Source organism: Lycium barbarum, chromosome 9 (genome assembly GCF_019175385.1).
Source record: "Lycium barbarum isolate Lr01 chromosome 9, ASM1917538v2, whole genome shotgun sequence".
NCBI lineage: Eukaryota > Viridiplantae > Streptophyta > Magnoliopsida > Solanales > Solanaceae > Lycium > Lycium barbarum.
Genome location: NC_083345.1, coordinates 114,223,076 through 114,286,590, shown reverse-complemented (window position 1 = coordinate 114,286,590; position 63,515 = coordinate 114,223,076). Strand labels below are relative to the sequence as shown.

The window sequence follows — 63,515 nt, the reverse complement described above, 5'->3', positions numbered from 1 at the left end:
CACGAAAAGAATTATCCAACTCATGACTTAGAGTTGGCAGCTGTAGTTTTTGCACTTAAGATATGGCGTCACTATTTGTATGGAGTGCATGTTGATATTTTCACAGATCATAAAAGCCTGCAGTATATCTTCAAGCAAAGGGACCTAAATCTTAGGCAAAGGAGATGGCTCGAATTGCTTAAGGATTATGACGTGGCTATTCTTTATCATCCGGGGAAAGCGAATGTTGTAGCTGATGCTCTTAGTCGGCGTTCCATGGGGAGTATAGCCCACATTGATGCGGATAAGAGAGTTATGACAAAGGAAGTTCACCGTTTGGCCAATCTTGGAGTTCAACTTTTGGACTCCGAGGATGGTGGTGTGGTTGTTCAGAATAGAGCCTTTTCCTCTTTAGTGGTTGAAGTCAAGAAGAAACAGTTTAATGATCCTTACTTGTTGCAGCTGAAAGAGGGGATTCACAAGCATAAGACGACGACTTTCAAACAAGGGGGAGATGATGGTACCTTGAGGTACCGAGATAGATTGTGTGTTCCAAATGTAGATGGGCTCAGAGAGCGAATCATGTCAGAAACTCACAATTCCAGGTATTCCATTCACCCAGGTTCCACTAAGATGTATCATGATCTTAAGGAGATTTATTGGTGGAACGATATGAAGAAGAATGTGGCAGATTTTGTAGCTAAGTGTTCGAATTGTCAGCAAGTGAAAGCCGAACACCAGAGGCCTGGTGGCTTGGCTCAGAATATTGATATTCCTGTCTGGAAATGGGATATGATCAATATGGACTTTGTATCAGGTTTACCTCGTTCAGCCAGGAGACATGACTCTATTTGGGTGATCGTTGACCGGCTTACTAAGTCAGCGCACGTTTTGCCAGTCAAGACCACAGATTCAGCAGAGGATTACGCCAAGCTATATGTTAATGAAATTGTCAGATTGCATGGGACCCCAGTGTCTATTATTTCAGATCGTGGTGCTCAGTTCACAGCAAACTTCTGGAAATCCTTCCAGAAAGGATTGGGTACCAAGGTGAACCTCAGCACAACTTTTCATGCACAAACAGATGGCCAGGCAGAACGCACTATTCATACCCTTGAGGACATGTTGAGAGCATGTATCCTGGATTTCAAGGGTAATTGGGATGACTATTTACCTCTCATCGAGTTTTCCTATAATAACAGTTATCATGCTAGCATTGGGATGGCACCGTTTGAAGCTCTGTATGGGCGAAGGTGTAGATCACCAATTGGTTGGTTCGAAGTTGGTGAAGCAGAGTTGTTAGGACCAGATTTGGTTTATCAGGCGATGGAGAAAGTCAAGTTAATACAGGAGCGTTTGAAAACGGCTCAGAGTCGCCAGAAGTCTTACACAGATGTGAGGCGAAAGGGCTTAGAATTTTCAATTGATGATTGGGTGTTCCTTAAAGTCTCACCCATGAAGGGTGTTATGAGATTTGGCAAGAAAGGGAAGCTCAGTCCCAGATATATTGGACCTTACAGAATTCTGCGAAAGGTCGGTCTAGTAGCCTATGAACTTGAGTTGCCACAAGATTTGGCTGTTGTACATTCCGTGTTTCATGTGTCCATGTTGAGGAAGTGTGTAGGAGACCCGTCGTTGGTTGTTCCTATTGATACTATAACAGTTAAGGATGGTTTGACCTATGAGGAGATCCCCGTAGCCATTCTTGACCGTCAGGTTCGCAAGTTGAGAACTAAGGAAGTAGCCTCAGTGAAAGTCCTGTGGAGAAGTCAGAAAGTTGAGGAAGCTACATGGGAAGCCGAGGAGGATATGAAATCCAAGTACCCATTTTTATTTGAAGAGCAAGTAGAGAACTCTCAAGGTAACTTTCCATAGCCCATGTCATGTTATGTCTCATGTTCCACGCTCATGTCATATATCCAGTGCCCATGTTCATGTCTCAGTATTCACGTTTCCATGTAACCATGTCATGTTAGTTCATTCTCCATGTTTCATGTCATGTTTCCTTCACGTTCATGTAGTCAAGCCATGTCCAGCCATATTCTTAACCATGACCTATCATTCGAGGACGAATGATCCCAAGGAGGAGATATTGTAACACCTCGTAGCTTCGGGCGAAGGTTTGACTCATAAGATGATAATATAATGGAACCAATATGAGGGTTATAGGAAGTGTTTTGAAAACTAATCAAGTCATAAGAAATGTCTTTGGGCAAAGCAAAGTTGGAAGCCACTCTACGGGGCATGTTTGCAAGTGAGTTTGTAGAAGGTCTTACTTCCTACGACCATAACCCCTTTATTAATTTGGAATTTGGGAAACCTTCCTGAATGAAAGTTGTATCCCTTTGAAATACCTTTCCAACGGTATATTATGGGGGTCAAGGGGACATCTTTACAAAACGTTATGGGCATTTTACGGAAGGAGTATAGAGCAGTCCGTTCACTGGTCATGTTATACGAACTACTTATACGGCCCATATAATTTTATACGGACCGTATAAGTCGTCCGTACTTCATGACGCTCCAATTCGACATTATGTTTAGCCATGATGAAATATGGTCACATTATACGGACCGTATAACTTTATACGGACCGTATAATACGTCCATATAACTTCCGCCCCACTTTTGTATAAATTCAAGCCTTGAGTTATTTTATTTCATTATTCACAATTCCAAGCCCTAGCAACAATCCAAAACATCAAGGTAAGTCAATCCAAACCCTTCCAACTCAATTCTAACATATATTCTAATAATCTAAGCAAGAATTATTGTTCTTAATCTAGGGTTTTCAAGAAAATCCATCTCAAGGTTCAAGAATCAAGATTTAGGAAATCTTCTCCAAAACTCAAGTCTTTAATTCAAGTTTTGAAGCAATTAAGGTATGTAGAACTTCCATCCACATGTGGGAATCTCTACGTTCTTCCCCATGCTCCGTTTCTTGATATTCATGAAGTTCAAATCCTAGGGCATTAAACCCAACATATTGGTAGCCCGTATTTATGTATTTATGTACATGAATTTTGTATCCATATTCGTTATTGTATTCCTAATCTTCCATTACGGTTATTAGGAACCCTAGCTTAATCCATGAATCATGAATTCTTCCTCATGTGTTCTCATTATGTTTATATGAAACTTTATGATTTTATCTAGCAAGTTACAAGCATGTTTTCAAGTCAATTATATATATAATTATGAACTATTGTTATTACTCATGAATCAAGAACATGTTTGCAAGACTTTGACAACTTATCTCAAGAAACCATATTACAAGATATTTCATGAAACCATGTTACAAGTTATTTCGTGAAATCATGATTACCAGTTATTTACAAGTTATTTCACGAAAATCATGGGCTTCTTAGCCAACTATATCATGTTCATGTTTTTTCGAATTGCTTAGTTAACCGAGAAGGCTCAGATAGCCTGAAACTACGTTGCCACCGTAGGATAAGGGTTGTCAGCAAGGAGGCAACACCTTCATTATGCAGTTTGGATCCTTACATGCTTATTATTACTTAAATCTCATATCCCTGGCAAGGTGTGAGTGTTCTGCTGGTAGGACGCAAGTACCAGATCATGTTGTCGGTTATACTATAGAGTTCCCTACGTTACAAGTATTTTTACATACATGTATTTCCATTGATTTCCTGTTTTCAGACTTTACTCACGTTTGATGCTCATGTTCAAGTTACATTCAGTTTCAGTTCATGTCCTATACCTATGTTGTGCCATGTGCTTCATTTCAGCAGGTTTTACATACTAGCACTATTCACCATGTACTAACGTCCCTTTTGCCCGGGGCCTGCACTTTACGGTGCAGATACCGGTTTTCAGGAGCATACACCTGCGCAGTAGGATCACTTCAGTTATCAGCTTATTGGTGAGCCCCACTCCTCTCGGGGTTCAACATAGAGTCTGCAATTAGTATTCAGTTTACGGTAGTCAAGGGCCATGCCCTAGTAGCTAGTATTCAAACATGTTTTAGAGGTTTCATAGACAGATGTTAGTCCACAGAGGCAGTTATGCTTTCATGTTTGCAGACTGTTATGTTTTCATGATATTTCATGCTACGAGAAAATTTCAAGACTTTATTCCGCAAATTACATTTTCATGATTCATTTAAATTGCATCATATAGATTATATTGTTTTGATGCCCATGTTGACAAACAAGCCATGAGGTTCGCTCGGACACATGCAAGCAAGGCCCGAGTGCCGTGTTACGCCCAGGCCATGGTTCGGGGCGTGACAACTTGGAACACCAAAACTCAAATCCAAGTGGCGACTTTGAATAAATAAATAATCCCTTTTCAAAACGTCACTTCAATTGGAAAAAACCCTTTAATAATAAAAACCTTAGCGTGTTTATCGCGCGGGGGCAGAAAAAGGGGTGTGACATCTCTGGCGACTCTGCTGGGGACAACCAGAGTTCGAGCTTTGTAAAATTGATTTGTACTTCGCTTTTATCATTATTTTTGGATATATTGGGTTTGTTAGCCTAACGTGCTACTTGCCATTCATTTATCGCTTTGATATTGTTGGACTGTTATATAAACTGTTTTCTTTTGCGCACCCCTCTGAGTCTCTGATAGACTTCACACACATCACAGGTGTTATACCCTATTTTAACCGGGGTCAAAATAGTTTACAACATTCCGGTAATTCCGGGGTTATTTAAAGTTAGGGAGTCGTAACCTAATTATTTTTGTGAATTAGGACACCCAAATTTAATTAAAGTAAATATCTAAAGTTAACTCCGTTTAATGTCTACGAAACTTAAGATTCTAGGTAAGGGTTCAACTAATCTAGAGGGAAGGTATTAGGCATCCTCTAAATTCCATTAATGATGGTTAACCGACCGGACTTATATTAGTTGATTAAGGCTAGTAAAAGCGTAAAATATAAGTATTAACCTATAAGGTAATTGATTTAAACTAAGAAGAATGGGAATTAGTGTTTAAAAGTGAAAGGTAGTGACTAACTTTGTATTTGAAACCAATTGACACTTTTTTTAATAAATGTGTTGTGGGATTTTAACTCCTTGTTGACAAAACCTCTTTCTTCATTGGATCTAACAACCCTTCCAATTCCTCCCAACGTGAAATTACTTCTTCAATATGACCTAACTGAACTTTAACTTCCAATTTCTTTATTTTTAAAATCCCTTCTTCTTTTGCTTTAAAACTCGACAGCGTTTACCTTGACCCTTCTTCATCTTTTTTACCTATATCCCCATTAAACTTAAGCTCCCTAAATTACTAGTTATAGATGAAATTCAGCATAACTAAATAAAACTGATTGTTAGTCTTATTGTTACCAAACACCACACAAGCAAATAGAGACAAGTAAACTACACAACGAAACAAATTAATGAACATTTAGCCAAGGTCCAAGGCTTTCTGTATAACCCATGCAGTTCGAACAAGGAAAGGAAAAAAATAGAGGCGTAATCAGCAGCTTATGGCAAGCAGTTGGCTTAGGCCTTAAACACGTCAGCTGTTTTCCTAAGAGATACAACAATTCGTCACGGGGAAGCAGCGGCAATAAGGAACATTATCTCGTGAATGTGGCAGCAAGGTTGTCAAAACAACTCGAGGATGTTTAGGATTCGAAATTCCCAGTTCATGCAAAGAAGAGGATGAAAAGGATTAGAAAGAAAACTCGATTAAAGTAATTATGGAGGATAAAGAAGAAAGTTAAAGAACTTATGCCAAACAAATTCAAAACATTACATTCGCCATAACATCAAATAATCCGAAGAAACAAACAAATTCAAAGCCAATATCCATATATCGAAACATAGCACACATCAGTTTCCTTATATCATACTACAAAAGTAGAACCAAAGAAACATTTTCTCACGGACACCTCACACGATTTCTGATTTGGTTCAAGTTCCCGAAAGGACTTCATTCAAATAAGATTATCAACTTTACACAACCTCATTCGAATGTAAGCTCAAAATTTCCAATCGCAACATTGAAATAAAGTCGTTAATGGCTGTTGAAACAGAGGCTAAACATGATTTTTCTCCCACTAATATATCATATTAATATAAGAGAGCCACCCCATAAACACAAAGCACCTATCTTTGCCTTTTAGACTCACGATTCAGAAGCGAAGGAAAATAAATAAAGTAAACGAGTGTTGACCAGTTATTACTATTACTGTTGTTGGCAAAATACACGCATTTTATTCACTGGTTTTGCTTCTGTTCATTTTTTATAGGCAAGTGTTACCGTGAATATGATCAGAAGTAGTCCAACAAACAGGACTCTATTTAGCAAGACCAGCTAATCAACATCTCTTCCTACCTCTATTTGTCATTCAAATTGGAGTCACTCTTATTAGTTGTAAAGAATGAGGTTCATAGAAATATTTCACTCTTATTAGTTGTAAAGAATGAGGTTCATAGAAATATTTTGCAGTCTCAACAGTGCAGGAATTCGTGCATATTTCAGAATTCCCCTACTTTTCTTTTAGTAGCACATGAGAAGTTAAGTGGAAAAAGAGAAAGACTACTTAAACTGAAAGCTCCTTAATTACCGAATGAGCACTCCTACTGGACCTTAATAGATTTGAAACATCTTAAAAAAAAAGACGAAACAAGTATCTGAGACTAAATCTCTTTTCACGCATGCTCTTATAGGAAATTCTTTAGAGTTCACTGGACTGAAACCAGACAACATTCAGGCTGACTCATTCCCATAAAATTTATACGCCAATTCCTAGCTTAACAGACATAAACAGAAGCAAACAAACATACGTTTAATGAAAGCAAGATCATCTTAACTGAAAACTAACAGGTGGTTAAGCTAATCTAAACAAGACTAATAATTATGACCATGCCAAATTAGAAACCAAACACTATCGACGTAATCATCTACACATGAACTCATACGAACACCTAAAACAAAACTAAAATTAAACTAAACTAATATAAGACATAAACATATAGATGCTATCAACCATTAAACTGCAAAAACCCCAAACTAAATTAAAACAAGAACATACAAACATCATTAAAGCAAAACCAAACCAACTAATCCTGAGCATGCATGATACTACAAGTCACTAAGCTGATGTTCAACCAACTTAAACAACAAACATGTGTGAATATATAACTACTTCTTAAGCTACCAAAACTGAAATTAAACTAATTAAAGAAGGATTGTTTACCTTCTTCGAGTGCAGTGAACTAGGCCCGATTCTCGAATCTACACTCGAACATATCCGAATCCCAGATCGAAACGGACCAGAAAGTTTTCGTATCAGACAATGCTAAAAAACAGATTAAAAATAATTTATAAAATGGTATGTAATTTGTGGGTAAATTACGGACTAATAAAAATCTCCTTTTTTTTCCTTTTTTTTCCTTTTTTTCTCCTCCCCCGGCTCAGGACATAAGATATCATTTTATAGGATATAAAGGCTAGGGTTTTGTTTTGAACTTGAGATTTTTCCTCCAAACAAAGTTCAAGAAGCCGTTTGAAGTCAAGAATCGAATCTTTAAAGTTGATTTGTTTCAGAAAATTCAGAAAGTACTTTTGGCCATTTGTGTTGACCCGAGCATTGAAGATAGGAGAGAGGAAGATTGCACGAAAGTGGGGTGGCAAGGATCTGCCATTGTTGAAAGGAAAAATGGATCCTTGCTCAAAGAGGAAAGAGATGAGGGAGATGAGAGAGGAGGAGAGAGAAAGGGAAGAAGACTAAGGTGTGGCGTTAAGGAAAAAAAAGGAACGAAACCCTACTGATCTCATTTTTTGTTGTTGAATGGATCGGGTCGCAGGTGGGTAGTGGGCCGGGTACCGGGTTTAAACAAGTGGGCTGGCGGTTTGAAATGGTAGTGGGCTTGATCTGTGTTTTAGAAAAATAGGGACTAGTCACGAATTGGGCTTGTAAGAATGGGCTTCAATCGCTGAAATTGTTGGGTATTTTCTTCCTCCAATTAATTCCTTTTGGACTTTTAGTAATTAACTTCTACAACCTCCAGGTGATTAATTTGTACATATATAATGATGATAATCCGTGATTAATATGTAGAAAATAAATGACTTTAATAAAGTATAATTAATTTAACGAGTACAAAATCCGAAAATGAAATGATGACAAACCATTTTGAAATTTGTGATAAAATAATGCTAGTAATGCTGATAGTAAAATAGTGAAAATGAAAGTAACGATATTAATAGTAGTAGAAATAGAAAATAGTAGCGAAAACAAAGTATTTAGCTCGTTAATAAATTTAGAAGCCCAAGGAAATAAATTGGAATAATGGAGGGACGAAATTGGGTGTCAACAACAGGAATGCAGTTATGAATCCTATTTTCTATCAAGATAAAACCGGAGCATTTTGGCGCCCAGTGACGGATTTTAGTCACACATGTTAGGTGGGGCTGGATAAGCAATGAAGTCGGAATAGCACTGCTACCGATAGTGTTACCCTTCTCCGACTCGAGTTGTCCGCTCGGGTAAGCCAGTCTAGACACCTTTTCCATTAGATATTAAACCTAGCGAACTGAAACACAGACATGATTATCCCTAGTAGGCTCTGCTTAGTTGCATCACTTGCATTTTACTTACTGAGACTCGGCACAGGGGTCGGGTCTGTCTAGGACAGGCGACCCTTTTATCTGACCAACATGTGCATCCAATGTGCTATTTGTAATATACTTAGAAGGTTTACCTATTGTTGACCGGCTTTGGGCAAATAAGTGAAATAGAAGAGAGAGAAATGGTCCTCCGACTTTTACGCCCCTTTTCCTTAAACCTCCAATTTGCCCAACTCTAAAAAATGGTCCAACACAAGATGAGCTTTTAAAAAAAAAAAAACTTTTAAAAGAACCTGTATGAACTACACACACCTGATTCCCGTCCCTCGAGGCGACGATACATAGGCAACCCTACTCGGGTTCGGTCATCCTTATTCAAAAATTAAAAAAAAATAAAAGGTTTTTTATCCTTATTCAGAAAAGACCTCTTTATTATTTATTCAAAATTTGTAAAATTTTAACCCTAACACAATTTCTATCTCTACTATCCATTTAGTTTAAGGTGGTTGGTTTGTGGTACGCTGGCAGAACATCCCTATTTCACAAGATCGAAAGGAAAAGTACCAATGACTGAAGAAGTAAACAATTTGGGTAATGACGATCACTAAGGTCTGTTAACTGAACAGGAGTCCAGATCACCTGAGGAAGTGAGAAGGCTTAAACAACAATTGGCCCATGTGTATCAAGTTTGGATGACTGGTCAGCCTCCTCCTCCGCTACCCTAGGGTTTTTTCAGAGGGCATTCCTACCATACCAGTTTCAACTCAAGCTCCCTCTGTCAAAACGAGTGACCCGCTTTGTCCCCCGGGGATTTTCCCAGCCTATAATCTTCCCAACATCACTGGTACCTCCACTGTGCGACCTCCAGCCGCACCACCCAGAAACACTCCTCTTGTCGTGCTCGCTGCCACAACTACACAATCCCATAACCATCTCCCGTAGTCAGGCCTCACAACGAGCCTCAGTCTAATACTTATGAAGGCCATATTACTCTTCAGAAATGACTTTCAGGGCCCCAGGCCCGTACAACCATGCCACTCAATATAATTCGCATGTTGAGAATGATAAGTTTAATAGGACGGGGGAGCATGATGAGATATCTAGAAAGGTCAAAAGTTTGGAGCAAGCCCTAAGGAACATGCAGGGTACGGGAGGACCAAGGAATGTATCTTACAAAGACTTGTGTTTATTCCCCGATATCCAACTTCCTGTAGGTTTCAAGATGCCTAAGTTTGAATTGTACAATGGGCACGGGGATCCGGTAGCCCATCTAAGGGGTTATTGTAGCAAAATGAGAAGAGCTGGCAGAAAAAATGAATTGTTAATGGCTTATTTTATTCAAAGTTTGAGTGGGTCGGCCTCTGAATGGTACACCCGTCAGGATGCCAGCAAGTGGTACACATGGGATGATATGGCTCAAGCTTTTGTTCGACATTTTCAGTATAACATAGACATTGTGCCAGACCGTGTCTCCCTAACCAACATGACAAAGAAGCCTAATGAAACCTTCTGTGAGTATGAGATCAGATGGAAGGAGCAAGCTGCTCGGGTAAATCCACCTATGCAGGAAAGTGAAATGGTTGAATATTTTCTTCAAGCTCTGGATCCCACATACTTTAGTTATTTAATCACGGCTATGGGTAGACCTTTCAATGATGTGGTGAAAATGGGAGAAATGGTAGAAGAAGGAATCAAGTCAGGGCGGATATTGAGTTACTCTGCTTTAAATGCAACTACACAAGTAATTCAGAATGGTTCAGGAAATTTTGGGATCAAAAAGAAAAAGGATGATGTAGTCATGGTCGCTTAAGGACAAAGACAAGGCCCTAGGGGAATATCCCATCACTACACATAAAACTATTTTCAAGCTTTACCCCAGCATTATTACCCCGTACAAGATCCACAATACTCTGCTATCCCACCTGAATATGCAGTCTATAATGCATAGTCATATGACCGACCAACAACTTATCACCAATGGCGAGCGCCAGCACATAAAAACCCCTGTCATCCTTCCTAGAATTTTCAAGCACCCTATAACCCTCGTCTAAGGCAAGAATATGGAGGGGAGCAAAGACCTAGGGATAATTTCACGCCAATTGGGGAGTCCTACGCAAGTTTGTTCGAGAAATTGAAACGTTTGAATATGATAGGTACTATACCTCAAAATTATGTAGATCCTCGTGCAAAAGGTTTCAACCCTACAACACGGTGTGCATACCATTCAGATGCTCCTGGGCACAGCACTGAAGATTGTCGAACTTTAAAAAAAGAGGTAAAAGATGATCCAAGCAAAGATGATTGTGATCCAAAACAGTGACACCCCAAATATCACTGAGAATCCTCTACCAGCACATAACGATACACACTTTGTTGGGATGATCTGTCATAATAAGGAGTATAGGGAATTCTCCAAATCTTTTAGCAAATCAATTGTGGAAACCCCCATGTTGGCTCTAGATCCCCATGTGGATGAAGGTTTGGTCAGAATAGTGAAGAACCCCTTTGTTGAAGAAAAAACAACTGAAATCGGTGGAGATTTTGTTGATTCTCATATGCAAAGTGGCTAAGATGTCAAGCATGGTGATTGGAAAACGATTTCTCTCTTCGCTAGGAGGGAGTTGTGGTAGTTTATTTTGTCGTCATTTCTGTTATCTGGTTATTTCAGGGTTGTAATTCAGATTTTATTTTGTTTGTTTGAGTCAAACCCCTCTATCCTTTTGTTATGTCTGTTGGATGAGTCTTGTTAGTTTGTTTTGTCGTAGCTTTGTTATTTAGGTTATTGTTGGGTTGTAACCTAGTGTCTAGTTTATCGGTCTTGCTGTCAAACCCTTCTATTCCTTTAACTTAATGAAATATAATTCTCTGTTCTGTGTCATTTTAATTCATTCTACTTCGTTCTTCTAGAATATAATTCTTTTCACTTTAGTTTTAGTGACATAACATGCATGCAGAATTTTTGGCCTGATACGTCTAATCTTAAAATTGGAAAACTTAAAAAAGAAAAAAAATGATTTGCGGATAAATAAAGAGCTGAATGATTTTAACATTATTGGAGCGTTTGGCGCGTCATATTGACAAGGGCCATTCATTGTGAAGAGGGTATTTCCTATAACGTCTTACACCTGACAAGAAGACTAAAAAGGTAACCATGTCCACTAATGTCGAGGTTATGAAGAGATATTATGTATATGCTTGGCGTTCTTGAGGCTGGGAGGCCCTTTTTCTGCTACCCAAATACTTTATATCATTTGCTACCCCTTTTGAGCCCGTGTCATTTTCTTTGATCCCCCCTCTCGTGGAATCTAAACAAAAAAAAAATGTTCAGCATCCCTGAAAAGCAAAAAAAACTAGGGGCAATTTTTTAGAAATTTCATTTTGAAAAAAAAAATAAAAGATTTAAAAAAAAAAAATATATATATATATATATATATAAACAACAGCAACAACAACAAATCATTAGTAGTCTTCATGAACTACGTTCGACCTGATTCCTTTAAAGGATACATAGGCAACTCTACTCTGGGGTTCGGTCCCACTAAGCGAAAAAAAAATTCCCAATACCTGAAACTGTGGCAGAAAATTTTTCTTTTATTATTATTTTTTTTTTTTTAAAATGAAAAGAGTCAATTCCAAGAGTTGTAAGTGTACAACCCTATCGTTCTGAGATAATTTTGAGCCTTCATGCGTTCCTTTCTTTCTAACCATATCCAAAAGCCTTCCAAATAAAGACCTCCACACTAGTCTTTGAGAATGCCAACAAAACCACGCCTTGAGTATCATTTGTCATATGACGAACAAGAGCATGTTTCTCGCACAAGGACTTGAAGAAGAAAAATGAGAGAGTCTTATTGGTGAAAACCCTCACGAGCACTGTAAAACGATTGTGAGTTGAGAGAAAGGCAATAAACGAGAGAGGTTAGTTGGTGAAAACCTTTCGGGGCACCACTAACCGAATGTGAGGCTTGAATAAAGCAGTAGTTGTAACATAAAAGCCTAGTTTCTAAGTCTGAAAGTCTAAGAATTGAAGTTCAGATTGGTGGATAGATCAGGTCGTTTAATCCAAAATGCATGTTATGATCATTGAAGTTGGCTACCACTTTCAAAGGAACCCCTTCTTTCCTTCCTTTCCCGAAAAGGGACATCTCTTCTTTAAGAGTCATATTTTTTTCTTTCCCGTTTTGCTTTGATTATTTCTTTAAGTCGGTCTTTTCTTTAAAAAAAATGAATGATTTCAAAATCTGCTACCAACTTTCCAGTTGCACAAAGCAAATTCTGGCTAGCACATCAAGATCACGTAATTCAAGGAGCGACATGCATAAAGAGTTGTTGCAGTTTGACAAAATGCGAAGTGTCATGAAAATAAGAAGGTTCCACGGAGTTATCTCTCTTGTTCTACTTGATTCAACAAAGAAAAGCTCGGTACCTTAGCCATGAATTTCCCCTAATGATGAACAGAGACTACCGAGCGTGCACTACATGAACAAAGGCACAAAACCAATTGCAATTCTCTCTGACAAACAGCATTGCTCAAAAGGGAGTAATTATGGGGAGGTGCTAGAAAGTGATTGCAAAATAAAAACGTCACTTAAAGCTAGAGTGGGTCATACCACAGACGCAAAATGATACGGGGTACAGAATAGTCAAGGATTATTCTGAGATAGAGGAATTGTCTGAAAGCAAAGAATCTCCAAGAACTTTGGTCGACCACCAATTGCGTCGGACTTTTCCAATGAATATGACAAATACAAAGTCAAGTTGCCCATGATGTCAAGGCCACAAACCGATCACCATTTTTGAAACTCACAATTTTTCTTTTTCTGAAACAGGGACAATCTTGCTGACATAAAGAGATTTCGAAAGTCTCGATGCTTTAACAGGGTTGCAGTAAAACCTTTCACTCTTTCACCATTTCACGCATGCATCATTTTTTTTTCTTCTAGGATAATTTTCTAGTCTGAGATCGTTATTTTTTTCTCCTCCTAGGATAAACATTTCCTAGTCTGAGATCGTTATGTCTTTTTTCTCCTAGGATAAACATTTCCTAGTCTGAGATATTTATTTCCTTTTCTCCTAGGATAAACATTTCCTAGTATGAGATCATTATTTTCTTTTCTTCTAAGATAAACATTTCCTAGTCTGAGATCGTTATGTTTTTTTCTCCTATGATAAACATTTCCTAGTATGATATATTTATTTTCTTTTCTCCGAGGATAAACATTTCCTAATCTGAGCTTATTATTTTCTTTTCTCCTAGGATAAACATTTTCTAGTCTGAAGTCGTTATTTCTTTTTCTTTTCTCCTAGGATAAACATTTCCTAGTCTGAGATATTTATTTTCTTTTCTCCTAGGATAAACATTTCCTAGTTTGAGATATTTATTTTCTTTTCTCCTAGGATAAACATCTCCTAGTCTGAGATATTTATTTCCTTTTCTCCTAAGATAAACATTTCTTATACTGAGAACATTATTTTCTCTTCTTCTAGGATAAATATTTCCTAGTCTGAGATCACTATTTCCTTTTCTCCTAGGATAAACATTTTCTAGTCTGGGATCATAATTTTTATTTTCTCCTAGGATAAACAGTTCCTAGTCTGAGACCGTAATTTTATTTTCTCCTAGGATAAACCCTTCCTAGTCTGAGAGTGCAATTTACATTTTCCTCCTAGGATAAACACTTCCTAGTCTGAGATTGTTATTTTTCTTTTCTCCTAGGATAAATATTTCCTAGTCTAAGATAGTTATTTTCTTTTCTCCTAGGATAAACATTTCCCAGTCTGAGATCTTTATTTTCATTTTTCTCCTAGGATAAACATTTCCTAGTCTGAGATCGTTATTTTCTTTTCTCCTAGGATAGCATTTCCTAGTCTGAGATCCGTATTTTTCATTTCTCCTAGGATAAACATTTCCTCTTCTGAGACCGTAATTTTTCTTTTCTCCTAGGATAAACATTTCCTCTTCTGAGATCGCTATTTTTATTTTCTCCTGGGATAAACATTTCCTAGTCTGAGACCTTAATTTTTCATTTTCTCCTAGGATAAACACTTCCTAATTTAAGTTTGTTTTTTCAAGTTTCCAGTTGCTAACAACTCACAAAAAAAAAAATCAATGTAAACTGGGGCAGAAAAAATTTGTTTGTTTCATTTTTTTTTGGTGTGATGGCTTGCAGGTTTTTCCCGCAAAGCATGGTTTGATATCTAAGAATAAAGTTGAATCTCTTTCCAGAACATTCAGTCATGGTGATATCTGGAGGCAGCTTTCCAAATGCATGCATTGACCAACATCTCAAGATCTGCTTTATCTCAACACTTAAACAAGAACAAGCATTCAAGAACATTCTCAAACTGTCATTTGAGAAAGAATCCAGGCTCGGTCCAAATTTGAAGTTTAAGTCTCAAACCTCAACTTCAAGACCAAGGCATTCACCAGAAAAAAGCAAAGTGATACCTGAAGATCAAGATTGAAGTGAAGATCTGAGGGAAGATTCAAGACAAGTAGAGTATAGGATCTTGTATTTTTCTTTCTATTTTCTTGTACATTTTCATTTTTGATGTAATAACAAGACCACGGACCGAAGCCACGACGGGATCTCACTCGACTTCCAACTCGTCATGTCATCAGTCATCCACTTTAACTACACCTGACTTGATTCCCTTATAACCAGGGATATGTAGGCTGTCCAAAACCAGGACTCGATTGCACCCTTTTCTTTTATTTCATCTTCTTTTGAATAACGTTCGAGTCAAATTAGTCTCTTTGTCTGAAAACTCTTTTTGTTCTCAGTCAAACAGGGGCAGATGTAGACACGTGATTTTTGACCCTCTTGAGACGTTTTCACTTTCTTATTGACTAATTTTCCCTTTTAGTCTAATCTTTGACATTTTTAACTTTTATTTAGGTTTTTTATTAGAGACTTTGAAAACCGCAAACAAAAGAGTCTCATTTTAGAATATAAGTTTTGTTTTCATTTGTGACAAAAGAAAGAAAATTTTCCAAAAAAATACTTTTTTATCTAATTTAGTTAATTTTCAAGTTAAAGATTGTAATAAAAGAGTATCGAGTAACTGAGTATTTTTAATCTTGCTTTTTAAATTAGGAGTAGTATTCTTATTAATTAAATCAAAAATAGAATCAATAGTCTATCGCCACTTGGCAAAATTTCACTCTTCCACACAAAAAGCACAATCCATTTTGGGATGGATTATATCATTCTTCCTTCCCAACATATTTTCTACACATGGGCATTTTGGGAAAAAAGGAAAAGAATGAGCACACTCAAAACCCTAAACCTAGACACACTATAAATAGCTAAAGATAGAAACCTAATGGACCATCCTACACACTAGGGGTGTACATGGACCGGGTTGGTTCGGATTTTTTATAAACCAAACCAAACCATTTGTGTCGGGTTATTAAATCTATAAACCAAACCAAACCAATAAAAGTCGGGTTTTTGGATATCAATTTTTCTCGGATTTTTCGGGTTTTTTCGGGTTTCTCGGGTTTTTCATAGTATCTAATGAAAAGCACAGAGCGGTGCTTCTTAAAAAAAAGTTCTAGTACAAAATATCAACATATAAGATGAAGGTAAAACACTGTTTGAAGTTATAACTTTATAATATAACTAAAATGTCAAATGGCCATAAAATGTCAGATGTAGCAAAAACAAAAATCCAAATCAGTGCAATATGCTACAGCAACTGAAAGGAATCACTGCAGCTTGAAGATTGGGCAAAAATCCAAATCACTGCAGCTTAAAGATTGGGCAAAAATCCAAATCAGTGCAATATACTACAACAACTGGGCAAAAATAAACAAAGGTTGCAGCCTGCAAGATACATACAGCAGTCAGCAACTGAAAGGAATCACTGCAGCTTAAAGATTGAGCAAGTACTGCTGTTTACACTAGCTAGAAAAAGCAGTGCGATTGATTTATCTAAAGTTTTCTTTTTCATCATATAAGTTACTACCTTTGATTGGAAATACTAATATTAAAATGTATGAAAGTCCCCACAACTCCAGCCTTTTATGCTATTAAGTACCAAATATTAAAAAACAAAAGGGAAGCAAATTGTCTACTTCAGCCTTGAGTACTGTGTCTTTTGGTCCTAGTTCTGCAAGTCTCAGTTACCAAAGAAAACAATTGCACCAGCTAGAAAACAATTGCACCACCTAGAAAACAATATCAGTAAAACACAACAGAGAAATAAGGAGAATTAGTGCCAGCCAATTCATAACTATCAAAGAAAATGAGCTATACAAAACAATTTTTTGTAGAAGAAGCCTGTAACTTTTGTAAAAGAATAGTGTAATCAATTAACATACCAATTCTCACACAGATAATGCATCGTGAACGAAACTGGCTAATCAATGCTCAAAGGTGAGTCTCCATACTCGGCAAGAAAAAAGAATAAATTAATAAGTAAAAGAAAACTGGCTAATCAATGCTATATGTCCAATTGTCCATCAATGCTATATGTCCATGATTTCTTTCTCCATTCATAAAAGAAAACCAACAGCTCTTTGAGAAATAAGTAAAAGAAACCATATATGCATTTAGGCATAGATTCCAATTATTTTTTTGCTTCTGCTACTACTGCAGGCCTGCAACTGATTTTCTCAAATATCCACTTTTTAAACAAGTATTACATGGTATTGGATTATTGGTGCAATTCAGTTTCTGCATGGAAGAAGGAAGCCAAAGCAGAATTGCATATCTGCTGACTGCTGCAGTTCATAAGTACCATCATGACATGAGCAGGATAAAAAAATAGGGTCATGTATGCAAATATTCATCAGATGCTATTTGAGAATACCTTCATCAACTTGCTCAATGTTCTGGACTTCTTCCAAACTATCGTGAAAATTGTATTCTTTAGAAGGTGATCGCAGCCATTGTTGAGTACAAATTAGAGCTTCTACTGTTTTTGGCGATAAAGAACTCTGGTAAGAATCAAGAATTCAACCACCTGTACTAAATGCCGACTCAGATGCAACAGTAGAAATAGGAATAGAAAGAACATCTTTCGCAATTTTTGAAACAACTGGATATTTACTAGATGAAACTTTCCACCAAGACAAGATATCAAAATCTTTATTCTTCACCACATCATCCATCAAGTATATCTGAAGATCAGTTTTTTTTGCAATATTTCCCTCGTTTGCCAAATGTTGCTCCCATTCAGATTCCAACAAATCATCAGTTTCACTCATGCTAGTATCACCTCCAATATTGTCATTAGAAGAAGCATCAACTAAAGAGTTATTGTAAGAATCATACAAACGCGTTAAAACACTTGCCACATCTTCCGACTTTAATCTTCCCAACAAAGGACCATATGCTTTGGAAAGAATGAAGTTTACATACTTCATCTTATATCTCGGATCTAACACAACAGCAACAATCAATAACATATTCTCAAAATTTCCCCAATACTTCTTAAATTTACTTTTCATCCTGTCTGCCATATCAACCAAAATAAGATCTTCGCATGTAGAATACGTTTTAATAGAACTTCGAAGAGTAAAAAATTCACGGAAGAAACAGTTGGAAGTAACATACAAAGTCCCTGAAAATTTTAAAGTGGCCTGGTAGAAAAGATCAAGAAACTTGATAAAAGCTCTCACATTCTTCCAGTCATTTGATGATGGATTTCCTCTTAATGCACTTATTTCTCGACAATACTTTTGGTATTTATGGTCATCCAGATACATTCTTGTAAAGGCTTTTTCAAATTTTATAGCTGTATCTAACATTGTATATGTCGAGTTCCATCTAGTTTCAACATCAAGACTCACAAGACCATGAGTATCTATCTTAGTTTTTTCAACAAATGACTTAAAAGAAGCAAACCTTGAAGGAGAAGATCTAACGTATTTTACCGCATTCCTTACACGAGAAATGGGTTCAATTTGTTCATCTAACCCTTCTTTTACAATCAAGTTCAATATGTGAGCACTACACCTAACATGTAAAAATTCATTTCCAAGTATTACCCCATTCCAATCATCCATTAGCACCTTCAAATGCTTAATGGCAGCATCATTGGCAGTCACATTGTCTAAGGTTACTGTAAACAAGTTATCAATGCCCCAACCCAATAAGCATTCCTCAATTCCCTTAGCAATAGTCTCGCCTTTGTGATCTGGTGTTGGAAAAAAGTTCAGAATTTTCTTTTGTAAATTCCATCGGTCATTAATCCAATGTGCGGTGACAACCATATAACTCAAATTTTGGAGTGATGTCCACGTGTCACTAGTAAGGCAAACACGTTGGTCCTTGATAAGATATTTAAGCTTATCTTTCTCTTTTTGATAAATCCTCAAGCAATGTCTTGCAACAGTAACACGAGAAGGTAGTTCAAAATTTGGTAAGGCTTTAGCCATCAATTTCCTAAAGCCTTCTCCCTCTACAACTCTAAATGGTTGCTCATCAATAATTACAAATTCCGCAATGGCCCTCCTAATTTCATCCGCATTATACACCACCCTTTCATTAGAACCCGAAAGACCTTCTGTCCACCCTTCTTTAATAGGTTTTAATGTTGTTTGTCTCTTATCAACGATTCTAAAGGGAGATTTGTTACATTTAACAGTTAGATGTGACCATAATGTAGTAGTCCCATTCTTGCTTTCGGCAGCAAACTTTTTTGGACAGTAATTGCATTTCGCCCTAATTTTACCTCCTTTAGCTTTAAATTTGGAGAAGTGATCCCAAATCTCAGAAGTCTCTCTACCACTATTCCCACAATCTTAGGAGGAGTGCGTCGATGAGGAATGTTCTTACCTTGTTGTTGTTGAGATTCTGTTGGCACAATCGGAGGGTTGTTGTCAATCACTAGCGATTTAGTTCCAGAAGTTGTTGCTTCCATAGCGAAAGACAATTTCTGTATATAATAAAAAAGTTGTAATTTGTAACAAATCAACAAATTGATAGCAATATAAATAAATTTGTAAAACGTTAAAGCTAATTAAGAAAAAAAAAGTGTTGTTTCCTTCCTCCTGGAAAAGAAAGAATATCATCGTCTCCTCTCCGTGTTTGATATCCCCCACCACCCCTTTTTTCATCTATAAAGAAGATCTTCCTTTCTAATAATATATATATATATATATATATATATATATGTAGATTCTTTCTCTCTCTGAAATTGCTTTTAGTAAACTGGGTCCTTTGCAGTCTACAAGCGATGATGAAGAAGCTGAGGGTCCTTTGCCACTTTCTAGATTCTTTGGCAGCATCAAAAGCTAATGCCTAAATTTGACATCTAATTCCACTTTTCTCTTCCTCTGGTTTTGGATATGATAGGTCCCTTTTATTGATATTATTATTATTATGTAAACAAGGATCATTGGTTTGTCGATGAGAATTTTGTATCCTGGTTTTAAATGAAATTCTACTTTCACAAAAAAAAAAAAATTAGGAAAAACAAAATGCTTACAGTGTAAAGTTGAGTCTTGTAGCCTGTAGCCTAAGATCATAAGATCCGAATGCTCTGTGATAAATCTGAAATGAGAACAGGCAAACGATGGCTAAGAATTAAGATCACAAGCTACTGAGTGTCATATTATTTCTTTGATTTGAGAGGAAAGCAAAAGAGAAAAGGAGAAAGGGATCTGAAATGAGAAAAGGAGAAAGTATTTGCAGTTTTGCACAAAAGAGGGATCTGCAAATAACTTTTGTGTGCTGTGTTCTAGACCTAATATTGGGAGAAGGTTCTGTTTCTATAGCCGAATTGGGCTAAATTTGTATTATGTTTTGATCTTTTGGACTTATGGTGTTCATTTCCTTATGGGCTTTTTTTTTATATTATTTAGATGGGTTTCTTAAATCCAAATCTAAATGTAAGAAAGAAAATAAAAATTATGAAAATTTTTAAAAAAATATTTATAAATTACATTTTAATAAATATTTTTATGTATAACATAATTTAAAAGTAGTATATCTATAATCGGGTTGGTTTGGGTTCGGTTTGACTTTTTTTAATTAAAACCAAACCAACCCTATAATGGTCGGGTTTTTTTTTCAAACACCAAACCAAATCGAACCAAACCACTAGTTGGGTTTTTTTTTCGGTTTGGTTCGGTTTGTCAGTTTGGTGCGATTTATCGGTTTGCCCTGTACAGCCCTACTACACACACATCATCATAATCAGCCGCAGCCTCTATTTTCTTGGAGTTGATCTTCACCTTCTCCTATAGAAAGACTCAAAGCTATATCTCCTTCACGAAAAAAAAAAAAAAGGATGATACACAGCAAAAGAGAGCATTTTCACATAGAGGTAACTAGCCACCACTTCACTACTGTAACTAGTCCACCATTAACGCTAATACCCCATTAAAACCATCCATGAAATTCATAAAAAACCAGCTAAAAACACGATCTCAAACACCATGAAACCACAGTTTCCGGTTCGAGATCACATGGGGATTTTCTGTTCGAGGTTCATGCTCCAGTAGGTCTTGCATTTCTTAGTTCGAGCCATGATCGGAATTAGATGCCGCTCTTTGATTCTGGTTTGGCTCATGTAAGTGTAAGCTTTCAGATATTTTCTTATTAATATTGAAAAACCCATTTTCTGTTCATGTCTTCTTTTATTTCTTTTTACTTCGTCTCTTTTGCACATGATTTCTCTATAGCATGGTTTGATATTATATAGTGTTGATTATTGACTTTGATAATACAAAAAATTGCTTTGAATCTAACTGTTAAGTTTAAATCATTTTTGGGTAGTATTTGCTCTTGTTGAGGAAAGTTTGGTTGACAAGAATGTCCACTAATCTTCATGAATAGATTGGATTGAATAAGTGAGATTTCTTTGGTCTTCTAAAGCTTGCAAATAAGATAACATAGACCAAATTAAATTTCACAAGGAAAACTTTCCCATGTTTCAGTTACGCTTTTATTGCTTTACTACTGCCAATATCTCTTTTCTTTTTATGCTTACGTAGGATGTTTTCTTATTTTGATATTCTCACTAGTATGTTTATTTATGCTAGTTTGGTCCTGTATTAGCAATTTAGTACAGTGATTTAATACATGTTGTTGAGTTCGTTACTTTGTTTGGTTTCAAATGGGTATTTCCATAATTAGAAGAATGGGTAAAATAATTATTTAGGAAGAGTAAATTATTTTGAACTATTAACCCTTTAAGGTGCTTAGTACGTAAGTTGATAAGCCCCTTTTAATTCTTTTTGGCATTATGTGAGTGTAAGCTAATGGGTTCTGCCAAGGGGTATTAATATTTTAAGAATTAGTTTTCGTAGGTCACATGTATTCATCATTAATTTTCCATGGGCCTTTAAGAGCCCGTTTGGATTGGCTTATAAGTTGCTTATAAGCTGTTTTCAGTTTTTTTGAGTGTTTGGTTGGCCAGCTTAAAGTCATTTTATGTTTAAAATAAGCTCAAAAAAATAATTGGGCCCATTTGACTTAGCTTATCTAAAGCAGCTTATAAGCAAAAAAAAAATAAGTTAGACTACCCAACTTTTCAGCTTATAAGCAAAAAAAAAAAAATTAGACTACCGAACTTATTTTTTTTAGCTTATAAGCTGCTAACAGCTTATAGGCATAAGCCCATCCAAACAGGCTCTAAGAATGCTAATCTTAGTTTCTTTTCCCAAACTTCAACAGTTTCTCGTTTACATGAAAATGGTCCCTGCTAATCTTAGTTTCTTTTCCCAAACTTCAACAGTTTCTCGTTTACATGAAAATGGTCCCTTTTGACTAATTCGTTATTTTGCTGCGATGAGATTGTATGTGTGAAATGTTAATTATTGTGATAGTTTTGATGCTTCCAATTTTCGTGGACACTCTGGAAGGGCTTGATCGCAAACGTAAAAAGATTATTTCGGGCCTAAATTACTTTTAAGGCCCGATTAATTATTTCCTGGGGTGAGATAAGTGAGATGAGATGCGAATTATTTCAAATCTCTTTACTATTGAAAAGAAAAGAGCGGAAAAATCAATTGTAAGGGAGCGAGATCGGTTGCAAAGCTATTCGAAACCCGTTGTCAAAAGAGTGAAAGTTTAACCAAATAATATAAGTCTCGGATTTTAGAGACAAATAATTGTTTTTAACGTTAGATAAGCTTTAGGCACGTTTCAAGATGTTTGTATCGATTAAGAATGCTGTTACACATCTTATTTCGAGACGTTTTAAACAACTCAAGGATGTGGTTACGCACTTTGGTCAATCTCGTTTAATAATTAATCTCGTTTCGATTGAGAATGCGATTACACATCTTAGTTTGAGACACTTAAAAGATCCGGAATGCGGTTACGCATCCGGGTTAAGACTAATAAAAGTTCAACAATAAAAAGCACGAGTGAAATCAAGGCTTGTAACACAATTTATCCAAAAATAGATTAAGCTAAGTATAAGTCGATAAAGCGACCGTGCTAGAACCACGGGACTCGGGGAATGCCTAACACCTTCTCCCCGGTCAACAGAATTTCTTACCCGGTCATTTGTTTTTGCGGACCAATAATAAAAGAGTCATTTCCTTTTGATTAGGGATTCATAAGGTGACTCGGAACACCAAAACTCAATTCCAAGTGGAGACTCTGAATAAATAAATAATCTCTTTTCAAAACGTCACTTCAATTGGAAAAACCCTTTAATAATAAAAACCTTTGCATGTTTATCGCGCGGGGGTGGAAAAAGGGGTGTGACAGTAGTTGATGTTGTTGTTATACTTCATGAATATAAAAAGAAGAGAATGTATAAAGACATCATATATGAGCGTATATTGGGATGTTTTTTGTATACTCTTGTGTTGTTGCTGATTTGGGTCCAAGGAGGAATGAAAGGGATTATAGTTATTTTTAGTCTTGTTGGTTGTATTGTGATCGATAAGAAATAGGGGAGATGCTATCTAATTCATTTTAAAGACGAGTTATCATTCGATATACTTGATATACTAGAGTCACCTAAGTTAATTCATGTATACCTTTGTTATAGTATTGACATTCTAGTGGTGACAAGTTCATTATTGGATTGTATGGGAGGCTCGAGGTATGTAATGGTTGTCCCTTCTTTTTTTGGCATGATTCATAGATAATAAGCGCTTATCGAATCTTAAAGAAAGAGAACTATTGTTTAGAGTTGTCAAAGAAGTGTAACGTTTCTAGATGTGGTATTGTATCTTCCTAGGGATTCCTATCCGCTCCTTAGTTCATTGTTGGTAGAAGAGTTAGAGAAAGACATGTTGACATCTTCATATATTTCAGTCTACACGTGATATACAACATGACATATACATATATTTTCTTTAGCCTGGCCACTTGGTCAGTGAGACAAATATGTCTGGCATACAGGTTAGTGAGACAGATATGCCTAGCCTATAGGTCAGTGAGACAGATTTCCTGGCCGACGGGTCAGTGAGACATTATTGTCTGGCCTTTTGTTCAGTGAGATTTTACAGTTGCCTGGCCATTTGGTCAGTGAGATTTTACAGTTGCCTGGCCACTTGGCCAGTGAGATTTTACAGTTGCCTGGCCACTTGGCCAGTGAGATTTTACAGTTGCCTGGCCACTTGGTCAAAGATTGGAGTGTCTCTTTGTATTATTATATTGCATTCTACATGAGACAGACCATGTGAGATATTTCAGGGCATTTCTTGACTTCCATACTATTATGTTTCAGTTCAGTTTCAGTTTCAGTTATTTTATTGCCTTACATACTCGGTACATTATTTAGTACTAACGTCCCTATTGCTAGGGGCATTGTATTCATGCCTGTAGGTACAGATAACAGACAGACAAATAGACCCTCCCACTGGGCGGGATCAGACATCAACTGAATGGTGAGGTCCACATATACGGAGTTGTCAGGTCTAGTTTTGGAGTGTCTCTTTGTGTTATAGATATGATGGGATGGGAAGTCGGGTCCTTGTCCCGACCATGATACAGTTATTCTTCCCTTAGAGGCTAGTAGACGAGGCATGTATATTGTATGTCAGTGTGGTGTTTTATTAGCCTTATGTATGTCTATTTTGACACTGTTGATTATGTACGTTCATAGCAGCCTCGTCAGCTTCCTCAGTTATATATATGTTTGGGTGTGTGTGCCCCGTTGAGATGAGATAGTCAGTCTTGATATATATTCAGAGTGTGGCCTTGCCGGCTGGTTGATATTGTCTGTTTGCAGGTAGGCCCTTTCGGCCTAAGTTGAGGGTTACTCCTCCAAAGTTACACATTCAGAGTGGTTCGCTCCGGCTGAGTGTGGCACCGGGTGCCGGCCATGCCTCTCCAGATTTGGGGTGTGACATGTATATTCCTAAAGGATGTGTCTGTTATGAAAAGTCGTATTTGAACAGACGTGTTTGCTGCGACGTGTTTGAACAGACGTGTCTACCAAGGTATTATAAATACCGTGTATTGCTTCAAAATAAAGATATAACAGACAATCACTAATTTCTCTTCTTCTTCTTCTTCTTCTTCTCTAAATACTCATACAAAACATAATTATGTTCTTGTGGGAAATTCAAGTTAATTGCTGAAACTTGAATTTCTGTCACGCCCCAAACTCGATCCTGGACGTAACAGGCATCCGATGTTATGAACAACATCAGAAGCACCTTATAAAATCAATAGATGTCTAATCTCTTTCAATAGTCTTTTAATATTTTGTTAAAACTGTCATTTATGGCTAAATGAAAACATACTCATGCTTATACAAAAAAAATCAGCGGAAGTCTAATAGGAATGCTAAATCATAAAACTTGGTAAATGCCTCAATAAGTCATACGAGACTTTCAACACCTACCCCCAATCTGACAACTATTTATGGAGCTTTAAGAAAAAAAAAAGAGTATCTAATTTCGAGACGCAGCCTGGAAACTGAAATAAATAAATAAATAAATAAATAAAGATAGAGTGGTGTACCACCAACAAGCATGTGGGCTAACCAATAAAGCTGGAAAGCATCAAGTTCTCCTATTCCATGCGCGTATCACGTACCTGTACTTCTTTGTTACCTAACATACCATCAAAAACAATAACGGTATGCCTGAGTACTGAGTACTCGGTGAGTATCTCTGGGACAACAGTTAATATAGTAAAATAATGTAATACGGATCAGTAACATAGTATCAATTAAAGTAGTACGAAATTTCAGAGATAGGATAAATCGTCAAAGCTTAATCAAACCATTAATGGAAATCATTTGTGAGGAGTAAATCAACTTTAACTCATTATACCGTTTATCCCACTTAATTCTTTTCAAACATGAACTCACAGGCAACCAAAAGTATATCACATACCAATACAGGCCCAAATCAATATAACGAAGGGATGCTCATTTGAGGTTCCCTAAACTGCATAGAAGTATCACATCCAGGTTATCAACCCATAATGGCTATCCTTCCTCCCGAATAGATAGGCAAAGACCACACTGAGATTACAAACCCTTGATCACCACTCTTCATCCCGAATGTCTAGGCATGAACCACACCGGGGCTATTGACCCTCGATGGCCACTCTTCCTCCCGAATGGCTAGGCAAACCCCACTAGGATCCATAGTGACTACTCTTCCTCCTAAGTAGCTAGGACAAACACAACATATAAATCATGGCAAAATAGCTGAATCATAATCATAGCATAGAAGATGAATCACTCATTATGGATTATGTTCATCATCCCGTTAGTAGGGGTACCTCAAATCATTAATGGGTTTAGAAACCAAATTCAAGTCATTAAATGAGTTTTAAATTCCAACACAATCCATTCATAGAGCAAAACACATGACATATCCAAGCTTTTCGAAATCAAGTTTAAGCATCCCTTAAGGGGTAATTCATGTTCAAAGATCAAAGTATTATATTTCAATTTCAATCTTCCTTTGATAAGGGAAAATCATGTATATATATATATATATAATACACACAAAGATTTAATGCGGGCTTGTCGCTCACGCACACAAACCTTGCCAAAGAACCACTTAGAAAAGTATGTTCGAAAAAGAGATATACCTCTAATCCCACTAAAACGCTACCAAACGGAATTTCCAAGGTTCAACAATCACTCTACAATATATTTAGATGAGAAAGATTAGAACTTTAATCATTTCTACGAGCTTTCTTTCAATTTCGGAAACTAGGAATTTTTCTAAGCCTTAACACTTGTTCTTGAACCTCATATAAATCATTCGTAGATTCTAATAGCGTAGTATAATATATAATAGCCTAAAATTCATCAATAATATCAAGAAAACCAAGTTCATACCTTTTAGACAAAGTTCTACACGTGCCCTCTTCTCCTCTCTTGAGTTTTCAAGAACCTGGGGTTTGGAGAGATGCATTAGGGTCAATTTGATGTTAGAATGACGTAGTAATAATTGAAATTGATCAAGAACTTACTTTAGATGTTTTGGAGAAGTTTTAGGATTGTTTCCTCTCAAAAAGTCGGCCAAAACGAAGTGGAAATAAATATAACGAAGTGGGAAACTTATAAAATTCTGAACCAAAAAAATACTGGACTGCAACACCCTTATGTGGCGGGCCCATCGCGAGTGGGACTATCCGCACCACCCTTGCACCGCATGGTGCCGTACATGAGTAAAATTTGGTCAGGGAGAGGTTCTGCTCGCAGCACCCTTGCGATGCGACAGCAGATCTTGCTAAGTAAAACGGTCATAACTTTTTGTATGTATCTCCGTTCAAGCTCCACCATATATGGTTGGAAAGGTATTTCAAATACCTACAACTTTTATGTTTTGAGTTTTCTCAGATTCCCAACATAACTACCCGAGAAATTGGCATAAGTGAAATTACCTCCGACTTAGACGAATTTAAGAGCTCTTATGAACTTCACAATTTGATTTGACTTCAAAACGACTATTTTTCACCCAAACTCATCCCAAAGAGATTCATATAGTTAAGGTATCACATTAACACCTCTTATACGCATTCACACCTAACCTGAATTTACAAAGTGTTGTTATAATTTCATAGGCTTTGTAAAATCCTGGAGGAATTCTGCCACCATCCCTGTAGCAACGAAGTAGGAGGCTTAAATTCCTTAAGGACAGAGATTACTCTATCAAAGCTGGATAATTTCTTCCCCAATTCTGAAATCTATTTTTCTAACATTAACAACAAAAAGAAACAACACACAATTTTACACGGGAAACGCTCAAGGGGAAAGAAAACTCACGGCCGCTACCAAACTCTTATTATTCTCAATGAAAAATGTTTACGAGATACATATTTATGTGAAAATGTTAGGTATATAGGCATCCAGTTTACTTAGGGTGTCCTAGAAACTATTTTTCAAATAGGAAACAGACTATTTTCCAAGCTATTCATTCGTGGTAACAATATTTTGTATCATTTTCAGCTTTAAGTACTAGAGAGAAGTACTTACATCTTGTACAAGCCGTCAGGAATGGTTAAAGAAGAAGGCTAATAAAGCCTTCACTTCAACCCCTAAATTTTGAGGTCTCAAAAAAAATTAATAGTGTATTTTGTGATTTTACCGCTTAGATAATACTGAAGTTTGTCAAAACAAAAAAAAAAACGAAGTAAAATTCTCTCTTAAATTAAGATAGATTACAGACTTTTTTACATTTGAAATATTTTAGAATTTTAAACCAAACTACTTAAATCTTCATATTTGTAAACAATTTTCTTATAACAATATCCAAGGTAATGTATTTCAAATACAACAACATCTTATTAACTTGAATTAATTCTTACTGATTTAGATAATGAATAATAATAATAATAATAATAATAAGAAGAAGAAGTTGAAACAAAATAAGGAATAAGGAGATTGGCTAGAGAGAGCTCATATGTGTAATTTCTTATATCTTGTTGTCATTACTTAAGTAAATATGCTCTAATTAGGGGCGTAGCTATGCATGCCGAAAGGGTGGTAAGCCGAACACCCTTCGCCAAAAAATTATACTATGTAGATAAAATGTTTGAAAATAGAAAGAAAAGTGAAAAATTAAAATATAGAGCAAAAATTTATATTCGATCCCAAATCTATGTGACTCTTGGCTCGATCCGACCCTCTAACTCCTGGTCCTTTTAACCCCGCCCTAATTGCCTTTTAACCCCGCCCTAATTACCTAGTTTGTGAAGAGGTTATTTTATTATATTATTCTTATCAGACATAAAGGCTCTAGTTTCACATTAATATATGTTAGTAATATTTATTGTTGATAAGATTTATTTCAAATTAATGATCTAGTAACCATATGTTGCAATATATATAATATCATGAATCTTCTTGTCAAAAGCTTTTTATTATTATAAAAGCACTAATATTAATGTGGTTGATCAAATTATCCTTTAAATATTGTCGGACTCTTATACCCTTCATACAAAAAATATCCTTTTAGCAAATAATACATTATTGGATTAAATTGTAATATTAAAAACTTTTCCTAATATGATTGTTTTCATAGATTTCTAATATTAATCAAATTCAAACGTCTCTTTCTCATATTATGTCCTAATCATTCTATGAAAACTATTGGCATAAGTAATTAGAATAGTACATATTCTAAATTCGTTTTTTACTCCATTATGTAATAGTTCTTTCTTTGGATCTTCGGGTAGTATACAAAGATAATCATATGACCAAATAATTTAAGAAACTAAAACTTCAAGACCTGAGTAAAACATTGGAATTGGAAGTGTACTGGGATTAGTATGACATAGTAAATAAATGTTACAATTTTATCCTTTTGAATCATTGATGTATACTTATTTATGGATTGTTTGGATGTACTTTTTTAATGTTTGTGCTTGATTTTCACTTTTGTGATCAACTTAATTTTTAAAAAGTAAATAACTAAATATTCTTAAAACTAATTGATATTATTATACTGTAATTTTGTTTAGTGACGATTTTCAACACTTTCACATATGTAAATAATACTAATAAATATAATATATGTTCAAATAAATATAATATATGTTCACCTAATCTCTAATATTGGATTATCTTAGTCGTAACATGTTTTCTATATGGAAAAAAGAAAAAGAAAAAAATACCAAAAACATCAATTTCAAAAAAAAAAAAAATAGTAGATACAATCTTATACTATAATAATATTTTTATAACTCATAAAATAATTATATATAATTATAAGTAATATTATCTAATAATTTTACTATAATTTAGATTGAATAGGAATAACGTGCAATTGCACGTTTAAGAGACTAGTTAATATAAAGATTTGAGTAGTATTTTACTCTTACACCGCCTCTTTTTTTTTCCCCTCCGAAAACCAGACAATGTTTAACCCAAATGCTTGCCTTTAACTGTATCTCCGGTGACAAAATCAAATGCTGACATCCGTGTCCTTTTAGTGTCATGCCCCAGGATGACAATAATGCTCTTAAGTACCATGTCAGTAGATAGAAATGTCGCTATATTCTTTTGAGCAATGAATATACCCCTCAAGCTCCGAGAAGAAATGAGCTAATCTGGTCTCTTAGGCAAAGTGGTGGGTGAGATACTATTGAGAATGAGACCTGAAAATGAAATTTTTTAAAGTATAAAATATTTTTGCACGGAAAATGATTAATGAAATATATGGGATGGAGAGAAAGTTAAAGATTTTGTTTTGTAAAAAGTATTTTGAAAATTAGAAAAAAATATTAAAGGATAAAATAATAAAAATTTGGTCAAACTAAAAGTGTTTATAAGAAAAATAATAAATTGGGGATGATCAACTTATAACTTTTGATTTATAAGTATTTGGGTGTTTACACGCATAAATAAGCCAAAATGTTTTTATTAGCCAATTTTACCATAGCCTCATAATAACTACTCCCTCCGTTCCATAATAAGTGGGTTTTTAGGCTCATGCACACCCCTTAAGAAAATGTTTACACTACAAAAAAGGTGCAATCACCGGAGGTCAAAAGTGCAATTTGCGGAGGTTTATAACCTCCGTTATTTGTTGTCACGGAGGTTCACCAAACCCCTGCCATTAACGCCGCCACAATCAATTTGCGGCAGCTTACTGCAGGGGTTTGCCCAACCTCCGTGACAACAAATAGCAGAGGTTATAAACCTCCGCAAATTGCACTCTTGACCTCCGCACTTGCACTTTCTGTCTATGGTACATTTTGGGTACAAGGGAGGTTACAAACCCCCGGAATTTACTATAACTATTGGGGTTTAAACCCCCACACTTTTAGATATATTCTAGAATAGATATATTTATTACAAAAAAACAACTTTTCGAAGTTTTTTTAATACAAATCTGAATATTTTAACACTAAAACCAGAAATATCAACATTCCATTAAAGCATACAAAATAATAAGACAAGTAAATGTCATCAACTAAAATCGTCACAAAATCCACTTTAGTCAACTAATCATATTACATGATTACTAGAGCTAGAAAATCTTGAATCCATGGATCCGCTAGCTGCTACCTGCGTCACTTGGCTACAAAGAAAGAGAGATTTGTAAATACATTACCAGAAAGAACGGATAATTATGAAAAACAGGGATGGTAAAACTTTTTTCACCGATACAACAAAATTCAGAGCTTGGTATACAATTGGGTTATTGTAGCTGAAATGAAGTAGCTGCCAGCTTAAATCATGTAAATTCAACAGTACCACAAATACAGAGAATATGGGAACCAGAAACTAATCCACAGTAAAGGACACAACTAAGGATAGTACAAATAATCAGTCACCACATTTTTAAGCAACAAAGACTTTTTCCAGTAGCCCACAAGCAAATAAGCAATGCCATTATATTAGTAGCTATGTGAATCTCCCTGGGTCTGAATTATATCAACTATCAAATCATCAGCTTCATTTCTTATGCAGAATCCATATGAACTTGATTAGAGGTCAATATTGTATCTATATAAACTGGAAAACACAAATACAAAATACTAGTAGTGGAAAATCTGAGTCTCAGCACTAGATGGAGTAGCTATTTATTATTACATGTCTATTAACTGAATTTATAAGTATGCAATAAAATGGATTTATTAAGGTAAAAACACATTGACTTACAAGATCAAACTGTCCGGTCAAGGACAAGAAAGAAACTGCGATCAGAGAGAAGAATAAAAACAACGATATCGTTAATAAGGTTGTTGTAGTAATTTTCTTCTTCAGATCCCATCGCTGAATTATTTTGACAAGCATCTAGCCTTAGCACAAATTGTTTCATTGATTTCTAATTCCTCTCTTTCATGATCTTAGGCACAACTATATATGTTACTATATTGCTGTATACCTATCCTAAAGCTACCATAATTCAAGACTTTAAAGACCTGAAGGCTTTTCTGCTTGGTCTCCTTTAAGAAGATTCAAAATAAAACATCAGTTAGTCGTTAATTAGTATAATAATTATAGTATAATACGTTAAGATCGTGCTACAACATTGCCGTTTACGTAAGTTAGTCTTTATAAATTAGTTTCTAAACAACTCTTCGTGGCAAAACAAACCAAACATGCAATTATCAACACACATGTTCTGATATTCTGCCACTTTGATGGAATCAACATCTTATTATGAATGTCTTTTCTAATGGTTTCATAATTCCTACTTCTTGAAATTTTTAGCAAAACCATGAATGATAGTACATGCTACTGCCTTACGAGGAATAAAAAAAAAAAGGAATAGCATTAATGAATTCAGATTCTTAAACATGGGATACAAAACTCAGATTTTCATACTCAAACATACTATTTATGCACTAAAAGAAACAGATGATTTAAATGCATCTCTTTTATGTCAAAATAGAAGATAAAGAAACAATTGTTGTTTTTGCTAAACATATGTTAAATTTCTGGTCAACCCTTAGGACACAGCAAAAGTAATTAATAGCAGGAACAAAAACTTATGCACATTCAGAAAAATCCTTCCTAAAATCAAGTAGAAAACTAAAATCTCGTAAGTGGGCAATCAAGCAAATTGTAGGGAAGTGAAGAGCCCAGTAAATCAAGCAGAAAATTAAAATGAGCAAATTGATTTACCGTTGCAGGAGGTGAACCAAAGATCCCAGCAAACTGTTCTAGTATTGACCCTTCCTTCATTATCATGTAGGCTTTGAGAGTATTCAACAATTTATTGTACTTGTCTTGACATCCGAAAGAAGAACATCCAACATCATTACTTGGAATTCTAATACCACCAACATGAGGTTTTGTTTGTTTAAAATGAGTGCTTGGAGTAGCTCCTAATCCCAAACATCTTACCCTCCCAGAATGCTCTTTTCCTAGCAACTTACCCACAACATCATTGGGAGAAATTTCAGACTCATCCACAGTACTTTGATTCACTGCTAGCTGAATTTTTTCCTAAATAAAACGTACATAATCGAAAAAATTTGGGTCAACAGTATACCAACAAGAAAATATCCATCAAATGCATTAAAGATCTTAAACTAATTACACCTGCAAAGAACATTAGGGTGACTAACCGTCACAACCGTATACAGATAGTGCAGCTAGCAATTCTCAAGACCTTCAATCAGACCCCAAACAAGACAGAGATTTCTTTTACTCAAAGTCAAGAATTTCATCTTGACAGGGAGATTTCTCGATTCGTCGGAAAAGTTTAGAATTCTTGTTCTATTTTGTTTTGCGATTGTTTGGTTCTACTGGCTCAAAGTAGAACCTTATCGTTGTCCAAAGTTCAGTGGTGAAAATTGATCCTCGAAGCTCGTCGCTCCAGTCGCTGCTCAGAAAAAGGTAATTTTACTCCTTTGTTTTAGGTCTTGTTTTGATATGGTTTGTAGTATTTTAGTCTTGCTTGTAATTCATAGTTTTGTTGCTGTTTAGATTTAATGTCGAGTGATTTTCCCTTTTTTTTCGTTTTTTGGTCCTGCTGCTATATAATTTATTTTAGTTACCATTAGTTTTGCTCTTTCTTCATACATGTTAAGCACGAATCTGGTGTTTAATTGCTCCCTGGTTTTTACCTCTGCTTTTTTTTTTTTTACAGCTTAAATTCCTAAGTGAAAATGTGTAATCAATACTTTAACATCCCTATGAGTTATGTGAAGTTTTATTTCGATGATTAGTTCAACTTGTCGAGATAAAGGTACTGTTGGTCTTAATATTAGTTCTAAAGTCCACAAAAAACCCCTCCTTAACCTTTTAAACATTGAAGTAAGGATCTGTTTAATGAAGTAGTTTAACTTAATAATCATTTCTGGAACTTCTAATAAACTATATTATATATATTATATCCTTGCAGGAGAAAAAGATGCACAAAGATTAGCGAGAGCGGAAAAAAAAAAAGCAAACACTTCACATCAAGAAATTGTAACTAATTCTTTTAAACAGAAGGTTACAACTAATCCAAGTAGTTTTCCTTATATCTCTTCAAAAACCGTGCAGTATTTTCCAGCAACCTCTCAATAACCAAAATGGATTGCAACAATTCAGTTATAATTATCAACATATTGACACATATACTTGAGAAAACCATAGCTAAAAGAAAGCTGCTCCATATCAACTAACTTCAAATAAATCAAGCAGCAATAACTTGATGTTGCCAAAGACACACTGAATGGAAAGAACAAGTTGTTTTCCTCTTCAATAACTACTACTGCATAAAGAATTAAAAAAAAAAATCTAGTCCATTATTGCGATCACCAAAGAATTCTGTGAACACCAAAATTCAATTTGTGTATGCCTGTTAACTTTTATCTTAAGTTTCTGCAAATTCATCTAAACATTGTGGCATTGTTAACCTTCACTATCTAATGTCAACTGTTACTCCAACGTCTATATCGTCTGATTTGGAAACCTAATTCGACAGACAAGGGTACATTTGAGTAGGCCTCTTCACCTTAGTGGCGGATATCTTGTTTAATAAGATCATACTTTGTTATGTCAACAAATAACATCTGGAAACTTCGGCTCTAATGAATTATCAGTCTGGATCACTACTCAATAAGGTAAAGTTGCTTAATTGAAAGGATTATTAACACAAACATTTGTTTGATAATTTTATTTGGTCAAAGTCGTGATGTCAATGCTCAGCATGAATGTGCTTAAAATACGAACAAATAACATCTGGAAATACGAATATACTATTTTGTCAAACCCAGAACAAAATCAGTCCAGCCCATAATTACACAAGTCAAGCAAGTGTACAACACTAACCTGTGAACAAGATGAAGCAAGTGTACAACACTAACAAGTGTACAATACCTAAAATACAAGTAATACCTAAAATTGCAAAATGGAACAATACCTATGCCGCGCTTTTTTATAAACTAGACGGCTATGTCCGTGCTCACTTCGGATTATAATGTATATATATATGTATATATATATATATATATATACTATGTTCAAAATACGATTAATATAACATTGTAGTTTGTGTTCCGTATCTAAAACTTTATTTTATTCGTGTTTGCTACGAAAATTTATTAATACTTTTTAAAAGAGAAGACTTGTTTAAAAGAAAACTATTTTCCTCTCTTTGAGATAAAATAATAGCAATATTTAAGCATCAGTTGATACTTTCAATTTTATTAATTAATTTAAAAGTGTAAAAAATACTTATTATTTTTTATCAAATTTTGATTTGGATAATTCTAATTCAAATTATTAAATTAATTTTACATGTTTAAAACGAAACAAAGTAGAAATTAATTTTCTATTTAAACGAAGAAATGCTATTTTTTAATTTTTGGTAAATATTCTCGGTTTAACTCATTTTACTTGTTATATTGTCTTTTGCATGGTTTTTTAAGGAAACGTGAATTAGAATTATAATTTGACTAATTTACCTTATTCATTATTTGATCTTCATTTGATATTAAATTGTATCTTATTTTTTAAATATATATATTTTAAGTATATTTATTTTAGTAAACATAACAGATAAATGACATGGCGGAATAGCAAATACAGCAATTAAATATTTTGAAGAAAAGTAATAATATGGGGTCCACGTTTTTTGCTGTGCAATAATTTCATTTGCTCTCACTAATAGGTTAATATGCATGTGGCAATGAATCCACTATTATTGACTTGATGGGGATACTTTGGGAATTACATGAATATTGTTTGATTTTTTAATATATGAGGTGCACGTTGCCCTTAAATAAAAAAGTGGGTGGGACCACAAAGGATTTTTTTACCCTTAAATAAAAAAGTAGGACCGAACACGGACGAAGATCTTGCCTAAACCGGCTCTTCTATATAGTAGTAATAGTAAAGTAATACATATAATTTTTTTATCAAATTTTGATTTGGATAATTCTAATTCAAATTATTATATTAATTTTACATGTTTAAAATGAAACAAAGTAGAAATTTGATTTTCTATTTAAATGAAGAACTTCTATTTTTTAATTTTTAGTAAATATTTTTTGTTTAACTCATTTTACTTGTCATGTTATTTTTACACAGTTTTTTAAGGAAACGTCAATTAGAATTATAATTTCACTAATTTACCTTATTAATTATTTGATCTCCATTTAATATTATTTTTTCTTTTATGACATTAATCTCTTTTCACATTTATTAGAGTAAGGAAAAAATGAAAAAGTAATTAAATTCTATCTTATTTTAATATATAAGTATTTTAAGTATGTTGCTGTACAATAATTTCATTTACTCTCACTAATGGGTTGATACGCATGTGGCAATGAGTCTATCATTACTGATTTAATTGTTTGATTTTCTAAGCACTTTTTTTTTTAACATTGTTTGTTTTTTTAATATGGGATTCACTTTTTTTTTAATATTGCTTGATTTTGTTAATATGGGGTCCACTTTTTTTTCCCGTGAGTTTGGATGTGGTGAATTCCACTTTTTTTTCTTCTTTTTTTTTTTAGTACTGGTTGGTGTTTAATATGGGGCCCACAATTTTTTTTTAACATTGTTTATTTTTTTAATATGGGATTCACTTTTTTTTTAATATTGCTTGATTTTGTTAATATGGGGTCCATATTTTTCCCGTGAGTTTGGATGTGGTGGGTTCCACTTTTTTTTTAATACTGGTTGATGTTTAATATGGGGCCCACAATTTTTTTTAACATTGTTTATTTTTTTTTAATATGAGATTCACTTTTTTTTTAATATTGCTTGATTTTGGTAATATGGGGTCCACTTTTTTTTCCGTGAGTTTGGATGTGGTGGGTTCCACTTTTTTTCTTCTTTTTTTTTAATACTGGTTGGTATTTAATATGGGGCTCATAATTTTTTTTTAATATTAGTTGTTGTTTAATATATATAGGGCCCATAATTTATTTTTTTAATTTTAGTTGTTGTTTCAAGATTTGTATGCCTTAAAATGTTGTACTTGATGCCTTATCACTTGTTCACGTGGGTATTAATTTGCTATACACTGGGTCCACTTGTATTTGAATGTCACGCATTGGCTTTGCAATATCCAAAGTTCTGCATCATGACCATGTGGGTCCTACGTTGATGTCTCAATTTGACATTTCCCATTTTGTTTGTTTTACTTTTGGCTTTTTTGACGACGAAGCATGAGTGTCAACCCATGCTTCTATATAGTAATAATAAGATAGCGGAGGCTCCGAACCCCCGCAAGTTGATATAATTTAGCTGCGGTTACACTGATCCCCTGCTGTTAAACCTCTTTTTTATTTTAAGTTGTTTAAATCTTCAATAAATTGTGTATCTAGCGGGGATTATAAACCTACGTTAAATTATTATGATTTGATTTAAATATGGCGCTCTTTTTCTTAAGGTTGTGGAGATTTACAACCCCCGCTAATTACATAATTTTGTGAGGGCCCTTTTAACCTCCGTAAATTGATGCAATTAGTGGGGATATTAATACCCTCCGTTAAAAAACCTCCGTTGGTTGCCTCTTTTTTTGTAGTGTTACTCTTAGAAAATTAGAAGTGTTTTTACACTTGTTCCTAATTAAGTTTTATTACTTTCTAGAAAAAGAAAATGTAGTAAATGAATCTTGACTATTTCAATAAGGGTAATCTTGGAAGAATCTGCCCAAGATCTTCTTGAAATCCTAAAGCACCACTTATTTTGAAAAAAAAAATGAAAAGCCTAAAAATCACTTATTATGAAACGGGGAGTAACTAATAGGTTTGAATCAATCAAACCTATAAAAAATCTTAATATCATTACGACATCCCTTTAGAAACAGATATAATCTTTTATCAAAACCTAAATCTGAAATTTCCAATTTATTCATTCATCTAAAAAGTGTATGAAAAACAACCTATTGGGATGCAACAACAACATCGGACCTACGTTAACGTTATGTATGTGTGCTCAATATTCATTACTTTTCAAGACAAACACTTAAATAGAAAAATTAGCACTTCATACAAATATATTAACTGAGCACCAGTTTGAGCAGTAATTTTCAGATTAGGAATAGTTAAGTACATGTTTTAAAAATATTGGGTCAGCCACTAAAAACATAAACCTCAAGAATTTTCATTAAAATCTTCTTGTTCCGCATTAAAAGGCATTATGTATGAGCATGTAAGAGTTTTCATGAGTTAATTTGGCATGATTCATGAAAGAAACGGAATACTTTTTGCTTTTCATTCGGTGTCCATTATTTTATTGTGGCCCGACTAAACTTAAATTCGTGCCAGAAAGTTTTATATTGGAGGGTGAAAGACTCCTTAACAAAGGTGATTCTATATTATGCTCGAACCCGAAATTTCTGATTAAAATAGAAGAAATACTTACTACGCTGCTAAAATCCTTGTTCGTAAAATGAAACACTTTATTAGTCAGTTAACATTATCAATCTTTTCATCTGGTTGACTACGACAATGGTTTGAAGTTTAGAACTTACAGTTTGTAACCGATTGTGTAAACCATTCGTATGTTGCAAGTATGACATGTATGTGATACATTCAATAATGGGTTAATGGGTCAACGTAGACTTGGTTCAAAGTGACGTTTAAAATTTATTTTCATGCCAAGCAAAATCTTAATATTTTACTTTTTCCAATTATCTTATTTCCGTGAAAATATTGACTCATTTTTAAAAAAAAGTTTCAATCATTTAAATTTTTGACTTTCGTAATCAGCACAATTTTAAGACAGAGACATAACTGACTTTGTATTATTGTGTGTGTAACTCCTCTATTAGGTTTTCATCCTACCTTTTTCTTCCCTAATTTGAAAACCACGTTGACTCAATTTATAATAAAAGTTTGCACTATTTAAATATATGACTTTTGTAATCAATACAATTTTAAGACAGAAATAATCAGATTTTGTATTATTGTGTGTGTATCTCCTCAATTAAGTTTTTATTCTACCCCTCCAATTTCTTTCCTCACATGCTTGGACCTTTCTTCCCTAATCTGAAAATGTTAACTCATTTTATTAAAAAAGTTTGCGTCATTTAAATTTTTGACTTTTGTAAGCAATACAATTTTAAAACAAAGAAATAACCGATTTTATTGTATTATTCTGTGTGTATCTCCTCAATTAAGTTTTCATTCTACCCCTCCAATATCTTTCCTCATGTGCTTGGACCTTTTTTCCCTAAATAAAAAAAATGTTGACTCATTTTGTAATAAAAGTTCGCATCATTTAAATTTTTGACTTTTGTAATCAACACTGACTTAAGATAGAGAAATAACCGACCTTGTATTATTGTGTCCAATTGCTCCTTCTTTTTTTTTTTTTTTGGTAATTAAGGGACTTTTCATTAACCACCAAAGTGAAATAATTACAAAGCAAGCTGACTATCACAGTTAGCTTATTCTCATGTCTAACTAACCTCACTACCTACATCAACCTCTCCTAAGAGACTCAGATTACTCACTGTCTCATCAACACATCAAAATGATTACCAATGGACCTAGAATTTAAATTGACTGAGTAACACCCTCACATAACCTGCAGCTCTGTAATTACTGAAGCATGCTACTTGTCTGGCTAAAGCATCCGCTTGGGACTCTTTTTTCTTGAACACCCTGTTGTTTCTCTCCAGCTACACTATATGAATGAATTCTGCATAGATGAGCTTATATAATTGTGCCTTGTAACTTCTCCCCTTGGTGACACTGATGAGCCAAAGATGCATGTCACTCCATGTCTGATACATACATGGTATTTGTAGCCATTGACATAATCTACTCCAAATGAGCCTGGTGAAAGTACATTCTGCAAACAGGTGATCCCTAGTCTCCTGCACCAGTTTGCATAGAGTACAAGTAGGACTAATAGATATGCCCCAGCTGATCAACCTATCTGCAGTGAGCATTCTCCCTTGTAGCTATAACCACATACAAAAAACAGCTTTCGGCCTTGCTTGATTCTGGTACATCAGACCTCTCCATGTTACTTTAGGTAGATCACCAAGTAGTTGTAAGTATACCTGCTTTATGATTTTTTTCTTATTTTGAATTCCAGCATTGACAAGGTGGAGGTGTGATTTGGCCTCGAATACCTTTCTTACCATCCAACACGCCTGTTGGGGGGTCTGCATAAGCCTTAGTTCTTGGTCCTTAATGTAGTAACTATGGATCCATTTAATTCAAAGTGCATCCTTCTTAGTAGCCAATTCCCAACATGATTTAATAATTGTTGCTTTGTTCCAGACCCTCATGTTGATTAAGTTTAGGCCACCTGTAGCTTTTGGGGCACACATCTTATCCCACGAAACCAAAGACCTCTTAGTAATCACATTAGTTGCTGACCACACGTAACTCCTACAATGAGCTTCTATAGTCTTCATTACTTTGGAAGGGATAATAAACATCTGAACCCAGTAAGATTGAATCCCAAATATTACTGTCTGCACTAGTTGGATCCTGCCTGCATAAGATAGTTTCTTAGCAGTCCAAGAGGTTATTTTTGCCACTACCTTGTCTACCAAAGGCTGCCATTGCATAATTGTCAGTTTCTTTGTGGCCAGGGGGATCCCTAAATATTTGAAGGGTAATTCCCCATGGCTATATTTCAGCACCTGTTGGATCTGGTGTTGCACCTCAGGATTCACCCCTCCATAATATATAGCACTTTTAGACAGATTTGCCTGCAAGCCTGAAGTTTCTGAGAATGTGTTGAATTTTTGGTGTAGCAAAGATACTGAAGTTTCATCACCTCGGCAAACAATAACAAATCGTCAACAAAAGAGAGGTGTGTGATATCTAGTCTGGAACACATTGGGTGATACTTAAAATTCTTATCATGCTTCAGTGTTTTCAAAATCCTGCTCAAGTACTCCATTACTATGGCAAATAGAAAAGGGGAGAGTGGATCCTTGCCGAAAACCCCTAGCAGCATCAAAGGGCCTTGTGAATTCTCCATTAACTATGATTGAGTAATTAACTGTTGATACACACTCCATGATCCACCCTATAAATCTGGTAGGAAAACCCAAACCTTCTAGCACCTGTTTGAGATAAATCCAGTCTACAGTGTCATATGCCTTTTGGATATCAACTTTGATGACACATCTTGGTGAAATATTTTTCCTGGAGTATGCCTTGACTAGTTCATGTGCCAATAAGACATTATCAGCAACTTTTCTTCCGGGAATAAATCCTGCTTGTGTATCAGATATAAGTTTAGGCATTATTTTCTGGAGTCTGGATGCCATCACCTTGGCTATCAGTTTGTATAGAACTGAACAGCATGCTATGGGCCTATAGTCTTTGATGTTTGTTGGGTTTGGGACCTTAGGTAGTAGAGTTACTGCTATGCAATTAACTGATCTTAGCAATTTCCCTAATTCAAAAAATTCTCGTACAGCTTTACATACATCCTTCCCTACCACTTCCCAAGATTTTTTAAAGAAGAGGGAGTTATACCCATCCACCCCTGGTGCCTTGGCATCACCAATATCACATAAACTCTTGTATATCTCGAGATCAGTAATTGGTCTACATAATTCAACCTGTTCATCATGCATCAAGACAGGTCCCATTTTCAGTATCTGTTGGTTTACTGCAGGCAGTGTAGAGCAAGCAGTACCCATAAGTGACTTGTAAAAAGCAATGATCTCATCTTGTATTGGCCCTTTATCTTCCAATATCCTCTCATCAAGTGTTGTTAGTTTTGAAATAGTCTTTCTATGTTGCCTCTCTTTCATTACTGCAGAGAAGTACTTGGTATTGGCATCCCCTAATCTCAACCATGTTGCCTTTGATTTCTGTTGTAAGATGCTTTCCTCCACTAGTGACCATTTTTCTAATCTTGCTACCATTAACCTTTCCTCATCCACCAGGTGATCAGAGTATTGATAGCTAAGTTTATTTTAAATATCCAGCAGTGCAGTCCTGGCTTGGACTATTCTTTTAGCAGTCCCTTGAAATTCAGCTTTGTTCAATTGTTTCAACTTGTATCTCAAAGTCTTCAGCTTGTCCCAAATATTCTTCATAACACCACCTTGTGTCCTGCCTCTCCATACTTCCTTTACTAGCGGCAAGAAGCTCTCATGCTCACTCCAAACATTGAAAAACTTGAATGGAATTTTATTGCAAGATTCAACCTCTTTTAGTTGTATGAGCATAGGTGCATGATCTGAAATAAGAGGCAGACCATACTCTACGCCCAGTTGTCCATACTTCAGCATCCATTCGACATTACCAAATGCCCTGTCTATCCTGCTATGCACCCTATTAGAGCCCTTCTGCTTGTTAGACCAGGTGTAGTATTCACCACTCCACATCAACTCACTTAAATTCAGAGCCTGTACACAGTCTGAGAAGTCTTGAGTCTCATGAAGAGTAACTGGGCTACCTTGGAGCCTGTCTTGTGTAGTTAGCATAGCATTAAAATCGCCCCAAATGATCCATGAAGTTCTAGCAGCAAGTAAGTGCAATTGAGACCATAAATCTTTCCGAAGTTCCACTGTATTATATCCGTATACCACAGTCATGTGACATTCCATATTTATCTGTTTGCCCTTCACTGCACAGTGGATGTATTAAGCCCCTTTATGTAATACTATAATCTCATACACATTTGAGTCCCATAATACCCATACCCTTCCATTTACAGCATGTTCATAGTTAGAAATAATGTTCCATCCAGGAGCAATCCTGCCTGCTACATCGGTTGCATTATTTGCTTTAACTCTAGTTTCTACTAAGCCAACTAATTTGACACTGTTATTCTTTATATAGGTGACCAACTCCTCTTGCTTGAATCTCTTGTTGGTCCCTCTAATGTTCCATGCTACCCAAGACATCAGAGTTGAAGTGAGTCCCCTGCATCAGGAGGGACAGATGTAGATAACTCTTGAGCATTAGCTTGTAACTCAGATATACCAGCTTTAACAGATGATACTGCTTTTGCATAGCTCATAGACCCTCTTGCTGCTGCTTCTGGGGGTTTGTCCTTATACCACTTGCTTAGATGGTGGTTCGGGTAGTGTGCTAGGTACACTTGCTGCCTGAGAAATAATAGTTTGATTGATTTGGGCTGTAGATGCTACCTCTGATATAGTGCCATTTTGGACATCTGATGTTGTGGCTGCATATGTGCTAGGCATTTTAGCATTCCAAGCTTGTTTACCCTTATTCTGATATCTCCTTCTCTGATTTTGCTGTTTCTTGGGCTGTTCTTTAGGAGCTTCAGGATTCTGTGGTGGTTGTTGTAGTTGCATAGCACAGTCATGTCCTATCATAATACATCTTCCACAAATTTTGGTCTCCAATCATACTCCACCCTTTGTAAAAAAGTGTCCCCATCTGATTCTCTAACTCTGATCTCTTCAGGTAGTGGTTTTGTGATGTTTACCTTAATAAGCATGCGGGCAAAAGAGATCCTAGTTTGCTTTGTTGTACATTCATCAGCAAACATTGGGTTTCCTATGGCGCTAGCAATACGACTCAGAGTTGCACTACTCCAACAATCCATTGGCAATTTAGGAAACTTTACCCACAATGGAATCTCAGTAAGAAATTTAGCTTGGAAATCAAATTTAGGATTCCACTTCTTGAGTATCAATGGCTTGTTATTAATAGTGTAGGGCCCTGAACACATAATTTCATACATATCTTCCAAGGATTGAAATCTAACTACATAGTATCCCTCCTCATGATAAAACACCTCAGGTTGAGCCACAGAATTCCACATTTGGTTAATAGACCTGTTCATGTAATTACAGCCTGGTGTGTCTCCGATCACATAAACTATCAAAGCACTTTTCCACTTTTTTGTTTCCTCCTCCATTTCAGATTTCTCTAATTGGACCACAATTTCACCATTAACTATAACTGGAGGAATATAAGATAGGGCCATACCATTGTTAGCAGCTCGATTTCCTGAAAATAAACCAACCCACTCCGATTGTCGCGTTGGTGGTTCATGAATTGGAATTTCTGGCTGAGTTTCCCCCTTTGCAGAGTTCGCATTAGCGACAGCAACTGATGGGACCGTACTCATCGCCACTGGTATCATCTGTGCTCTAAATTCCTCTTGCAGCTTACTTGGGCTTGCAGGTGGTTGGGTCATCGGACCATCCGACCCAGATGGTCCATGGTAAGACCTAACCCCTTCATTCCCTTTAGTAGATCTGTGCTCAGTAGTTGCCGTCGATTTATTACCCGAAGTAATAAATGGGATTAAGCTGTCTTCCCCTGTCAATGGAACCTTCTTTGGTCGACCTCGTGCTCTCTTTCCTGCCATGGACGCGGTCGGCACACGTTAAGCTTAAACTGCGCCGAGAGCACTAGAGAGAGAAATATTAGCTTATGTTTTTTTTTTCCAATTGCTCCTTCTCTTCTTATATTTTTTCTTTTTTAATTAAAATTCTCTTTTCCTTTTTTCCAACCCATATGTTAAGTAAAATGGGTTGGGTACGTGTTATTCTTTGTAGATGAATTACTTAAATAGTCATTCATCCAACCACTTAAATTAAAAATAATTGGTGGATATAAAATACATGGATAGTCTATATATTTATGTATGTAGCTGTATGTAATCAGCGTGCAATTTATATAAGGAAAATTACAACCAAATAATAATTAGCCATTCAATTTACAAAATGTTTACACAGTGTATAGGTAACATATAATTTATACTAAATATACACAACATATACATATCTATCATCATAATATATATGCCTATACATATAATATACATAAGTATACAGACGGAGTGTATAGATAGTATATACTTTGGCCATATTTGATAAACTTGATCACCTAAGGGTAAATTTACGTAAGTTTCTCGTTTACATACATCCGCTAAAACAAAAAAAGTAAACGGTGAATTCGTCCGGCTATTTGTGCAATAAGTGTGGTCGACAGGCCCATAATAACCGAAGCTGGACCTACCCAATTTTCACCAGAAATTCGAACCAACAACCTTTGCGTCAGATCTAAGATAATATAAAATCACCGAAAAACAACTCATTATTTACTCCAATAGCCCAAAAATAGAACAAAACAACACAACACAACACAAAACAAGAGAAATTAGATATAACTATATTCAGAGTAGAATTTTTTTTTTGAAACATACAGATTTATTTTGGAGATTTCAAGGTAACCGAATCGTTCATTTCATTTCATTTCATTTCTGTATTGGAATATGTCAAAATTAGGTTATTCTGATTGTTTTATTTGAATTTTGTTGGATTATTGAAGGGGGTAATGGTGATAGAAAAGGATTGATATTGTTATTAATAGAATTGGAGTTGTATTGGATCGGATCGGGTCGGATCGGATGGATAAGAATAAAGGCCGAACCGATCTGCTTGCTGCCGGTCGTAAAAAGGTAACTATCATTTCCGTACACAGAGTTCTAATTGTGTATTATTTTGCCATGACATTCACTTGTGTTATTATTATTATCATTATTTTTTTGTACTGCTTTGAATTGCTTGTCGCTAAACTCTTAAAAAACACTAGGTGGTTTCTGCCTATCTGCCTCGGGCTTGGTGATAGAGTTACCCGGTATCTGATTAATTCAGATTCTCACACTAAGACCCATTAAAGGAGGAAATGCTCCCTACCAAGATTTTTTTTTTTTTTTTTTATACTTAGGATAGTTTAAGTATCTCAACTAGGATATAAGTTATTATATACGTTGACAGCAAAAAGTATACTACCAATGCAGCTTTTATAACAAGTTACCACTATTTATCAATTTTTTTGTGCATATTAGGCTCGTTATGAATAGTAATTTACCTGTTATTGTTGGTTAATTAACGTGATATATAGTGCAATAAAAATCATTACACTATAAGAGCCCGTTTGGATTAGCTGAAAAAAGTGGCTTTTAAGCATAAGTGCTCACAGTACTTTTTAAGTGCTGAAAGTTATTTTATAAATAAGCAATTACGTGTTTGGATAAAAGTGCTTGAAGGGTTTTTAGAAGTAAGGGTAGTATTGGAATTAACAGAAAATATAAGGGATAAAAGGGTAAAGTTATTGGTCAAACCAAAATGGCTTTTAAGCCCAAAAAAAAAAGTTGGGGTTGAGCAACTTCTTGGTTTTGGCTTATTTTAAGCACTTTTTAACTTAATTTAAGCTGTTTACAATTTTTGCCAAACACCCAAATAAGTTAAAAATGGCTTATAAGCTGGTTTGACCAACTTATAAGCCAATCCAAACAGGCTCTAGGTGGGTTCTGCCTATCTGCCTCAGGCTTGGTGACAGAGTTACTCGGTATCTCGGTGGGAGATAGTAGGTAGCTGGTGGAATAGTTGAGCTGTGTGCAACTGTCAAAAAAATGTGTTGCTAAACTGTAAAAAAAAAAAATCATTACATCCGACTAATTCAGATTCTAACCGCGTAAGACCCATTAAAGGAGGAAATGCTCCCTACCAAGATTTTTTTTCATACTTAGGATAGTTTAAGTATCTCAACTAGGAAATAAGTTATTATATACGTTGATAGCAAAAAGTATATCGAGTAAAATAGATATTGGAGCGTCCCCGAATATCTGTAGTGAAAGGAAGGTAGCATGGAAGAATGCATCATTATGCGTCTTTTGGCTAATTTGGAATGAAATTAATAAGAGAATGGTCCAGGATGCTGAAGCAGATTTAGCTAGCATCAACTCTTTTTGGGTCATATTTCATGTATTCTTTTTTTAGGTGATGAAGTAAGTGGTATTAATAAAAGGCATCAATAAGATGCAAGAATTACAAGAAATGGCATTTGAGCTTACAGCTGACTGTGCAAAAACTATCTAAGCTAGAACCGGTAAGCTAATGAAGTCCAAAAGATGTTCTGAATTAACAACAGGAAACAAATTGGACCAACTAAACAGATTGGTAACACACCTTGCCTTCAAAAGACCTAAGGAGTTGCCTTCAAAAGACCTAAGGAGTTGACTCCCCATCAAAACATCTCCTATTCCTTTCTAACCAGATACACCAAAAAATACAAGCAGGGACCATGGTCCAGATCTTCCTGATGGCTTTGTCAAATGCCACTCTCCGTAGGCTCCAGCTCTCATAAGCTTCCTTAAGTTAGAGTGGAGTGGTCCATTTGGTGTAAGGAGAAGATACCTACATGTATAGTCTATAGATCATATGGAAGTCGATGACTGGGGGTAAGCTTACTAGATTGTTAAGTCAAAATCATGCTTAACTTGCATCAATTGTTCATATATAGATTCTCATATATTACATTTTTAAAAATTGTCAAATAGATCTCAAGAAACATTATAAGATGCTGGGGCAAGTGTATAATAGATATGAGCGTGATGTGTCTGCTGCTTATAATGTTTTTTTTTTTTTTTTTTCTTTTTTTTCTTTTTTCATCTTTCTCAAAAACGATACATTATAAGCACAGATACAAAATGCTCATATCTACTATACGCTTGTCCAGCATGCTTTTCAAGCACAAAACTTTAATAAAAATGTTATATACCTGTGCTCTATGCAACTATGAAAGAATAGGCTTTGAGTACGGTTATCAACCTTCTAAGCTCTTAAACTCTTTTTACTTCTAACTGCACTATCTATGAGTACGGCTTTGTCAAAGTTTAGTCTTGAAGAGTCTTGATCTTGATTAGGTTCACCCTAATATTCTCATCCTATCCAGTGACTGTTAATGGCTATCAAAATCCTTACTACACATTAATGTTGAAGCTTATATAGTTACGGTGTCAAATGTTACCTTATTCAAAAAAAAATATAGTTACGGTGTCAAAACATAAAAATTCCAAAAACATACCAAAACGTGATTTACTGTGATGCTTTAATCCTTGTGCGTCGCTGTAACCCTTCTTGTTTCACCGCGTCGCTATACATTTCTTGTTCTTGATGAGGTAGCCTTATTTACTCTGGTCACCATAGTCTCAGCATTGGTCTTCTTGCCAACCAAGATCCTGTTTTCATCAAACCAATTTTGGTTCATGCCTTCCATCCTTAGGCATATTGAAAGTACTATTTGGGGTGCGGGGCATTACAAATTAATAAAGTTTGTTTGTAAGCTCTTTTTAGTTATTAACACAATTTAATGAATTATTTATGGTCTCTGTATGTATATGCGTGCATGTAAATTGTCCAAAAAAAAAAATTGAAGTTATGTTGCCTAATTTTGGAAGATTTCACATTTTCATGTGTGACTCAATGTCATGTAGACTTGTGAAACTCGTATCTTGTACCTGTGCTAGTATTGCAGGAAACTCAGATTATAAAGATTTTACTGGCGATGTATGGATGACTTTAGTAGTGTCCTGTATGATCTCTTTCGTAAATTAAACCTATCATGCTTTGTTCCCGTTTAATGTGATATTTTTATCTTTACCAGCTTCAGCAATTCAGACAGAAGAAAGACGGGAAAGGTGGTAAATCAAGTAAAGCCAGTAAATCTGCTGGTGATGCTACTCCAGATCTTGTCGATGTGACGGCAAAATCAAACCAAGTTCCTGATGGAGAAAAACCACTTCACATAGGTGGTGGTGCTCCTACTTCCTCGGAGTCGCTTACCAAAAAGGATCTTCCCACAAAAAATGCTGAAGCTCCTACTCTTGATGAGTCAATCAATGTTGACATAGTTAAAACAACACCAACCAGTGGTAAGCTGGTAAAAGAGGATGCTGGGGAACTTGAAGCTGCGTTGAATTCAGATTCAGGTGATCGGGGTGTTGTTGATTCATCTTCAATTTCTGAGCATGCTAATGCCAAAATGGTAAACGAGGATGTAAAAGAGGGTCATTTGGAAGCTCCAGGAATTATTGCTTCTGACATGTCCACTAAAAGTTCTGCAACAGATGTGCCTGTTGAATTCTCATCTTATTCCAGTGCTGATGAAGCAGGTTCTCACCAAGTAGAAATGGAAAGGCTGCATGCGCAGGAGCAGGTAACAGATGTAGGTTGTGCCTTCTCTCTTGATATCTATGCCCTTTGCATGTCATATTTCCAATTGTGTATATTTGCCTGTAATGAAAGTCTCATTGTTGCTGGGTAGGGACAATGCAGGAATCACATGGTTCAGGTTCGAAGAAAGGTGATTCAAGCACTGAGGTAGAGATTGAAGGAGACAAGAAGCTTCCTTTAAACGAACCAAGTGAGAATTCTATTAGCCAGACAGCCACTCTAGTGGGAGATGAGGGCAAGGAGGAGACAAAAGCTGAATACATTCAACTCAGCGAGCCAAATAATGTTCCAACAACTGTTTTGACAACTCAGAACGCTAAAATAGCAGAGGACAGAGGTAGGTTCCCAAATATTGTTTATTCATTACCTGAAACGGATGAACTCTCTGTAATAAGTTCTCAAATGGTAGGTCATCAGATGGAAGATGCGGTTTCTAGTTCATGCAAGGAAGAAAAACTAGAAATGACTTCAGCTTCTGGTGAATATGAAAATCACAAGGATGAGGTTCAAATTTCTGACTCCAGAGATATTGTTTCTGAGAATTCTGTGGAGAACAAAATGGTGAATATCTCATCTGGATCAGATGCAAGTTATATTAGCTTGTGTCAGCTGGCGGAGGTGGTACGAGACCTCGATGAAGATGACTTTAGGTTCTTGTTCATGTGCAGAGACTCAGCTCCAAATGTACCTTCTTTGAAACTTTTTGACGCTTTTGAGAAGCTCAAAGAACAACTATACCTAGCAAGTCTTGTAAAAGATGTATCTTGTTTGCAGCTAGCTGAAGAGTCAGAACTTCAAATGAAACTCAGTTGTCAACATCAGAAGTTGACTGATCAAATATCTGAGGCCAAAGCTTCATCAACTGAACTTGGAGAGAAGAATGATATCCTTGCTGATCAGCTTGCACAATCGAGATCTGAATTTCAATTGATTGTATCTGAAAGGGATGACTTCCAAAAGCAGCTTCACATTTCTAAAGGTGAGGTTGGAGAACTTTCTGAAAGAATAAATGAGTTGCAGACTAAATTGGAGACGTCACTTGGTGAAAATGCAAGTCTGTCTTCAGAGATGTTTGACTACCGGAATTTGGTGGCTACTTTACAGGTTCGAAATGAGAGCTTAATAGGAAGCCTTAATTTGTTGTCTGAAGAAAATAAGAAGCTTTTGGAGGAGAAGGAGAATCTTGTTCTTGAGAAGGAGAATCTTTTTCTTGAGAATGAGAAATTGGGAACAGATCTAGCGCAGTCTAAAGCTTTGTTCGGATCATTGCAGTTGGATAATGAAAAGTTATCGCAGAATTTCACTTCTTTGAGAGAGGAGAAAATGAAACTTCATGGAGAGAAGGAACACCTTATCAGTGAGAATGAGAAACTGATTGCTCAATTGTTGGACTACAAAAATGTTGTGGAAACTCTTCAGGTTGAGAACAAGAACATAAACGAGAGTTTGATATCTGTAACAGAAGCAAAGAAACAGCTTCAGGAGGAAAAAAAGTCTGTGGTCGGTGAAACTGAGAAACTAGGATTGGAGTTTAAGGAGTCGAAGTCTCTAATTGAAGCTCTGCAGATGGAAGTGGCCGAAGCAAAGGGGCATTTGACTTTGGTGATGGAAGAGAGAGACGAGCTCGAGGAGCAGAAGAAGTATCTTCTCTCTGAGACTGAGAAACAGTCATTTCAGTTGGCAAAATATGAGAACTCGTGCAATAAGGTGGATGATGACCTGAAAGACGCATCTCTGCGTATTGAACATCTAACCAAGGAGAACATGCATCTGAAGAGAAGCTTGGAGTTGTCTGAAACGATGAAAACAGAGTCACCTAACCAAAGTAGCTTTGCATATCAGTCTGAGGAAGAAGCTGGGCATCAACTTGAAGGTTCTTGCCACTCTAGCTTTGCACCAGCAAATCTAATTGATGATGATGGTTCAAATTGGTTTGGAGTTATGAAAAGACACGTGGAGGAGGCAGAGAGAGTACTTGAAAAGCTTGAGAAAGCAGTTGAAGATATGCACTCTAGATCAGCTTCTATGAGTAGGTCGTCTGGTAAAGCGGTTTCACCTGGTGTGTCAAAACTTATTCAAGCTTTTGAGACAAAGGACCATGATGACGAGCACCAACCAGATGAGTTCCAGTCATCTGAAAATCAAACAGATGCAGGTCTTGTGCAGATTCAAGGGCAAACAAAAACATTAAGGGCGTTGCTGAAAGATTTGGTGTTGGGAGCTGGCAACGGCTACCAATTTCTTGAAGGAGAGAAGAGTAGTAAAACAGCCACTGAGGTTGCTGCTGAAGAACTGAGGGCCAAATGTGAGTTTCTGAATGAACACATTGATCTTTTGGAAGGAGCAAACATTGAGTTAATGGTTTTCAATGAAAGCTTAGGGGGATGTTTCTGGAATGCCAAAGAAAGGGAGGAAGAATTTATGGTCCAAAATGAAGCTTTGCACAAGCAAGAAGTCGCTACAAAAGCTGAGAACAGTAAGTTAAGGGAGAATCTTAGTAGCTTTCAGGAGAAACTCTCTATTTTGCAGAACCAGCTGGGTGAAATGCGTGAAAGCAGCAAAGAAGTGGGATCTTGCATCTCTAATCAGGTAGAAGCTTTTTACAAGGAAGTTGCTGACAGAGTATCAATACTTCAAGAAGAGTGGAACTCTATAATTGATCAGGTTTTTCAGACACTTATAAGGTTAGATTTGTCTGTTGAGGCCGTTGGCTCCTCTTCGCCATCAAGTGTAGACCATGATCTAGGGTGCATAAACTTAAGTAGCCGTACTGCTGCATCTGTTGATGCTGCTATCAATGTGCTTGAGGCATTGCAGGGTCAAGTTGAAGCTGCTCGCCATGAGTCAATGTTGAGTAACGGAGTCAACGAGAAGTTAGACTTCTTACAAGTTGAAAATCAAAAGTCTTTCGGTCTTTTGCATAAGATTTATGGTAACCTCAAGAAACTTGTGAATGGAATGCCAGGGCATCTACAAGTAGCTGAAGTTGATGATCCTGAGAAATCTGTAGATCTATCTCATCCTGGTGCTTTTGATTCCCTACTGGAGCAGTTGCAAAGTTTTCTTGATGAGAAAACACAAGTTGAGTCTGTTAATGAAAAGCTGAAATCTGAGTTGATGGCCAGGACAACAGAGTTTGAAGAACTGAGCAAAAGATCCCTTGGATCAGATTCTATTTTAAAGATGGTTCAAGCGGTTGAAGGAGTCATTTCTCTAGATAGCTTTGAAATCAACATTAATGAGCCAGTATCATGTCTAGAGTCCCTGACCTTTCTCCTTGTTCAGAAGTATAAAGAGGCAACTGAAGATGTGAAGTTGTCCAGGGAAGAATATGCTTCCAAGGAAGCACAAGTAATTGATTTGCAAGGACAAATGGATCACTTGAGCTTATTACTTGTTCAATGTGAAAATGAAGTTGTAGTCCTTAAGGAAAGTTTGAAGGGAGCTGAGGAGGATCTTGTAACTATTAGTTATCAATATCAGGAGAAAGTTGCTGAATTTGAACTGTCTGAGCAACGGGTGTCAGCTTTAAGAGAGAAGCTTGGCATAGCAGTCACCAAGGGCAAAGGTCTGATTGTGCAGCGTGACAGTCTTAAACAGTCTCTTGCAGACACATCCTCTGAACTGCAGAAATGCTCTGAGGAGTTGCAGTTGAAAGATGCAAGGCTTCAGGAAGTTGAAATGAAACTCAAGACCTATTCAGAGGCAGGTGAGCGCATGGAAGCTTTGGAATCTGAGCTCTCGTACATTCGCAATTCTGCCACTGCATTAAGGGAATCATTCCTTCTCAAAGACTCTGTTCTTCAGAAAATAGAGGAGATTGTAGAAGATTTGGAGCTTCCAGATCATTTCCATTCAAAGGATATCATCGATAAAGTTGATTGGTTGGCGAAGTCGGTTGCTGGGAACTCTTTACCTCTGACTGATTGGGATCACAAGACCTCTGTTGGAGGATCATACTCTGATGCAGGATATGCACTTGCCGATGATGGATGGAAAGAGGCGTCACAGCCAAACTTGGGTTCTTCCGAAGACCTTAGAAGAAGATTTGAGGAGCTCCAGGGCAAGTTTTATGGGTTGGCAGAACAAAATGAGATGCTTGAACAATCCTTGATGGAAAGAAACAACCTTGTTCAGAAGTGGGAAGAGATGTTAGATAGGATAGACATGCCTTCACACTTAAGATCTTTGGAGCCAGAAGATCGGATTGGTTGGTTAGTGCTTGCTGTTTCAGAAGCTCAAAACCAGTACGACTCTCTCCAACAAAAGTATGATAATTTTGAATCATTATTTGCATCAACAAATGCTGAACTTGAAGTGTCACACAGAAAAATATCCGAGCTTGAAAATGCGTATCAATTGGTTGTCAGTGAGAAAGAGTTGCTTTTGAAGAGCGTGGAGTCTTTGAAATTTGATTATGAGGAAATGTCAAGGAAGGCTGCCCAATCTGAAATTAGTAATGATGACTTGCAGAACAGAGTAGGTGACTTGCTGAAGAAACTGAACGAAACAAATGCTGAACTTGAAAAGTCACACAGAAAAATATCTGAGCTTGAAAATGCGTATCAATTGGTTATCAGTGAGAAAGAGTTGCTTTTGAAGAGTGTGGAGTCTCTGAACTTTGATTATGAGGAAATGTCAAGGAAGGCTGCCCAATCTGAAATTAGTAATGATGACTTGCAGAGCAGAGTAGGTGACTTGCAGAAGAAACTGAACGAAATGCTTGGAGCAGAGGAACGTATTCATCATCTTGAAGGTGAAATAAGAAGATTGGAAGATATGGTCAAAGATTTCCTTAGGACTTCTCAAACAGATGATGTGTTATTTAGCACTGGTAGCTCTGAATCTTTGGAGCAGCTAATTAGGAAGCTTATAGATAAGTATACCACACTTTCTTTGGGGAAACCTTCCGAGTCTGATGCAACTCTTGAGCATGTTGATAAAGGGTTTGATATCTCTCATGAAGAAAAGAGAGAAAGTAATGTCAGTTGTGATGAGAATGCAGATGGAGGTGCTCTCAGCAGAAAATTGGAGGATGCTCTAAGCGACTTGTTGTCATTGAAGGAGGAGAAGGAGAATATTGCGTCGAATAATCAATCATTGGTTCGTGAACTTGAAGAATTGGGTATCAAAAATAAAGAACTGCAAGATCGACTTAGTCAGGAGGAACAAAAGTCATGTTCTTTAAGAGAAAAATTGAATGTTGCAGTTAGGAAAGGCAAATCGTTGGTGCAGCATCGGGACAGCCTGAAGCAATTAATTGAAGAGCTGAATGGTGAAGTTGAGCGCTTGAAGGCTGAGATCAGATTGCAGGAAAATGCTATTTCAGATCACGAACAAAGGATAAAAGATTTATCTGTATACCCTGAGAAGATTAAGACCATAGAATCTGAGAGTTCAATCCTGAGAGATCAATTGGCAGAAAAAGACTATACCCTGAGCATGATTTTGAGTACCCTGGAAGAAATTAATGTTGGCTCTAACATCGGTAATCCAGTCGAGAAGCTAAAAGGAGTTGGCCAATTATGCCATGATCTGCAATCAGCTCTTACATCTTCTGAACATGATGCAAGGAAATCTAAAAGAGCAGCTGAGCTGCTTCTCGCAGAGTTAAATGAGGTGCAAGAAAGAAACGATGGCCTCCAAGAGGAGCTAGCAAAGTCTTTGAGTGAACTCTCTGGACTGTCCAAGCAAAAAGAATCTGCTGAAGTTGCTAAACATGAAGCTCTTGCACATCTAGAAAAGATATCTTCCACTCACTCAGAAGAAAGAAAGAACCAATTAGCTGAAATCACGATGCTAAAATCTAGTGTGGATCAGCTAAGGGAGGATCTCTTTGTTGTTGACCGTTTGCTCAATGATGTTTTATCCATGGATTTGGAGACTATGCGCCATCTTGGTTCTAGTATGAAAGTTTGCCTAGAACAAACTGATCAAAATCACTTTCCTCTACGTGTGGCTGATTCAAGTGGCCTTACCTTTGCGGTACCAGAAAGCAAGGTACCTTGTTTTATGTCATTTCATGTCATCTCTTACTCTGAATGCTTATTAATTTCTTTGGGCTGAGAAGTCTCAACTCTTGTCATTTTCCAGTTGTTCTGTGAAAAGGCTGACAGGATTATTAAGAAAACAGCTGTTTGTCACAAAGCAGCTGACTTCTTTCTCCTGCTCTTTGATCTTCGGCTGATTTTTTTCCTGCTTGGGTTGTGGGGTTGTCTTGATAATTTTCATATTTATTTCATTTTAAAAAAAAGTTTTTTGGCATTTTAAGATTTCCCAATCAGCCTTTTAACCTAGTTTATTTGATGTGGCATCTAATAATCAAGAACTTCAATAATCTTATTAAGGTTGATCAAGGTAGATTTCCTTTTAACATTGATTCTGGGCTGGGAACAATATACATTGTAGAACATGCTTCAATATTTGAAGTTTGCTAAGGTAGTTGCTTTTCAACTTTTCAAAAAAAGAAGGTAGTTGCTTTTCAAAAAGTTTGGTGAAGGGAAGAAAGATTTTTTTCGGGGAAAAAGAACAGGAAATACATTTTCTTGTCACACTAAATTCGTTAATCTCCCTTGCAATTGGTGTACCATATGTCTGAGAAATTTGCCAGGCATATATTAGTAAATCCTGTTAGTGTCAAACCTTTTGAAATTCACTGGTAACGGTATATAGCAGTTCTCCTTGATTATTTACCTGTTAGGAGTAGGAATTCATCACAGGGTTTTTGTCTCTTGACGTAATTTTTATTGAGTTCCTTTCCTATCTTGTACTAGTCAGATGATTGCTCTGTATTTTACATATCCTGCTTCCACAGTCTGTGCTTGACTGCTTTCTTTTGTGCTTTCAACTACTTCTGCCTCAAATAGCTGTTGCATTTTTTAAGTTGAACTGTTTATATAAAATTGAAATTTGCTGCATCAGTTTCATTAAAAGGTATGTCAATTTCAGATTTTTTTCAACTTTTGTTTCAAACAATTTTTTAGATTAATGCCCTTTCTAGTCTGAACTTCATTCAGGACAATTCCATTCTATATATTCTTCCGCAAATTCTTAGATGGAGAACTGAAAGAATCGTTGAAGTATGTTTGTGTACTTGTTGCAGGTTTTTAATAAAGAAATTGATTCTATCAACCAAAAGTTAAACAGGCACTCCCATTTATTGCATGAAGAAGCTGCTCGTATAACTGAGATATTAAGAACTATACATGAAGAGATATCCTACCACAAGCAGCACTCAAATTCGTTGAAGACAGATGTGATGCGGTTAGAATCTATTCAAAAGGAGAAAGATGCAGAGTTGCTTATGGTGCAAAGATGTAATGCTATGCTTTATGAAGCTTGCACCACTTTGGTCTTGGAAATTGAAAGCAGAAAATCCCAATTGGTTGGAAATAGCGTAGCTTCTGGAGCTTCCAGAATCAATTCTGTGTATCAAAGTTTAGTTGAAGGAAATGATTTAGCTGAGAAGCCTGACCGGTTTTCTGAGGAAGGTATTAGGTCAGTGATAGAGAGATTATTCATGGCTGTGAAAGATATTATGAGTGTGCAAAGTGATATTGCTGAATTTGGTCAAAAGGATATGAAAGCTGCTATATCGAATCTGCAGAAAGAACTTCAGGAGAAAGATATTCAGAGAGAGAAAATATGTGCAGAACTTGTTAGTCAGATTAAGGAAGCTGAATCTATTTCAAAGAGTTATTCAGAAGAGCTTCAGATAGCAAAAGCTCAGATGGATGATTTACATAGGAAAGTGAAACTGATGGAGGAGGAACGAGATTCTCTGGCACACAGGATAAAAGAACTGCAAGATCTGGAATCCAACTTTGCCGACATACAGTTAAGAGTTAAATCACTTGAAGACATGCTAGCTGCAAAGGAACAAGGTGACTTTTTTGAAGTTTTGAACTTAAATCTTTTTGTTGTTATCAGCTTTAACCTGAATTTTAACTTAATATAACTTAAATTTTGTATTACAATAGAAAACGAGGCACTGATGCAAGCACTTGATGAGGAGGAGGCTCAAATGGAAGACATGACAAACAAGATTGAGGAAATGGAGAGAGTCCTCCTTCAAAAAAATAAAGATATGGATAACCTTGAAGTTTCCCGTGGGAAGACTATGAAGAAGCTTTCTGTTACAGTAAGCAAATTTGATGAACTTCATCAGCTATCTGAAAGCCTTCTGTCCGAGGTTGAGAATCTTCAGTCACAATTACAAGAGCGAGATACAGAGATTTCTTTCTTGAGGCAAGAAGTTACAAGATGTACTAATGATGCAATAGCTTCTGCTCAGATGAGTAGCAAAAGAAATACTGATGAAGTCCATGACTTTTTGACATGGGTAGATAAGTTGATTTCCCGAGTCCAGGCTCATGATATGAATTATGACGATGCAAAAGTTAACCAGATTCATGAATATAAGGAAATGTTAGAGAAACAGCTCGTGTCTGTGATATCTGAGCTGGAGGATCTGCGTGCACTGGCACGGACAAGAGATTCAATGTTGAGAGTAGAGAAAGATAAAGTGGAACAGCTGGTGAGGAAAGAAGAATTTCTTGAGAACTCTTTGCGTGATAAGGAATCTCAATTAACCATGTTTCGAGGTGCTAGTGACATGGGGCAACTAGCAAATTCTACGTCGGAGATTATAGAGATAGAGCCAGTGGTATGTCATTTCATTTATTTAGTTCTATTCATTAAATTTAAATGTTGTTTCCATCACACTGGCTGGACTGCTTTGGCATTACTTTCTTCTGATTTCCAATGCAGGTCAACAATATGTTGTAGAATAATTTATTATCACCAAGCTATAGACCTGTAGTAATACTAAGAGTGTACTTCGTATAGAAAACCTAGTCTGAATTGGAATATGATAATTACATGCTATGGATTTGCACTGAAAGCTCTTTGTATCTTATATCTGAAATATCTTTAATATTACTTGACTAAGCCTCATGTTCCTGGGGCTATACTTCTTGGCATTACTTTCTTCTGATTTTCAATGCAGGCCAACAAAAGGGTAGTGCCTGGAACTGTTGCATCTCAAGTTCGCAGTTTGCGAAAAACTAATAATGACCAAGTAGCTGTTGCTATAGATGTGGATCCTGATAGTGGAAAACTAGATGATGAAGATGACGATAAGGGTAATGATTTCCTATTACTAGTTTGTTTTGAATCTGTTTGATTGGTAAGCATGTTTAATGTATTCTATTTTCTTGTTTCTCCAGTTAAGTATTGTAAGTAGACTCCAATGTTGATACTAATGTCAAATGGTCTGAGATTGAGTTTCCTTTCACTGTGGTTGTGGATGTGGCTTTGTTAGGGCTGTAACATAGTGCATGAATCGACCCAAAAAAAAAAAAAACATAGTGCATGAAGGTCTTCAAACAACATATCTTCAGATTTAAAAAATTCCATTCTTATACAACCTCGATAGTTTCACTTATATCATTTTTAACCTTGTGGTGTGTCATGCCTTGTCAGATGTCTCTCTCTCTCACTCTTTTTTTTTTTTTGGTTTATACTCATTCTTGATGGGTGCTAGATTGAGTTTTCCTGATGATAGATGATCCTAGAAAGACATTATGGTTTTAAGAAGGCACTCTGATGGTTGGTTAGGGATTTTTTTTTTCTTGAAACTGGTACTGTTGGTTGGTTGGAAATATAAAGTCCTTTCTTTTCGCTTTGCTTCCGCGGGGTAGGTACAGAGTGTTGGAAGAGGGTATTTGATTTTTTTTACATTCGTGTTTGAGGTCATTTTTTAGCTAGGTATGCAGTTGTGGAGCTTTCTGTTAGTAACATGTTCTGTTTGTTTTGAAGATCGAATGCCAAGATTGGTGCTAAATTTACCTGCTTTGTCTTAGTTACGTTCATTTACGTAGTTTCTTGTCTTTTTCTCCTTATGGTTTGGTTGGTATTCACATCTTCGAACTGCTGATAACACCTTTCTTTCCTCTTAGCTCATGGTTTCAAGTCAATGACGACATCAAGGATTGTCCCACGGTTTACAAGACCCATAACTGACATGATAGATGGTCTATGGTACTCATTTTTCATCCCTTGCTTCAATTTTTCAATGCATTGGAAATTTTGTTATCTAACTTACGGAATATTGTGTTTGAACACCACTAGGGTAACCTGTGATCGGACACTAATGAGACAGCCTGTTTTACGGCTTAGTGTGATCATCTATTGGGCTCTGTTGCATGCTCTTCTTGCGACATTTGTAGTATGAGAAGAATAGGTCAGATCTCTCTTCTTGTCTCCCTGCTTTTTTGTTTTCTTCTGTACCTTGATCCTAATATTTGGTTTGGCTTTACAAATCTGTTCGTGCTGTATGTGGAGAATTAAATAACTGAAATAAATTGATGATAAGATCCTAATTATTTTATTTGTGGTAAGCCAAACCTTATCAGGAAAAAAAGAAGAAAAAGTACGCACAAGAAACAAACAAGGCCAAACTTGGTACCCATATTACATGTTCTGATGATCAACACTCAATCATTTTAGCAGTGTTCAATGAATATAAATATTGATCCTATCAGTAACAAGTGTTTAATGAACATTAAGAATTTTCTTGACCTGCCGATAAAAGTTAGATGACTAAGTTATATATTATTATCCTTAATATATCCATGTGTCTTTGACCTCTTCTTCTAGGAGAATTTAGGCAATTCAAATCTCTAGCTCAATCTTCAACGAATGGCATGATAGATCGTGTAACATATAAAATAAACATAAGAAAATTGAAATAGAGAGTGCTAGAGAAGTTTATGTGGTAAGAAGAACCTACCGAAGTGAGGCAAATTTTATAATATGTTTTGTGATATAAACTGTATGCTGTTTGACCGTGGGCATTAAATGTAAGAATAGACTGGGTGTTTGAGTTCTTGTGTTCCTTTTTCTAAAAACAATAAGACTATAAGGTGGCTGTTTTTTTTTTTTTAGTATGAGGTTTTTCATATAAAGAAACTAGAAGAAAGTATTAACTGAAGGGGGACTAGGTAGAGAACTCCACAAAAAATACAAGGTGGTGAGGAGGGTGGTCTACCTTCAAATCTTTATGCTATTATTAATTTGTATTAACTAATGGATATATTGATGTCGGAGCCGAGGGTCTATCGGAAACAGTCTCTCTATCCCACAAAGGTAAGGTCTGCGTACATCCTACCCTCCCTAGACTCCACTTGTGGGATTACACTGGGTATGTTGTTGTTGTTGGAGTTGGACATGATTATTTTACAAATTTGATAAACACTCTTGAACTGTTGATTCCTTCCTCCATAATTGTAAGAGAATGGATTTTAGGAATCTCGGAATGCAATTATAAATTGCTTTGTTTAATTATTATTTTTCTCATACAGATGAATTCTGAGCGCTTTCAACATGCCTTAATTTCTTATTGAGTGATGAAATACAGTTTTGCTGATTGTCTCCATATTCTGCAGGTCCGTTGTTTGATTTTCTCACTGTGATTAGTTGTGGAGTTACGGGCAAGATAGTGCACTGCTGTCTTCACAATTTTCTGTAAATCATCCAAGTTAGTTTTGACTAGATGGTGGTTGATCACTTCATTATTTTGCTCAACCAGGAATTTGTGATTTCTTCTGTTTTTATGTGAATCACGTTCTTGGTTGTATTCATATAGGCAATCCATAGTACTGTAATCCAAATAAGAGATTTCATAGCAGTAGGTGCACATTGGATGGGAAGTTAGTTTAGTGATATCACAGTCAAAGATGTGTAAATTTTTTATTAGTACCCATTGGCTACAGATTATCTTAATAAGAAATGTGTAGGTGGTTCTTGTACTACCACATTGCTTTTTGTCTATTAATTTTGGGGTCTAGGTACAGCCACATTTTGGAGGGGACTATATTATGATGAAATAGGAAGTTATGGTAAATGTACGTTTTTTCTCTTGTGGTTATATTTATTATGGTAAATGTACGTTTCTTCTCTTGTGGTTATATTTTAAATTTTGTCCAAATGTCTCATGTGAATGACTATTACCATTTAGTTGTTTAAAAGGCATTCTTGGATCGTCCATGTTAATTCCTAGTCTGCACTACTAAATTAGCTATACGTGAATCTGGATCTTGATAAGTATACTGACGATCTAGTTACGTTGTCCTGTTTGATACAAATTTTTAAATCTGTTAATCTCTTCCTTTATCCTTTTTTTTAATCAAAACTTGTTATGTTAGGCCAACACCACTGGCAGTCCCAGTATAAATTTTGTCACCTCTCAAGTAGGACTAAATTGTCAAAATATTCTCCTTTTGCGATTTTTGGATTAAAAATAATCTTCGTCCTTATATTAACGATCTGTATTTTTGTATTAAAAAAGTAATCTTCGTCCTTATATTAACGATCTGTATTTACATTCAATCTTGATACAAAATATATTTGTCCGTTTATCCCATTTTTTGTTGAACTTGTTATGTATGGTGTATTCTGGCAGATCCGAAACTTAAGCTGCAGATTCTTCAAAATCGACCCGTTGGTTTAGATTATGTAGACGTAGTTGAAATATATATGAAAAAAGGAAAAAAAACATATTTACAGTATACATCCATTAATGTACTATACTAAGCTAAAATCGAGGACCATCGAGAGGAAGTGGCAGAGGGCAAGGGAGGGAAGAAGACTGGGGAGAAAGAATAGGCCTTGGATTCCACGAGGTTCAAGAATCAAATTTCTTATTTTTACCATTCATTCTCTTTCAGGATTAGTCGTGGTTTTTCAAACTTTACCGAGAGTATGGACGACTCCCTCACATCATCCATATGTGTAAAAGTCACTAGCCGAACTTAATTGCCGAATACTCTACCGTTGAGTTAGCAACCCGAAGAAGATATCGAAAAAATTGTTTAGATCCAATTCGAAGAACAAGAAATAAAGAGATTGATTTTTTGATTTGTCCAAATCTTAATGGACATAGTTATCAGCTATTTGTGTTGGTGGGAAATGATCGGTACCTCGTGGAATTAATCAAGATACACACAAATTAATCCGAACATCACGGTTATTAAAAAAAAATGAAAGATAAGCTTTGGACTAGTTCATAAACATTGTCAAGATGGCGTTGAGACCAAGAAGTCTCATGTATCATGTGGTATTCGAAATTTATTAGTCACATTAATTAAGATTTGAGCCTCATATAATCAGTTGATGAGGGAAGGACTTCATATCAAGTAAAATTTTAATGGAAGTGTATTTAAATTTGTGTGTCACAGCTTCTATGTTAGTAATCTCCATACTAGTGAATGCTATAAGTAGTTCATTTGCACCTATTAGTGGCGTGTAGATATTAATAGCATTTTCCCTTTACGTGACCAAGAAAATGCGTCCATAAATGGAGTTAACTTATGGATAAAAATAGAATTCGTTTGGGTCAATCAGATAACTACATCTTCAACGTATAAAATGGGGCAAAGAATTTTTATTTCTACGTCAATAATACAGCGACATAAACCTTTGAAAGGGATTGATATTGATTTGTTTTTTAGGGTTTACCAATTTCTTTGACTTCTAATATTGAAACGGTCATATTAGAATCGATTCATTTTAATCTATCCTCTTTTAAATTGTGTTTGCAGAGTCTCTTACACTCCAGATCTTGAATCGATTGATTTAAAAAATTCATCATAAAAAAAAAATAAAAAAAATCATCGCACAAGACTAATACTTATAATATTTTGTACTGATTCATTTAACGTTTTGTTGGTCCAAAATTTAATATTTGCTAATACAATGTTTGGTTTCACTTTTCCTTTCCACATAAAACCTAAAATTATTCAGTTAGGGGTCGTTTGGTTTAAGGACTCATTAGTCCCGGGATTATAATCCCGGGACTAATTTATCCCATCTATTGGGATTATTTTATACCATCTAAAAGATGGTATAAAATAATCTCAGTATAAGTGGGTTAAGAAGGTATAAGTTGGGTTATCCCAGCACTAATTTTTATACCATATTTGGTACAAGGTATAAATTTATCCCAGCACTAATTTATACCTTATACCAAACATGGTATAAAAATTAGTGATGGGATAACCCACCTTATACCTTAAACCAAACGACCCCTAATGTTTGGTTTCAACAACAAAGACGCGGATGACCAAACCCGCATAAGTTTAACGAGAATCGATACATTATTTCACGGATTGAATATGGAATAAGAATGCAAAGGTTAGTAATAGTAATATATGAATTAAAATCACTAAATAACAAAAATAATCTCTACATTGGTTTTTTTTTTTAATTTTAAACTTGAAGTATTTTTTTTTTATTACATAGGGGTAGGGGAAGGGAAAATGGGGAAGGAAATTACAATGTGGGGATTCGAACCCTCACCAATTTATGTATTAAAATTCATACATTACTAGTTTTCGAGTTAATTCCCTAAATGGTCACTCATGTTTTTGGAATTGCCTTGTAAAGTCACTTTTGTTACTTTTAGGACTAAAAAATCATTAAATTATTACTATTTTCCTCATAATATACTAAACACCACAAACCTTTCCTTCTCTTCTGGTTGACACGTCATGTCACATTCAAACTATTTTTTTTAATAATAAATTTATTTAACTAATAAAAATTTATTTAATTTAACCCAACCCATGTCTTATACCCGACTTAGACCCAGTTAAAAAATATCCGAACAAGCAATTTTATACTAATAAAACCATGGCAAGGCACAAAGGTTTTATACCCGATTTTATACTCGTTATTTTTTGCGGTGGCTGGGAGATTTTGAATA

The 63,515-nt window shown here is 35.8% G+C and overlaps 1 protein-coding gene and 2 long non-coding RNA genes across 9 annotated transcripts; 1 reads left to right on the top strand and 2 right to left on the bottom strand.

Annotated features, from left to right (window-relative positions):
- Positions 1-16,132: 16,132 nt before the first annotated feature.
- LOC132611502 (uncharacterized) lies at positions 16,133-20,214 on the bottom strand. Its single transcript, XR_009571699.1, has 3 exons — positions 19,975-20,214; positions 19,323-19,422; positions 16,133-16,364 (listed from the first exon to the last, which is right to left on the bottom strand). It is a non-coding gene; the product is annotated as an uncharacterized LOC132611502 (long non-coding RNA).
- A 10,569-nt stretch (positions 20,215-30,783) lies between these two features.
- On the bottom strand, positions 30,784-34,721 carry LOC132609501 (uncharacterized). Its single transcript, XR_009570868.1, has 2 exons — positions 32,503-34,721; positions 30,784-30,949 (listed from the first exon to the last, which is right to left on the bottom strand). It is a non-coding gene; the product is annotated as an uncharacterized LOC132609501 (long non-coding RNA).
- Positions 34,722-44,766: 10,045 nt separating this feature from the next.
- LOC132609500 (uncharacterized) lies at positions 44,767-60,672 on the top strand. 7 transcript variants are annotated; one of them, XM_060323513.1, is made up of 12 exons: positions 44,767-44,960; positions 45,063-45,192; positions 48,183-48,743; positions 48,824-49,088; positions 49,161-49,435; positions 49,526-54,751; positions 55,854-56,634; positions 56,731-57,416; positions 57,759-57,894; positions 58,711-58,792; positions 58,883-58,994; positions 60,199-60,672. In XM_060323513.1, the coding sequence occupies exons 2-11, from the start codon at positions 45,142-45,144 to the stop codon at positions 58,983-58,985; spliced, it is 8,166 nt and encodes a 2,721-aa protein (XP_060179496.1). In that variant the 5' UTR covers positions 44,767-44,960; positions 45,063-45,141; the 3' UTR covers positions 58,986-58,994; positions 60,199-60,672. The 7 variants fall into 7 exon arrangements, with proteins under 7 accessions (XP_060179496.1, XP_060179495.1, XP_060179494.1 ...); XM_060323512.1 differs by having other exon boundaries at positions 48,183-48,734; positions 48,854-49,088; positions 49,161-54,751; XM_060323511.1 differs by having other exon boundaries at positions 48,854-49,088; positions 49,161-54,751.
- Positions 60,673-63,515: the final 2,843 nt, after the last annotated feature.

Coding starts and splice junctions, on each gene's coding strand:
- LOC132609500 (XM_060323509.1), top strand. CDS start 45,142: ATGGATAAGAATAAAGGCCGAACCGATCTGCTTGCTGCCGGTCGTAAA. Junction 48,744..48,823: donor CGCAGGAGCAGGTAACAGAT/GTAGGTTGTGCC, acceptor CTGTAATGAAAG/TCTCATTGTTGCTGGGTAGG. Junction 58,793..58,882: donor GACATGATAGATGGTCTATG/GTACTCATTTTT, acceptor GAACACCACTAG/GGTAACCTGTGATCGGACAC.